At 39.9% G+C, this 60,948-nt stretch overlaps 4 protein-coding genes across 4 annotated transcripts; 1 reads left to right on the forward strand and 3 right to left on the reverse strand.

Annotated features, from left to right (window-relative positions):
* Positions 1 to 3,413: 3,413 nt before the first annotated feature.
* LOC309401335 (olfactory receptor 10AG1-like) lies at positions 3,414 to 4,349 on the reverse strand (the record flags this gene model as incomplete). Its single annotated transcript, XM_081970402.1, has 1 exon — positions 3,414 to 4,349. The coding sequence occupies one exon, from the start codon at positions 4,347 to 4,349 to the stop codon at positions 3,414 to 3,416; it is 936 nt and encodes a 311-aa protein (XP_081826528.1).
* Positions 4,350 to 8,868: 4,519 nt separating this feature from the next.
* On the reverse strand, positions 8,869 to 9,825 carry LOC309401336 (olfactory receptor 10A4-like; the record flags this gene model as incomplete). Its single annotated transcript, XM_081970403.1, has 1 exon — positions 8,869 to 9,825. One exon carries the CDS (start codon positions 9,823 to 9,825, stop codon positions 8,869 to 8,871), a length of 957 nt encoding a protein of 318 aa, XP_081826529.1.
* Positions 9,826 to 44,085: 34,260 nt separating this feature from the next.
* On the reverse strand, positions 44,086 to 45,042 carry LOC309401338 (olfactory receptor 10A4-like; the record flags this gene model as incomplete). Its single annotated transcript, XM_081970404.1, has 1 exon — positions 44,086 to 45,042. The coding sequence occupies one exon, from the start codon at positions 45,040 to 45,042 to the stop codon at positions 44,086 to 44,088; it is 957 nt and encodes a 318-aa protein (XP_081826530.1).
* Positions 45,043 to 58,309: 13,267 nt separating this feature from the next.
* LOC309401339 (olfactory receptor 10A4-like) lies at positions 58,310 to 59,252 on the forward strand (the record flags this gene model as incomplete). Its single annotated transcript, XM_081970405.1, is given in 2 exon segments — positions 58,310 to 59,076; positions 59,078 to 59,252. Coding segments are annotated over 2 exon segments (942 nt in total).
* Positions 59,253 to 60,948: the final 1,696 nt, after the last annotated feature.

The following is a 60,948-nucleotide window of genomic DNA, read 5'->3' on the forward strand; positions in this document are numbered from 1 at the left end:
TTTGTTTTTTGAGTGCTTCCGTTAGCTCCATCATTGTTATTTTACTTTCCAGCATTATTCTAGTTTCATCTGGTATCTGGGGAAGATTAGCATCCTGTAAATATTTTTTAACTCCCCCCTCTTCCATTTTCTCTTGTTGATACAGTAGCATAGTAGTCTTGTATAATTTTCTTTTTCTCCGCATTTTCATAATGAATTTGTCCTTGCTCGTCTCTAAATTGGAGCATTTTCTTTGCCTCTCTCTCTTTTTTCAATTTATATGCCAACCATCTGCCTGGTTTATTTGCATTTTCAAAGTAATTCTGTTTAGTGCCTCTAATTTTTTGTACCAGTTCTTCCTTTTCCAGTAGATCTATTTTATGTTTGATTGTATCCATTTTTATTTTAACATCTTTTTTGTGGCGATCTCTGTAACTCTTTTTCAAGTTTTTTATAGTCATTGTCTAGAGCTTTATGCGTTTGTCTTTTCTTTAGGTTTCTCTTCCTTGTATAGTCTATTATCAGGCCTCTAGTAACAGCCTTCATTGTGTCCCAAAGGTTCTGCATTGATATATCTTCTTTTCTATTTTCTTTAAAGAAAAAAGCCAATTCTTTTTCCATTTTCTGTGTAAAATCTTTTTCTTTCAGTATGATATCATTTAATGTCCATCTAGATCTTATCCTTTGGCCTTTCCATTTAATTGTGATTGGATTATGATCCGCCCATGTATTTACTTCAATCTCAATTTCTTGTACATTACAAATCAATTCTTGTGAGGCCCATATCATATCAATTCTGGAAAATGATGAATGTCTATTTGAATAAATATATTGTTCTTTTGTAGTATTTCTTTCTCTCCATATGTCTTTTAAGTTTATTTCATCTATCATCCTAAAAAAGGATTTCAGAAGCAGTTTTCTATTTAACTTTGTTGTTTTGTGTGTTTTATAGTCCATGTTCTGGTTTACAATGCCATTAAAGTTTCCCATCATTCAAATATCAACATAATCCAAGTCCAAAAAATTTTTGTACAGTTTTTTATAAAATTATCTTGCTTTTCATTAGGAGCATAAATTCCAATTAAAAGTATTTTTTAATATTATCCATAATTTCCACCATCAAAATTCTTCCCTCTTCATCTGCATAAATTAATTTTGCTGGAATATTATCTTTAATATAGAAGATCACTCCTCTTTTCTTGCAGTTCGCCAGTGTAGTAAATGTTTTCCCAAGCTTTGGTTGCATTAGTAAGTGTTCATGTCTCTTTTGAATATGCACTTCTTGTAGACAAATTAAGTCACATTTTAATTTTTCTAGTTTGTGAAATATTTTCTTTCTTTTAATTGCTGAGTTAAGTCCATTTATATTAATTGTAATCATTTTTTCCTCCATGTTTATACTTTATATACAGGATTTATAGCTCTAGTTGATGTTGTTCTCCTTGTTCTTTGAAGATTACACCATCCACCGCGCCTTCTTATCAATTCCGCCTATGACTCCTTCTACTTTTTCAGTCTCAATTATAGGTGTCTCCAGTAGTTGCACTAATAATTCTTCTTTTCCAGTTTTCTCAGCCATTTCTTTAAAATGTTCTGCATAGAAAGCTTCTGCCTTGTCAATTGTATCTATTCTGTATCTATGTCCTTGCCATGTAAATAATAAACCTTCCAGTATGAGCCATCTATAATTAGCACCTTTATTGATCAGAACCTTAGTAAAGAATTGATATTCTCTTCTCTTCTCTCTCACTCTTCTCGGAATTTGTTTCAACACTACAACCTCTTTATCTTTGTATTCTAGTTTTCTATTTCTCATTTTCTGTAATATTTGTAGTTTGATTGCTTTCTTGGTAAATCTTACATGGACTTCCCTTGGAAGAGCATTTCTCATTGTGTATCTTGTATAAACTCGAAATTTCATCTATACCATCCATCATCTTCTCTTGGGATGTCTCTAAAACATTTGTCAATATCTCAGATATTATCTGTACTAAGTTCTCTCCTCTTTCTTCTTCTATGTTTTGAAATCTTAAAAAAAAATTCAGACCTATCCATCTCCCATGCTAATATTCCACTGCTCTCCCTTTCCACATCACTCACTCTGCTATCTAACTCCTCAACTTTCTTCTCTTCTTGTTGAACTTTTTCTTCAATTTTTTTGAACTCTATTTTCATATTTCATCATCCAGTTTTGCATATCTTCCATTTTTCCTTCCATTTTAGCAACTTTTTGTTCTATTTTGGGGGTTTGCTGCTCTATGTTCTCAGTCTTCTTTACAATGGTATCTAACTTTTCATCCTTACTATCAGCTCCTGCTTGTAATTTCTGTATCGAGTCCCCTTGGGGAGAGGGAGCGGTTGACAAATCCAATAAATAAAATAAAATAAATAAATCGCTTGCATAATTGAATCTAAAGTTATTCCCTTCTCCTTTTCTTGTTGGAGCATCGAATGTATTGATCTTTGACCTCCTGCTGGTGAGGAGGCGGGGTTGTTGTTGTGGAACCAACAGGTGTTATTTTTCGGCTCATCTTCTATTTTTTTTTCTTCTACAATCTGGTCCAGTTAATATCACAAAAATTTGAAATTTAGAATTTAAACATCAACTTATGGGGTTAAACGTTTATAGGTAAAATAGAGGGAGAGAGAGAAAAAAGAAAAAAGAAAGGGGGAGAAGAAAAATAAAGCTCTTTCACTTAGAAAGAAAAGTAAGAAAGAGAAAGGGGAAAGAAAGGAAAGTAAGAAAGGGTAGGATAAAATAAAAAAGTAAAAAAGAAGATAGTAAAAAAAGAACCTTCAATCCAATTGACTCATATTTAAGGCAAACCATCCATTTATGTCTAATATCTTCAGAAAGTAAGCATAAAATAAAGAGAGCAACAAGGAAGAAAAAAATCAAAAATCAATACTTCAGAGAGCCCCCCCCCAAAAAAATCACCATCTTCCCAGCAAGATAATATGAAAATAGTATCAGAACTGTCACTAAGCTAAGAAAGAATAGATTCAGTCTCTTTGTTCTTTTTTTTTTAAAGATAAGAGTCTTTCCAAGGTCACGCTGAGCTTTCCCTTAAAGCTTCTGTTTAGTCTAAAGTAAATTTCCAGATACTGAAAGATTCCACAGAAAACAGCTGTTCAAACAAATGTATTTCTGCCTCTCACTGTTCTGAATTTTTAAGGGAAACGACTCTGTCGACGAACAATGTTTCAAGTCCACTAGATGGCAGTGTTAATTGTATCAACTCTCAATGCTTGCCTTCTTCCGTCTTAAAGATTTTTAAAGGCTTATCTTATAAACCAAATACTGCCATTTTCTAGAGTTCAATCTATCGCATAAATGTGTACCTAAATTAATGATTTCTCAAAAAATAAAACTGATTGATATATAATGGGATCGTATCAATTATTGTTATTGGATCATGATACTGGATTATTACCTAAAAGACCCATTTCCTTGCTATTGATGTTTTCAATGCAGCTTTTATCTCTTTGTTCCTCAAGCTGTAAATTACAGGGTTCAAACTTGGGGTCGCTACTGTGTACAGTAGGGCAAGAAACCTGTTGTCATCCTGAGAATTTGCTGAGTTGGGCTGAATGTAGGTAGCAGTGATAGTTCCATAGTACAGGAGAACAACAGTAAGATGTGAGGAACAAGTGGAAAATGCCTTGTGTCTGTTCGTGGCCACTGGCATTGTGAGAATAGTGGAGATGATGAGGATGTAGGTAAAGAGGATGAACAAAAGGGGGACCAACACTAATACCACAGTTAGTATGGCATTGGCCACTTCATTTTTGTAAGTATCAATGGAAGTCAATCTGAGAACAGGCATGATATCACAGAAGAAATGGTTGATTCTGTTTGACCCACAGAAGGGAAGGGTGAAGACAGAAATAGATTGCCCCAAACTCACAAAAGCACCAATGGCCCATGAGATGGCAGCTAGGTTAGAACATTTCTTGTCGTTCATGATATATGGGTATTGTAAGGGCTTGCAAATGGCAACATAGCGGTCATATGCCATAGCACAAAGAAGACAACACTCAGTGACATTAAAGAGAAGGAATAAGCACATTTGACACCCACAGCCCCAAAAGGATATGGTCTGGTTCTCTGATAACAAATTTACTAGCATCTTCGGGCTGATGGTGGAGGTGTAGACAATTTCCAAGAAAGACAAGTTCCAGAGGAAGAAGTACATTGGGGTGTGAAGGCTGGGACTGGCAATGGTGAGGATCAAAACCAGGCTGTTGCCCATCAAAGTCATGAGGTAGAATATTAGAACCAAGCCAAACACAAGTTCTTCCATAGACTTGAAATCTGAGAAGCCGAGCAGGAGAAATTCAGTCAAGCAGGACTGGTTGTCTTTTTCCATGGTATCATCAAGATGGAAGCCTGAAAACAAAACAAAAAAAGAACATTAAGGGGCTGCCACAAAGAAGAGGGAATTTATTTGTGATTATATTAGCTGAGTGAATCACGCAACCACTCTAGGAACTTTTCTCAGAACTCTGTAGTCCTAGGACTCACAATACACTTCTTCATGTGTGTATATATGTGTGATATTTTATATTGGTTGCCCTGTCATGTAATAATGTCTGTTATTCTTTCAGGGATTCTATAAATAATGAAAACTCAATAACAATTACAAACATTTTTACACATTTCCTTTAAAGTACATCCCTTCAACTTTGGAAACTTTGCATTCATAGTCCAGTATGGAAATGAAAAGTATTAGTGGTTAAAGCATCAAACTAGAAACTGGGAGACCGGGAATTCTAGTCCAGTCCAAGGAGCAAAGGCAGCTGGGTGACCATTGGCCAATCATTTTCTCTCAGTCTTAGGAAAGAGAGAAATGGAAAACACTTCTGTAAAAAAACTTTGGAAAAAAAACCCATTTGTCCAGGCAATCTCTGGGAATCAGACAGAATTGAAAGGAAGAAAAAAATGATAAGGGAAAGATTAGAGATTGGAGAAAAGTTACTTAAATCAAAGGAGGCTTAATTTCCCATTATATGTAATTTGGTTCCCTTACATACCACCAATGATCAGCTATTCCTGGCCTTTTCCATTGAGACACAGCATGTAAATTTACATGTTTGAAAGACTTCATGGTTAAAGCATAAGTGAAAAGCTTACAATAAAATTATCTTAATATTCCACTGAACATCCTCTGAAAATAAAAATTTCTTCTCATGAAGTTGCAAAAATCTTGCAAAGAAAATTGAAGAGATTTGTCCAGGAAGTGTCTGGAAATCAGATAGGATTGAACATAAGGAGGAAAAAAATAAAGGAAGGATTAGAGATTGCGGGGGAAAGTGGCTTAGATCAAAGGAAAATTAATTCTTAATGTTAAAGCATCACTTAAATGCTGACAATAAAACTCTCTTAATGTTTCACTGAATATCCTTTGAAAATAAAACTTCATAAAGTTACATAAAATGAAGAACCAAGTTATAAAGTATGATCTTACTTTGTCAAACCTTTTCTGATTATTTTTTAGAGAGAGGGGATATTTCTTCTTAAGGAAAGCCTGAAATTGAGTAATATTCGCTGGCAATGTAACAATCTGAATATTCCTCTACCATAGAAGAACCTTTATATATTCTTTCCTCTGGAAAATAAATGGTTGATATTATGGAGGCCGTTTATATAAACCCACTTCAAAGATGTTAAGGAGCCACTGGATCCTAGAGGATTCAAATCTCCAGGGAGACTGGAGACCTAAGTTCTCTAATAAGGTCTCATGACAGAAGCCCTGGAGATTTGGTAAAAGAATTCTAGAGGACAACTTGAACCAGAAGGAAGATTTTCTTGCTCTTCAGGAAAGCCTTGAAAATTTTTGTTCTTCCTTCATCCTCAGGAACAGGATCTTAGATCCTCATATGGGAGTTTTGAATTATATGGCAGGGAGCCTCAATCTTTTTAATTGCTGTTGCTTTTAGTTTTTATACTGCGTTAGCTATTCATTTAATTGGGTAAGATGGATAGCTATGTGCATTTGGCAAATAAAAGAATGAATAGCAATAGCACTTAGACTTATGCACCACTTCACAGTGCTTTTACAACCCCCTCTAAGCAGTTTACAGAGTCAGCATATTGCCCCCAACTATCTGGGTTGTCATATTACCAACCTTGGAAGGATGGAAGGCTGAATCAACCTTGAGCCAGTGAGACTCGAACTGCTGAACTGCTAGTAGCCAGCAGTCAGCAGAATTACCCTACAATGCTGCATTGTAGGCTGCGCCACCACGGTTTCTAAATGAAATGTTATAAAAATTAGCTAATCATTTTTTTGTTCACAAGACAAAAATATTATGAACTGTACAAAGATCTCAACCAGTGAGTGACAAAGGAAAATAGTTAGCTCTTCTAATGTAAATATGGCCATCCGTTACTCTTGCCTAAAGCTTCTCCCATTTTCAATAAATCTCTTTTTATTAGAAATGCTGGAGAATCTCATGAGAGAATGCGGTTCTATTTCTTTTTCTGGCTGTTACAACTCTGCTTCCTGGGACTTATGACAGGAACTGAACTCTTCCTCCTGGCCATCATCATCTATTATCTCCATGTGGCTTTATGCAACCCTTTGTGATACACGCTTACTGTGAAAGACTAAGGGAAACAACAGTTGCACTGATATGGAATATTTTCATGGACATCTGTGTCATTTAGGCTGCTTAATACTCTGTAATTTTTTGAAATTATTTTTATATTGTGTGACATCATGTGAACCCCTCTGATTTTCATATCAGAAGGATAAGGAAGTTGTTTACGGTGGATTATACACATAGCATACACTCTATTTACAATGTACAAAGAAAATATTGCTTTCGGTGGAGGTGCTTTTTTAAAGAGGCTATCTATGTCAAAATTAAACAGCCATCTCTCAACAGAGGGAGACTGATACAACATCATCTATCTCCAATCTACATCCCAGTCTTTTCAACAGTTCCAAGAAGGCCCCACACTAATTTGCACCACACAGGTGACCTTGATGTCATCGATAAATGTCCAGATGACCTTAACAACCTGTTAAAAGAATGCAAATATCCAGCAGGTTTTTGTTGGGCATTTTACCAGATAAGTATAAAAAGGAGAATACATATTTGATCCTACATGTATTAACTGCAGTTAGAATTGTATTTGCAAAACACTGGAAGAGTGAAGAAATCCCTAAAGAATGAAAATGTGATTTAAATTTGCAGAAATGGATAGACTAACACTTACAATTAAGGAAAAGGAAGAAACAGAATACTTTTTGACATGGGACTTATTTTATCAATAGCTAGTTAATAAAAACAGAAGTTAGAAACATGTTGAGATTAGATAAGGACTAATGATACAAGGGAGTTTTGTTAAAATGGACAAGCAATAGTATAATAATGATTACTATTATAATTACAGAACTAATACCAATGTTATGAATATGGTTGTAAACATTAGTATTATTTCCTAAAAAAATATTTATCCAGGCAATACACTGTTGAACTAAAAATGGAACTTTTATGTTATAAAATGAAATAAAAATTATATTAAAAAGAAATTGTACTATTAATTTTAATTTATATTCAAAGCTTAACTCTTTTTCTCAATGCTGTAAACGTTACTACAATTTAAGTTTCCTACTTGCTAAAACAAGAGCATCTGTATATAAATTGTCCATTCAAAATTTGAATAAATAGACAAATAAATAATGGCTTTATGGTTTAGAATAAGTTTGGTATTATTTCTCCTCTCGTTGCTGTGCAGTTACAATAAATTTAACCCCAAGATTCTTTTAATTGAAAATAGATATAATGTGGTTATTTATTTTCTGCTCAGTTGTTCTCCTGCTAAACAAATAGCTCAGAGAAGGTGAGAATGAGGCACAAGGTTTATTTTATTTTATTCATTTGTACGATTATTTTATTAAATACATAAATATCATAATATGTTGCTATTATATATCTTTTTGCAATTTACTCAAATTCTTGTATTGTAGTGCACTAATATGCATTTAATTTGAGGAAAACCTGATGAGACATTTCTTCTTCCACACACAGGATGCCAGAAATTAGAGGGAATATTTATACACAAAAGATCAGTGGGAATATTGGAGACGGTTTGCCCAATAATTTGGCATTAAATTGGGAGGAAGCTAGGAGTGGGTTGGGGAGGAGGACATAAGAGTATGTGGGTGTGTGAGTGAGTGTGGGTGTGCACAATATACATGCAAATATTTGTAAATATACATATTGAAAACAAATTGTCACATTCATAATGTTTATTCCTATGTTTTAGTTACATCTACTTCCTATCTGATTGTTGTGTTGATGCAATATCAATAATAAAAGAGATTTATAAACATATTTGGTTTAAGTCATATATCACTTGTGGGAATCCTTACAACGTCAGTTTCTACTTGATTTTGGCATCACTGTTCCAAGAAAATAACCAGACAATCCTTTTTCTTGCATTCAAATCATAATAATAAATTTAGCTTTCCTTTCAAGAGCCATAGTGGCACGGTGGTTAGAATGCAGTATTGCAGGCTAACTCTGCCCACTGCCAGGAGTTTGATCTCAACAGGCTCAAAGTTCCATCTGTAGGTGGATAAAATGAGGATCCAAATGACTGGGGGTAATATGCTGACTTTGTAAACCTTTTAAAGAATGCTGTAAAGTACTATGCAGCAGCATATGTCTAAATGGTACTGCTATTGCTATTCAGGACTCTCCCCTTGTTTAAAAAAATCAACCCCAGGATCTGAATGATTCTACTATTAAGACTAAAATCAGCCACTGCCATTTTCTTGAGTTCAATCTATCACAAAAATGTGTAGCTAAGATGATGATTTCTCAAAAAAATGAAACTGACTGATATATAATGGGATTGTATCAATTATTATTGGATTATGATACTGGATTTCTACCGAAAAAGACCCATTTCCTTGCTATTGATGTTTTCAATGCAGCTTTTAACTCTTTGTTTCTTAAGCTGTAAATGATGGGGTTCAAACTTGGGGTCACTACTGTGTAGAGTAGGGCAAGAAATCTGTTGTTGTCCTGAGAATTTGCCGAGTTGGGCTGTATGTAGGCAGCAATGATTGTTCCATAGTACAGGAGAACAACAGTGAGATGTGAGGAGCAAGTGGAAAATGCTTTGTGCCTGTTCGTGGCCACTGGCATTGTGAGAATAGAGGAGATGATGAGGATGTAGGTAAAGAGAATGAACAAAAGGGGGACCAAGACAAATACCACAGTTAGTATGGCATTGGCCACTTCATTTTTGTAAGTATCGATGGAAGTCAATCTGAGAACAGGCATGATATCACAGAAGAAATGACTGATTTTGTTTGACCCACAGAAGGGAAGGGTGAAGATTGAAATAGATTGCCCCAAACTCACAAAAGCACCAATGGCCCATGAAATGGCAGCTAGGTTAGCACATTTCTTGTCGTTCATGATATATGGGTATTGCAAGGGTTGACAAATTGCAACATAGCGGTCATATGCCATAGCACAAAGAAGACAACACTCAGTGACACTAAAGAGAAGGAAGAAGCATATTTGACACCCACAGCCCCAAAAGGATATGGTCTGGTTCTCAGATAAAACATTTACTAGCATCTTCGGGCTGATGGTGGAGGTGTAGCCAATTTCCAAGAAAGACAAATTCCACAGGAAGAAGTACATTGGGGTGTGAAGGGTGGGACTGGCAATGGTGAGGAACAAAACCAGGCTATTGCCCATCAAAGTCATGAGGTAGAATATTAGAACCAAACCAAACACAAGTTCTTCCATAGACTTGAAATCTGAGAAGCCGAGCAGGAGAAATTCAGTCATGCAGGACTGGTTGTCTTTTTCCATGGTATCATCCAGATGGAAGCCTGAAAACAAAAATGTAACATTAAGGGGCTGCCACAAAGAAGAGGGATTCAACATATTCTCCAAAGCATCTGAGGGGAGGACAAGAAGCAAGGGGTGGAAACTAATCAAGGAGAGAAGCAACTACTTGCCTCCAGAAGTTGTGAATGCTCCAACACTGGACGCTTTTAAGAAGATGTTGGATATCCCTTTGTCTGAAATGGTGTAGGATTTCCTGCCTAACCAGAGGATTGGACAAGAAGATCTTCAAGGTCCCTTCCAACTCCGTTGTTGTACTCTGTTCTATTCTAAATAAGGAATTAAACAATTCTTCTGAAGAATTAATAATAGTCATATAGCCTTTTGAAACTATATATTTTTCAAATGCAATTACTCAGAATTAGTAATTTGGATTAAATCCTTGGAAATAGGAAAGAAAGGCTGCAATTTTAATTTAGTGACCGGTTAATTTATTTGTGATTATATTAGCTGAGTGAATCACATAACCACTCTAGGATCTTTTCTCAGAACGTCTGTACTTCTCGGACTCTCAATTTGGTCTTTCAAGTGTGTATGTATGTGTGTATTTTTTTATTGGTTGCCCTGCCATAATAATTTTTGTTACTATTTCAGGGATTCTATAAATAATAAAAAATTCAATAGCAATTACAAACATTTTTGCACATTTCCTTTGAAATACATCCCTTAAACTTCGGAAACTTTGCATCCATAGTCCAGTTAGGAAATAAAAAGTATTAGTGGTTAAAAGCATCAAACTAGAAACTGGGAGATCGGGAATTCTAGTCCAGCCCAAGGAGCAAAGGCAGCTGGGTGACCATTGGCCAATCATTTTCTCTCAGTCATAGGAAAGAGACAAGCGTAAAACACTTCTGAAAAAAACCTTGCAAAAAAAAAACCATTTGTACAGGCAATATCTCGGAATCAGACAAAATTGAAAGGAAGAAAAAAATGGTAAGGGAAAGATTGGAGATTGGGGGAAAGTTACTTAAATCAAAGGAGGCTTAATTACCCATTATATGCAATTGTGTTCCCTTACATATCACCAATGATCAGCTATTCCTGTTACATGTTGAATTGCCTTTTCCACTGAGACACAGCATCTACATTTACATGTTTGAAAGACTTAATGGTTTAAGCATAAGTGAAAAGCTGACAATAAAATTATCTTAATATTCCACTGAACTTCCTCTGAAAATAAAAATATCTTTTCATGAAGTTGCAAAAAATCTTGCAAAGAAAACTGAAGAGATTTGTCCAGGAAGTGCCTGGAAATCAGATAGGATTGAATATAAGGAGGAAAAAAATAAAGGAAGGATTGGAGATTGGAAAAAAAGTGGCTTAGATCAAAGGAAAATTAATTTTCCATTAGCTGCAACTCGTTTCCATTGTATATTGTCAATGACCAGCCATCCCTTTAACATATCAAATTATATTTTTCAATTAGACAGGCCAATAAAACATACAACTTTAGGCATGTTGTGTCCCAGGATCAAAAGCCTTAAATATTAAAGCATCACTGAAATTTTGACAATAAAACTCTCTTAACGTTTCACTGAATATCCTTTGAAAATAAAACTTCATAAAGTTACATAAAATGAAGAACCAAGTTATAAAGTATGATCTTACTTTGTCAAACCTTTTCTGATTATTTTTAGAGAGAAGGGATATTTCTTCTTAAGGAAAGCCTGAAATTGTGTAATATTCGCTGGCAATGTAAAATTCTGAATATTCCTCTACCATAGAAGAATCTTCATATATTCTTTCCTCTGGAAAACAAATGGCTGATATTATGGAGGCCGTTTATATAAACCTACCTCAAAGATGTTAAGGAGCCACTGATCCTAGAGGATTCAAATCTCCAGGGAGTCTGGAGACCTAAGTTCTCAAATAAGGTCTCATGACAGAAGCCAAAGGACTCATCCTGGGGATTTGGTAAAAGAATACTAGAGGACAACTTGAACCAGAAGGAAGATCTTTTTGCTCTTCCTGAAAGCCTTGAAAAATTTTGTTCTTCCTTCATCCCCAGGGACAGGATCTTAGTAGATCCTCATATGGACATTTTGAATTATATTGCAGAGGGCCTCAATTTTTTTAAATTGCTGCTGCTTTTAGTTTTTATACTGCATTAGCTATTCATTCATTTGATTAAGATGGGTAGCTATATGCATTTGGCAAATAAATGAATGAATAGCTGTTAGATCAGGGGAATGAGAGGACAGACTCCAGACTGAAGGCAACAACAGCTCTTTATTATCAGACAAGTATGTACAATCCAGCAACTGTGAGGTCTGACAGCTCCCCTTTTATAGGGAGCTGTCAGGCCTCTCAACCAATCAGATCAAACCAGGCTTCCCGCCTAAAAGGAGGACTGGAGTGGAAACCACTGTAGCTATTGTGGATATCTAACAATAGCAATAGCACTTAGACTTCTGCACCACTTCACAGGGTTTTTACAACCCCCTCTAAGCAGATTACAGAGTCAGCATATTACCCCCAACAATCCTGGTTGTCATATTACCAACCTTGGAAGGATGGAAGGCTGAATCAACCTTGAGCCAGTGAGATTCGAACTGCTGAACTGCTAGTAGCCAGCAGTCAGCAGAATTACCCTACAATGCTGCATTGTAGGCTGCGCCACCACAGTTTCTAAATGAAATGTTATAAAAATTAGCTAATCATTTTCTTGTTCACAAGACAAAAATATTATGAACTGTACAAGGATCTCAACCAGTGAGTGACAAAGGCAAATAGTTAGCTCTTCTAATGTAAATATAGCCTGTTATTCTTGCCTAAAGCTTCTCCCATTTTCAATAAATCTCTTTTTATTTGAAACGCTGGAGAATCTCATGAGAGAATGCGGTTCCATTTCTTTTTCTCTGCTGTTACAACTCTGCTTCCTGGGGCTTGTGACAGGAACTGAACTCTTCCTCCTGGCCATCATCATCTATGATCTCCATGTGGCTTTATACAACCCTTTGTGATACACGCTTATTGTGAAAGACTAAGAGAAACGACAGTTGCACTGATATAGAATATTTTCATGGACATCTGTGTCATTTAGGCTGCTTAATACTCTGTAATCTTTTGAAATTCTTTTCATATTGTGTGACATTAGGCGTACCCCTCTGATTTTCATATCAGAAGGATAAGGAAGCTGTTTACGGTGGGATTATACACATAGCATACACGCTATATACAATGTACAAAGAAAATATTGCTTTCGGTAGAGATGCTTTTTTAAAGAGGCCATCTATGTCAAAATTAAACAGCCGTCTCTCAACAGAGGGAGACCGATACAACATCATCTATCTCCAATCTACATCCCAGTCTTTTCAACAGTTCCAAGAAGACCCCACACTAATTTGCACCACACAGGTGACCTTGATGTCATAGATAAATTTCCAGGTGACCTTAACAACCTGTTAAAAGAATGCAAATATCCAGCTGGTTTTTGTTGGGCATTTTACCAGATAAGTATAATAAGGAGAATACATATTTGATCCTACATGTATTAACTGCAGTTAGAATTGTATTTGCACAACACTGGAAGAGTGAAGAGATCCCTACAGAATGAAAATATGATTTAAATTTGCAGAAATGGATAGACTAACACTTACAATTAAGGAAAAGGAAGAAACAGAATACTTTTTGACATGGGACTTATTTTATCAATAGCTAGTTAATAAAAACAGAAGTTAGAAACATGTTGAGATTAGATAAGGACTAATGATACAAAGGACTTTTGTTAAAATGGACAAGCAATAGTATAATAATGATTACTATTATAATTACAGAACTAATACCAATGTTATGAATATTGCTGTAACATTATTATTATTTCCTAAAAAATAGTTATCCAGACAACACACTGTTGAACTAAAAATGGAACTTTTATGTTATAAAATAAAATAAAAATTATATGAAAAAAGAAATTGTACTATTAATTTTAATTTATATTCAAAGCTTAACTCTTTTTCTCAATGCTGTAAACGTTACTACAATTTAAATTTCCTGCTTGCTAAAACAAGAGCATCTGTATATAAATTGTCCATTGAAAATTTGAATAAATAGACAAATAAATAATGGCTTTATGGTTTAGAATAAGTATGGTATTATTTCTCCTCTCGTTGCTGTGGAGTTACAATAAATTTAACCCCAAGATTCTTTTAATTGAAAATAGATATAATGTGGTTATTTATTTTCTGCTCAGTTGTTCTCCTGCTAAACAAATAGCTCAGAGAAGGTGAGAATGAGGCACAAGGTTCATTTTATTTTATTCATTGGTACGATTATTTTATTAAATACATAAATATCATAATATGTTGCTATTATATATCTTTTTGCAATTTACTCAAATTCTTGTATTGTAGTGCACTAATATGCATTTAATTTGAGGAAAACCTGATGAGACATTTCTTCTTCCACACACAGGATGCCAGAAATTAGAGGGAATAATTATACAGAAAAGATCAGTGGGAATATTGGAGACGGTTTGCCCAATAATTTGGCATTAAATTGGGAGAAAGCTAGGAGTGGGTTGGGGAGGAGGACATAAGAGTATGTGGGTGTGTGAGTGAGTGTGGGTGTGCACAATATACATGCAAATATTTGTAAATATACATACTGAAAACAAATTGTCACATTCATAATGTTTATTCCTATGTTTTAGTTACATCTACTTCCTATCTGATTGTTGTGTTGATGCAATATCAATAATAAAAGAGATTTATAAACATATTTGGTTTAAGTCATATATCACTTGTGGGAATCCTTACAGCGTCAGTTTCTACTTGATTTTGGCATCACTGTTCCAAGAAAATAACCAGACAATCCTTTTTCTTGCATTCAAATCATAATAATAAATTTAGCTTTCCTTTCAAGAGCCATAGTGGCACGGTGGTTAGAATGCAGTATTGCAGGCTAACTCTGCCCACTGCCAGGAGTTTGATCTCAACAGGCTCAAAGTTCCATCTGTAGGTAGATAAAATGAGGATCCAAATGACTAGGGGTAATATGCTGACTTTGTAAACCTTTTAGAGAATGCTGTAAAGTACTATGCAGCAGCATATGTCTAAATGGTACTGCTATTGCTATTCAGGACTCTCCCCTTGTTTAAAAAAATCAACCCCAAGATCTGAATCATTCTACTATTAAGCCTAAAATCAGCCACTGCCATTTTCTAGAGTTCAATCTATCACATAAATGTGTAGCTAAGATGATGATTTCTCAAAAAAATGAAACTGATTGATATATAATGGGATCCCATCAATTATTATTGGATTATGATACTGGATTTCTACCGAAAAAGACCCATTTCCTTGCTATTGATGTTTTCAATGCAGCTTTTAACTCTTTGTTTCTCAAGCTGTAAATGATGGGGTTCAAACTTGGGGTAACTACTGTGTAGAGTAGGGCAAGAAACCTGTTGTTCTCCTGAGAATTTGCCGAGTTGGGCTGTATGTAGGCAGCAGTGATTGTTCCAAAGTACAGGAGAACAACAGTGAGATGTGAGGAACAAGTGGAAAATGCTTTGTGCCTGTTCATGGCCACTGGCATTGTGAGAATAGTGGAGATGATGAGGATGTAGGTAAAGAGGATGAACAAAAGGGGGACCAAGACAAATACCACAGTTAGTATGGCATTGGCCACTTCATTTTTGTAAGTATCGATGGAAGTCAATCTGAGAACAGGCATGATATCACAGAAGAAATGGCTGATTCTGTTTGACCCACAGAAGGGAAGGGTGAAGATTGAAATAGATTGCCCCAAGCTCCCAAAAGCACCAATGGCCCATGAGATGGCAGCTAGGTTAGCACATTTCTTGTCGTTCATGATATGTGGATATTGTAAGGGCTTGCAAATGGCAACATAGCGGTCATATGCCATAGCGCAAAGAAGACAACACTCAGTGACAATAAAGAGAACGAAGAAGTATATTTGACACCCACAGCCCCAAAAGGATATGGTCTGGTTCTCTGATAACACATTTACTAGCATCTTCGGGCTGATGGTGGAGGTGTAGCCAATTTCCAAGAAATTAATTTTAATTTTAATTTTAATTTAATTTAATGCTTCTAGACCGCCCCCTCTCCCGAAAGGGACTCGGGGCGGTGTACAGTTCATACAAAATATATCAGATACAATAAAATTAAGTATGTACAATTGACAGTTGACATGGAGGAGGTAAGAATGACATTAAAAGAACTGTACAAAGCAGATTAAAATAAGTTCAAACCCCTAAAAACAAATACAGTGAATTAAAAAACCCCTAAAATAACCAGATATAGTGCGTTTGCCAGGAGGGACAGTTGAATTATGCCAGGCCTGCTAATCGGAACAGGTGGGTCTTCAGTTTTTGCCGGAAGGAGCGGAGGTCAGAAGTGGTTCTAATGTCGGGGGGGAGGTCATTCCAGAGGGTTGGGCCCATCACAGAGAAGGCCCTACTCCTCGGTGTCGCCCGCCGGCATTGTCCAGTGGATGGCACCAGGAGAAGTCCCTCCCTGTGTGAGCGTATTGGCCGCAGGGATGTATGTGGGAGGATGCGATCCCGCAAGTAACTAGGTCCCGTGCCATGGAGCGCTTTAAAGATGGTAATCAGCACCTTGAAACGCACCCGGAAAACCACAGGTAGCCAATGCAGCTCGCGCAGGAGAGGTGTTACGTGGGAGTACCTCGTACTCCCCATCACAGCCCGCGCGGCTGCATTCTGAACTAACTGCAGTCTCCGGGCGCGTCCCAAGGGCAGCCCCATGTAGAGAGCGTTGCAGTAATCCAGGCGGGACGTCACCAGCGCATGAGTGACCGTGCGTAGGGCATCCCGGTCCAGTAGGGGGCGCAATTGGCGCACCAGGCGAACCTGGTGGAACGCCCCCCTTGCCACGGCCGCCACATGGTCATCCATTGACAGCCGGGCATCAAGGAGGACGCCCAAATTGCGCGCCCGTTCCACAGGGGGCAACTGCTCGCCCCCTATGGCCAGCGATGGAATCAGCTGGCTGAATCGAGGTGCCGGTAGCCACAGCCACTCAGTCTTGGAGGGGTTGAGTTTAAGTCTGTTGTCCTCCATCCAGACCCCGACGGCCTCCAAACACCGGGACATTACTTCGACAGCCTCGTTGGGGTGGTTTGGAGTTGAAATATACAGCTGAGTATCATCAGCGTAGAGGTGATACTCAACCCCAAAACCACGGATGATCTCACCCAGCGGCTTTACATATGTGTTGAACAGGAGAGGCGAGAGGACCGACCCCTGTGGCACCCCACAAGTGAGTGGCCTCGGGGTCGACCTCTGTCCCCCTGTCAACACACATTGCCTCCGGTCGGAGAGGTAGGAGCCGAACCACCGCAAAACGGTACCTCCGACTCCCATCCCCTCCAACCGGCGCAATAGGATACCATGGTCGATGGTATCAAAAGCCGCCGAGAGGTCTAATAGGACCAGGATAGAGGAGCAACCTCTATCTCTGGCCCTCCAGAGATCATCAACCAACGCGACCAAGGCTGTCTCTGTGCTGTGCCCAGGTCGGAAGCCGGACTGGCGTGAGTCTAGATACTCGGATTCGTCAAGGTGTCGTGGAAACTGCTGGGCCACCACATTCTCAACAACCTTCGCTAGAAACGGAAGGTTGGAGACTGGACGATAGTTAGCTAGCTCCATTGGGTCGAGTGAGGGCCTCTTAAGTAAGGGCCTCACCACCGCCTCTTTCAAGGCGGTTGGTAAGGATCCCTCACCCAATGAGGCATTCACCAGGCCCAGAAGCCAGCCTCGTGTCACCTCCCAAGATGCCAGTACCAACCAGGAGGGACACGGGTCCATTAAACATGTGGTGGGTCGCAGCCGTCCACGCAACCTATCTAAATCCTCGGGGGCAACAGAATCAAACTCCTCCCAGGATGGTCTCACAAGACTCGCTGTTGGCGGCTCGTCTGGTCCACTGAGTGGGGCCCATCCGCTCCGGATCTGAGCGACTTTGTCCTGCAGATATTCCCCAAATTCCTCTGCTCTGCCCTGTAAAGGTGCCCCCTGCGTCCCCTGTGACAAGAGGGAGCGGGTCACCCTAAACAGGGCAGCAGGGCGGTTATCCGCGGACGCAATAAGGGTGGCACAATATCTACGTTTGGCCGCCCTTAATGCCACCAGGTAGGTCCGCAAGTAGGATCTTACCTGTGTTCGATCAGATTCGGAGCGTGAGGACCTCCACCTGCTCTCTAGACGTCTCCTGTGACGCTTCATCACCCTCAGCTCCTCGGTATACCAAGGAGCCCGGGTGAGTCGCTGCCGCAGGAGAGGTCGCAAAGGCGCAATCCGGTCCAAGGCCCCAGCCGCCGCCCTATTCCAGGCGGCCGCTAGGTCCTCCGACCGAGCGCGGGTCAGGGCTACAGGTAATGGCCCAAGCTCCGTCTGGAACCTATCCGGCTCCATCAGGCGCTTGGGGCGGTACCAGCGTGGACCGTCTGGTCCCGCCTCCTCGCGGTGGGGGGTAGCGCCAGGGAAGTTAAGCCGGAGACATGAGTGATCTGACCATGACAGGGGTGTAACAGTAAAATCCCCTCTACCCAGATCACTCGTCCACTGCTCAGATACAAAGACAAGGTCCAATGTGTGGCCTCCTTCGTGTGTGGGGCCCTGAATTAACTGGGTCAGGCCCATGGCTGTCATGGAAGCCATGAACTCCCGAGCTACCTCAGATGCTGCTCCCGTCGACGGCAGGTTGAAATCTCCCATGACCATAAGCCTGGGGATCTCAACCGCCGTCTCCGAGATCAGCTCGAGGAGCTCGGGCAGGGCTGCTGATGTATAGCGAGGAGCCAAGTATACAATCAGCAAACCCAACTGCCTCCGTGGGCCCCATTTCACACCAAGGGACTCACACCCGGATATCTGAGGAACAGTGAACTCCCTCGGCTCTAGACCTTCCCGTATAACTACCGCCACCCCACCACCCTTACCCAGGGCCCGAGGCTGATGGAATGCACGGAAACCTGGTGGGCACATTTCCACGAGGGGTAAACCACCCTCGTGGCCCAACCAGGTTTCCGTTATCCCTGCAAGGTCTAGCTCCCCCTCAGAGATCAACTCATTAATGAGGGGGGCCTTGTTGGTTACGGACCTTGCATTGCAAAGCATCAGCCGTAGGCCCGGGCTCTGTAGTTCCTGGCCACCTAGGTTGCGGGGGTTGGTACAGACGACCGGGCATAGCCAACAACCGCGGTCTCCCAACCGACCTTGAGATCTTCTCTTGTCCTCGCATCCCCCCCTCCCCGCGACCGTTGTAATCAAACAACCCTCTATTGGAATCTCTTGTTCCCTCTCCCCCCCCGCTCCGCTCACTTCCTTCCCGGACTCACCTGTCCGTCCAGCACTGGCACTGGCGCCTCTCCCGGCCTGGTTATCACACCCCCCCTCCCTGGAACCCCTTAATAACAATAAAAAACTTTTGGATAAAAAGCCCCTCAGCCTCCGTTTCTTCCACCTCTCGGGGTTCACAAACCCGTCATCAAGGCAGGCCCTTGAGAGAGCCAAGGGCCATACCTGCGAGAGCGGGGCCTCCCGCAGGCGGAGCAGGTCTAGCCTTGAGTAAATTAATGAAGTATTAAAACCCAATTGGGTAAGGGTGCAGATGGTAAAAATTAATAGTTAATAGCCGGAGGCTGAGATGTTACTGGGGAGCTGGAGGGGAAAATGTTCCAAATATTTCCGGGACGTGAAGGTGAAGCAGGTGGAGATATCATAAAATGAGGTGACAGTCCAAGGTGGATTGAAAATAAATGTAGTACAGATGTGGGTTCCTTAGTAAATGAGGGGTGGCCTTCTAAGCCCAGCTGTTTTTGGTCTTAGTCTGGGCAGTCAGTTGGGCTCATCCATGGCCCTAACACGGGTCTTCAGTGACCTCTAAGGTTCCAGGTCATCCCCAACCATTATTTAGGTCTTCTTCTTTCTACTGGTTCCCCAACATCCTCACCTTGACCCCCCCATCCGGCGTCTCAGTTCTCAGTTCTCTTAACATTTGCAGCAATTTGGGAAAAGCTTCCAAAATTATCAGGATTCTCAAGACACCAGAGCAAGTTCCTAGGAGCATGGGGGCAGCCAAGATATGGCCAGCTGTTATGGGGGAGTCCCTGGGAGTCCCTGGCTGCGGTTCTTTCCACACACCCAATACCGCAGCCATCTCCCAGTGCCGCTCCCTGTTGCCTCCCCATTCTGCTCACCACTCGATGTCCTCTGGTGTTTTTTAGCGTTGTAGGGCGGCTCCAGAGGTTCCATTGTCTCCCCATCCTCTCTGGTGCCGCTGGCTTGCCTTTCCTGGTGCTGTCTTGCCTTTTCCCCTTTCCACTTTCAAATTTCGCGCCGCGCTTCCGCCGTCGCCGCCGCGCTGCCGCCGCCGCCGCCATTGCCTCACAGCTTCCTTTCTCGGCTGCTCAGCTCCGCTCCGCTCCGCTCCGCTCTTGTTTGCCTCCAAGCTTCTCCGACCACCCCTGGTGGACTAAAATAAGCCCCAAACATGCCAGGGTGGTCGGGCTATCCAAGTCTCAGCTCCCCGTTGCCATGGGGGCTGGCGGCAACCTCCTACCCCTATCGGGCGCTCCACGGTGAACTAGGAGCTCAAACAGGCGACCGCCATCGCCGGAAGCTCCTCCTCAAATTCCACAGGAAGAAGTACATTGGGGTGTGAAGGGTGGGACTGGCAATGGTGAGGATCAAAACCAGGCTGTTGCCCATCAAAGTCATGAGGTAGAATATTAGAACCAAACCAAACACAAGTTCTTCCACAGACTTGAAATCTGAGAAGCCGAGCAGGAGAAATTCAGTCATGCAGGACTGGTTGTCTTTTTCCATGGTATCATCCAGATGGAAGCCTGAAAACAAAAATGTAACATTAAGGGGCTGCCACAAAGAAGAGGGATTCAACCTATTCTCCAAAGCATCTGAGGGAAGGACAAGAAGCAACGGATGGAAACTAATAATAATAATAATAATAATAATAATTTTATTTGATTAGCCGCAACCCTCTCCCGAAGGACTCGGGGCGGCGTACAATCAAACAGATAAAAAATACACATAAGACAAACATATATACAAGAGAACAGAGACATATACATATGTGCATGGAGGAGGATGGACTTAAGTGAAAGACAGTTAAAAATACAATTTAAAATCCCCTAATAAAATTACCAAATTAAAAAACCCATCAGGAGCGTTACGAAGTTATGGTCGGGCCAGGCCAGCTATTTGGAAAAGGTGGGTCTTGAGCTTGACACGGAAGGAGCGGAGGTCAGTAGTAGTCCTAATATCCGGGGGGAGGTCATTCCACAGGGCTGGGCCCGCCACAGAGAAGGCTCTGCTCCTAGGCGCCGCCCCATGGCACTGTCTGGTAGACGGCACCTGGAGAAGTCCCTCTCTGTGCGAGCGGATGGGTCGTAGGGATGTATGGGGCAGAATACGATCCCGCAGGTAACTAGGTCCTGAGCCATGGAGCGCTTTAAAGATCGTAATCAAAACCTTGAAACGCACTCGATAGACCACAGGAAGCCAGTGCAGCTCACGCAGGAGAGGTGTCACATGGGAGTACTTGGTACTCCCCATAATCACCCGCGCGGCCGCATTCTGAACCAACTGCAGTCTCCGAGTGCATTTCAAGGGAAGCCCCATGTAGAGAGCGTTACAGTAGTAATCAAGGAGAGAAGCAACTACTTGCCTCCAGAAGTTGTGAATGCACCAACACTGGAGGTTTTTAAGAAGATGTTGGATATCCCTTTGTCTGAAATGGTGTAGGATTTCCTGCCTAACCAGAGGATTGGACTAGAAGATCTTCAAGGTCCCTTCCAACTCCGTTGTTGTACTCTGTTCTATTCTAAATAAGGAATTAAACAATTCTTCTGAAGAATTAATAATAGTTATATAGCCTTCTGAAACTATATATTTTTCAATTGCAATTACTCAGAATTAGTAATTTGGATTAAATCCTTGGAAATAGGAAAGAAAGGCTGCAATTTTAATTTAGTGACTGGTTAATTTATTTGTGATTATATTAGCTGAGTGAATCACACAACCATTCTAGGATCTTTTCTCAGAACTCTGTACTTCTCGGACTCTCAATTTGGTCTCTCAAGTTTGTATGTATATGTGTATTTTTTTATTGGTTGCCCTGCCGTAATAATTTTTGTTACTATTTCAGGGATTCTATAAATAATGAAAATTCAGTAATAATTACAAACATTTTTGCACATTTCCTTTGAAATACATCCCTTCAACTTCAGAAACTTTGCATTCATAGTCCAGTTAGGAAGTAAAAAGTATTTGTGGTTAAAAGCACCAAACTAGAAACTGGGAGATCGGGAATTCTAGTCCAGCCCAAGGAGCAAAGGCAGCTGGGTGACCATTGGCCAATCATTTTCTCTCAGTCATAGGAAAGAGACAAGCGTAAAACACTTCTGAAAAAAACCTTGCAAAAAAAAACCATTTGTACAGGCAATATCTGGGAATCAGACAGAATTGAAAGGAAGAAAAAAATGGTAAGGGAAAGATTGGACATTGGGGGAAAGTTACTTAAATCAAAGGAAACTTAATTTCCCGTTATATGTAATTTTGTTCCCTTACATATCACCAATGATCAGCTATTCCTGTTACATGTTGAATGGCCTTTTCCACTGAGACACAGCATCTACATTTACATGTTTGAAAGACTTAATGGTTAAAGCATAAATGAAAAGCTGACAATAAAATTATCTTAATATTCCACTGAACATCCTCTGAAAATAAAAATATCTTCTCATGAAGTTGCAAAAAATCTTGCAAAGAAAACTGAAGAGATTTGTCCAGGAAGTGCCTGGAAATCAGATAGGATTGAATATAAGGAGGAAAAAAATAAAGGAAGGATTGGAGATTGGAAAAAAGTGGCTTAGATCAAAGGAAAATTAATTTTCCATTAGCTGCAACTCGTTTCCATTGTATATTGTCAATGACAAGCCATCCCTTTAACATATCAAATTATATTTTTCAATTAGACAGGCCAATAAAACATACAACTTTAGGCATGTTGTGTCCCAGGATAAAAAGTCTTAAATATTAAAGCATCACTGAAATGCTGACAATAAAACTCTCTTAACGTTTCACTGAATATCCTTTGAAAATAAAACTTCATAAAGTTACATAAAATGAAGAACCAAGTTATAAAGTATGATCTTACTTTGTCAAACCTTTTCTGATTATTTTTAGAGAGAAGGGATATTTCTTCTTAAGGAAAGCCTGAAATTGTGTAATATTCGCTGGCAATGTAAAATTCTGAATATTCCTCTACCATAGAAGAATCTTCATATATTCTTTCCTCTGGAAAACAAATGGCTGATATTATGGAGGCCGTTTATATAAACCTACCTCAAAGATGTTAAGGAGCCACTGATCCTAGAGGATTCAAATCTCCAGGGAGTCTGGAGACCTAAGTTCTCAAATAAGGTCTCATGACAGAAGCCAAAGGACTCATCCTGGGGATTTGGTAAAAGAATACTAGAGGACAACTTGAACCAGAAGGAAGATCTTTTTGCTCTTCCTGAAAGCCTTGAAAAATTTTGTTCTTCCTTCATCCCCAGGGACAGGATCTTAGTAGATCCTCATATGGACATTTTGAATTATATTGCAGAGGGCCTCAATTTTTTTAAATTGCTGCTGCTTTTAGTTTTTATACTGCATTAGCTATTCATTCATTTGATTAAGATGGGTAGCTATATGCATTTGGCAAATAAATGAATGAATAGCTGTTAGATCAGGGGAATGAGAGGACAGACTCCAGACTGAAGGCAACAACAGCTCTTTATTATCAGACAAGTATGTACAATCCAGCAACTGTGAGGTCTGACAGCTCCCCTTTTATAGGGAGCTGTCAGGCCTCTCAACCAATCAGATCAAACCAGGCTTCCCGCCTAAAAGGAGGACTGGAGTGGAAACCACTGTAGCTATTGTGGATATCTAACAATAGCAATAGCACTTAGACTTCTGCACCACTTCACAGGGTTTTTACAACCCCCTCTAAGCAGATTACAGAGTCAGCATATTACCCCCAACAATCCTGGTTGTCATATTACCAACCTTGGAAGGATGGAAGGCTGAATCAACCTTGAGCCAGTGAGATTCGAACTGCTGAACTGCTAGTAGCCAGCAGTCAGCAGAATTACCCTACAATGCTGCATTGTAGGCTGCGCCACCACAGTTTCTAAATGAAATGTTATAAAAATTAGCTAATCATTTTCTTGTTCACAAGACAAAAATATTATGAACTGTACAAGGATCTCAACCAGTGAGTGACAAAGGCAAATAGTTAGCTCTTCTAATGTAAATATAGCCTGTTATTCTTGCCTAAAGCTTCTCCCATTTTCAATAAATCTCTTTTTATTTGAAACGCTGGAGAATCTCATGAGAGAATGCGGTTCCATTTCTTTTTCTCTGCTGTTACAACTCTGCTTCCTGGGGCTTGTGACAGGAACTGAACTCTTCCTCTTGGCCATCATCATCTATGATCTCCATGTGGCTTTATACAACCCTTTGTGATACACGCTTATTGTGAAAGACTAAGAGAAACGACAGTTGCACTGATATAGAATATTTTCATGGACATCTGTGTCATTTAGGCTGCTTAATACTCTGTAATCTTTTGAAATTCTTTTCATATTGTGTGACATTAGGCGTACCCCTCTGATTTTCATATCAGAAAGATAAGGAAGCTGTTTACGGTGGGATTATACACATAGCATACACGCTATATACAATGTACAAAGAAAATATTGCTTTCGGTAGAGATGCTTTTTTAAAGAGGCCATCTATGTCAAAATTAAACAGCCGTCTCTCAACAGAGGGAGACCGATACAACATCATCTATCTCCAATCTACATCCCAGTCTTTTCAACAGTTCCAAGAAGACCCCACACTAATTTGCACCACACAGGTGACCTTGATGTCATAGATAAACCTCCAGGAGACCTTAACAACCTGTTAAAAGAATGCAAATATCCAGCTGGTTTTTGTTGGGCATTTTACCAGATAAGTATAATAAGGAGAATACATATTTGATCCTACATGTATTAACTGCAGTTAGAATTGTATTTGCACAACACTGGAAGAGTGAAGAGATCCCTACAGAATGAAAATATGATTTAAATTTGCAGAAATGGATAGACTAACACTTACAATTAAGGAAAAGGAAGAAACAGAATACTTTTTGACATGGGACTTATTTTATCAATAGCTAGTTAATAAAAACAGAAGTTAGAAACATGTTGAGATTAGATAAGGACTAATGATACAAAGGACTTTTGTTAAAATGGACAAGCAATAGTATAATAATGATTACTATTATAATTACAGAACTAATACCAATGTTATGAATATTGCTGTAACATTATTATTATTTCCTAAAAAATAGTTATCCAGACAACACACTGTTGAACTAAAAATGGAACTTTTATGTTATAAAATAAAATAAAAATTATATGAAAAAAGAAATTGTACTATTAATTTTAATTTATATTCAAAGCTTAACTCTTTTTCTCAATGCTGTAAACGTTACTACAATTTAAATTTCCTGCTTGCTAAAACAAGAGCATCTGTATATAAATTGTCCATTGAAAATTTGAATAAATAGACAAATAAATAATGGCTTTATGGTTTAGAATAAGTATGGTATTATTTCTCCTCTCGTTGCTGTGGAGTTACAATAAATTTAACCCCAAGATTCTTTTAATTGAAAATAGATATAATGTGGTTATTTATTTTCTGCTCAGTTGTTCTCCTACTAAACAAATAGCTCAGAGAAGGTGAGAATGAGGCACAAGGTTCATTTTATTTTATTCATTGGTACGATTATTTTATTAAATACATAAATATCATAATATGTTGCTATTATATATCTTTTTGCAATTTACTCAAATTCTTGTATTGTAGTGCACTAATATGCATTTAATTTGAGGAAAACCTGATGAGACATTTCTTCTTCCACACACAGGATGCCAGAAATTAGAGGGAATAATTATACAGAAAAGATCAGTGGGAATATTGGAGACGGTTTGCCCAATAATTTGGCATTAAATTGGGAGAAAGCTAGGAGTGGGTTGGGGAGGAGGACATAAGAGTATGTGGGTGTGTGAGTGAGTGTGGGTGTGCACAATATACATGCAAATATTTGTAAATATACATACTGAAAACAAATTGTCACATTCATAATGTTTATTCCTATGTTTTAGTTACATCTACTTCCTATCTGATTGTTGTGTTGATGCAATATCAATAATAAAAGAGATTTATAAACATATTTGGTTTAAGTCATATATCACTTGTGGGAATCCTTACAGCGTCAGTTTCTACTTGATTTTGGCATCACTGTTCCAAGAAAATAACCAGACAATCCTTTTTCTTGCATTCAAATCATAATAATAAATTTAGCTTTCCTTTCAAGAGCCATAGTGGCACGGTGGTTAGAATGCAGTATTGCAGGTTAACTCTGCCCACTGCCAGGAGTTTGATCTCAACAGGCTCAAAGTTCCATCTGTAGGTAGATAAAATGAGGATCCAAATGACTAGGGGTAATATGCTGACTTTGTAAACCTTTTAGAGAATGCTGTAAAGTACTATGCAGCAGCATATGTCTAAATGGTACTGCTATTGCTATTCAGGACTCTCCCCTTGTTTAAAAAAATCAACCCCAAGATCTGAATCATTCTACTATTAAGCCTAAAATCAGCCACTGCCATTTTCTAGAGTTCAATCTATCACATAAATGTGTAGCTAAGATGATGATTTCTCAAAAAAATGAAACTGATTGATATATAATGGGATCCCATCAATTATTATTGGATTATGATACTGGATTTCTACCGAAAAAGACCCATTTCCTTGCTATTGATGTTTTCAATGCAGCTTTTAACTCTTTGTTTCTCAAGCTGTAAATGATGGGGTTCAAACTTGGGGTAACTACTGTGTAGAGTAGGGCAAGAAACCTGTTGTTCTCCTGAGAATTTGCCGAGTTGGGCTGTATGTAGGCAGCAGTGATTGTTCCAAAGTACAGGAGAACAACAGTGAGATGTGAGGAACAAGTGGAAAATGCTTTGTGCCTGTTCATGGCCACTGGCATTGTGAGAATAGTGGAGATGATGAGGATGTAGGTAAAGAGGATGAACAAAAGGGGGACCAAGACAAATACCACAGTTAGTATGGCATTGGCCACTTCATTTTTGTAAGTATCGATGGAAGTCAATCTGAGAACAGGCATGATATCACAGAAGAAATGGCTGATTCTGTTTGACCCACAGAAGGGAAGGGTGAAGATTGAAATAGATTGCCCCAAGCTCCCAAAAGCACCAATGGCCCATGAGATGGCAGCTAGGTTAGCACATTTCTTGTCGTTCATGATATGTGGATATTGTAAGGGCTTGCAAATGGCAACATAGCGGTCATATGCCATAGCGCAAAGAAGACAACACTCAGTGACAATAAAGAGAACGAAGAAGTATATTTGACACCCACAGCCCCAAAAGGATATGGTCTGGTTCTCTGATAACACATTTACTAGCATCTTCGGGCTGATGGTGGAGGTGTAGCCAATTTCCAAGAAAGACAAATTCCACAGGAAGAAGTACATTGGGGTGTGAAGGGTGGGACTGGCAATGGTGAGGATCAAAACCAGGCTGTTGCCCATCAAAGTCATGAGGTAGAATATTAGAACCAAACCAAACACAAGTTCTTCCACAGACTTGAAATCTGAGAAGCCGAGCAGGAGAAATTCAGTCATGCAGGACTGGTTGTCTTTTTCCATGGTATCATCCAGATGGAAGCCTGAAAACAAAAATGTAACATTAAGGGGCTGCCACAAAGAAGAGGGATTCAACCTATTCTCCCAAACATCTGAGGGAAGGACAAGAAGCAACGGATGGAAACTAATAATAATAATAATAATAATAATTTTATTTGATTAGCCGCAACCCTCTCCCGAAGGACTCGGGGCGGCGTACAATCAAACAGATAAAAAATACACATAAGACAAACATATATACAAGAGAACAGAGACATATACATATGTGCATGGAGGAGGATGGACTTAAGTGAAAGACAGTTAAAAATACAATTTAAAATCCCCTAATAAAATTACCAAATTAAAAAACCCATCAGGAGCGTTACGAAGTTATGGTCGGGCCAGGCCAGCTATTTGGAAAAGGTGGGTCTTGAGCTTGACACGGAAGGAGCGGAGGTCAGTAGTAGTCCTAATATCCGGGGGGAGGTCATTCCACAGGGCTGGGCCCGCCACAGAGAAGGCTCTGCTCCTAGGTGCCGCCCCATGGCACTGTCTGGTAGACGGCACCTGGAGAAGTCCCTCTCTGTGCGAGCGGATGGGTCGTAGGGATGTATGGGGCAGAATACGATCCCGCAGGTAACTAGGTCCTGAGCCATGGAGCGCTTTAAAGTTCGCAATCAAAACCTTGAAACGCACTCGATAGACCACAGGAAGCCAGTGCAGCTCACGCAGGAGAGGTGTCACATGGGAGTACTTGGTACTCCCCATAATCACCCGCGCGGCCGCATTCTGAACCAACTGCAGTCTCCGAGTGCATTTCAAGGGAAGCCCCATGTAGAGAGCGTTACAGTAGTAATCAAGGAGAGAAGCAACTACTTGCCTCCAGAAGTTGTGAATGCACCAACACTGGAGGTTTTTAAGAAGATGTTGGATATCCCTTTGTCTGAAATGGTGTAGGATTTCCTGCCTAACCAGAGGATTGGACTAGAAGATCTTCAAGGTCCCTTCCAACTCCGTTGTTGTACTCTGTTCTATTCTAAATAAGGAATTAAACAATTCTTCTGAAGAATTAATAATAGTTATATAGCCTTCTGAAACTATATATTTTTCAATTGCAATTACTCAGAATTAGTAATTTGGATTAAATCCTTGGAAATAGGAAAGAAAGGCTGCAATTTTAATTTAGTGACTGGTTAATTTATTTGTGATTATATTAGCTGAGTGAATCACACAACCATTCTAGGATCTTTTCTCAGAACTCTGTACTTCTCGGACTCTCAATTTGGTCTCTCAAGTTTGTATGTATATGTGTATTTTTTTATTGGTTGCCCTGCCGTAATAATTTTTGTTACTATTTCAGGGATTCTATAAATAATGAAAATTCAGTAACAATTACAAACATTTTTGCACATTTCCTTTGAAATACATCCCTTCAACTTCAGAAACTTTGCATTCATAGTCCAGTTAGGAAGTAAAAAGTATTTGTGGTTAAAAGCACCAAACTAGAAACTGGGAGATCGGGAATTCTAGTCCAGCCCAAGGAGCAAAGGCAGCTGGGTGACCATTGGCCAATCATTTTCTCTCAGTCATAGGAAAGAGACAAGCGTAAAACACTTCTGAAAAAAACCTTGCAAAAAAAACCATTTGTACAGGCAATATCTGGGAATCAGACAGAATTGAAAGGAAGAAAAAAATGGTAAGGGAAAGATTGGACATTGGGGGAAAGTTACTTAAATCAAAGGAAACTTAATTTCCCGTTATATGTAATTTTGTTCCCTTACATATCACCAATGATCAGCTATTCCTGTTACATGTTGAATGGCCTTTTCCACTGAGACACAGCATCTACATTTACATGTTTGAAAGACTTAATGGTTAAAGCATAAATGAAAAGCTGACAATAAAATTATCTTAATATTCCACTGAACATCCTCTGAAAATAAAAATATCTTCTCATGAAGTTGCAAAAAATCTTGCAAAGAAAACTGAAGAGATTTGTCCAGGAAGTGCCTGGAAATCAGATAGGATTGAATATAAGGAGGAAAAAAATAAAGGAAGGATTGGAGATTGGAAAAAAGTGGCTTAGATCAAAGGAAAATTAATTTTCCATTAGCTGCAACTCGTTTCCATTGTATATTGTCAATGACAAGCCATCCCTTTAACATATCAAATTATATTTTTCAATTAGACAGGCCAATAAAACATACAACTTTAGGCATGTTGTGTCCCAGGATAAAAAGTCTTAAATATTAAAGCATCACTGAAATGCTGACAATAAAACTCTCTTAACGTTTCACTGAATATCCTTTGAAAATAAAACTTCATAAAGTTACATAAAATGAAGAACCAAGTTATAAAGTATGATCTTACTTTGTCAAACCTTTTCTGATTATTTTTAGAGAGAAGGGATATTTCTTCTTAAGGAAAGCCTGAAATTGAGTAATATTCGCTGGCAATGTAAAATTCTGAATATTCCTCTACCATAGAAGAATCTTCATATATTCTTTCCTCTGGAAAACAAATGGCTGATATTATGGAGGCCGTTTATATAAACCTACCTCAAAGATGTTAAGGAGCCACTGATCCTAGAGGATTCAAATCTCCAGGGAGACTGGAGACCTAAGTTCTCAAATAAGGTCTCATGACAGAAGCCCAAGGACACATCCTGGGGATTTGGTAAAAGAATACTAGAGGACAACTTGAACCAGAAGGAAGATCTTTTTGCTCTTCCTGAAAGCCTTGAAAAATTTTGTTCTTCCTTCATCCCCAGGGACAGGATCTTAGTAGATCCTCATATGGACATTTTGAATTATATTGCAGTGGGCCTCAATTTTTTAAATTGCTGTTGCTTTTAGTTTTTATACTGCATTAGCTATTCATTCATTTGATTAAGATGGGTAGCTATATGCATTTGGCAAATAAAAGAATGAATAGCTGTTAGATCAGGGGAATGAGAGGACAGACTCCAGACTGAAGGCAACAACAGCTCTTTATTATCAGACAAGTATGTACAATCCAGCAACTGTGAGGTCTGACAGCTCCCCTTTTATAGGGAGCTGTCAGGCCTCTCAACCAACCAGATCAAACCAGGCTTCCCGCCTAAATGGAGGACTGGAGTGGAAACCACTGTAGCTATTGTGGATATCTAACAATAGCAATAGCACTTAGACTTCTGCACCACTTCACAGGGCTTTTACAACCCCCTCTAAGCAGTTTACAGAGTCAGCATATTGCCCCCAACAATCCTGGTTGTCATATTACCAACCTTTGAAGGATGGAAGGCTGAATCAACCTTGAGCCAGTGAGACTCGAACTGCTGAACTGCTAGTAGCCAGCAGAATTACCCTACAATGCTGCATTGTAGGCTGCGCCACCACAGTTTCTAAATGAAATGTTATAAAAATTAGCTAATCATTTTCTTGTTCACAAGACAAAAATATTATGAACTGTACAAGGATCTCAACCAGTGAGTGACAAAGGCAAATAGTTAGCTCTTCTAATGTAAATATGGCCGTCTGTTATTCTTGCCTAAAGCTTCTCCCATTTTCAATAAATCTCTTTTTATTTGAAACGCTGGAGAATCTCATGAGAGAATGCGGTTCCATTTCTTTTTCTGGCTGTTACAACTCTGCTTCCTGGGGCTTATGACAGGAACTGAACTCTTCCTCTTGGCCATCATCATCTATGATCTCCATGTGGCTTTATACAACCCTTTGTGATACACGCTTATTGTGAAAGACTAAGAGAAACGACAGTTGCACTGATATAGAATATTTTCATGGACATCTGTGTCATTTAGGCTGCTTAATACTCTGTAATCTTTTGAAATTCTTTTCATATTGTGTGACATTATGAGTACCCCTCTGATTTTCATATCAGAAGATTAAGGAAGCTGTTTACGGTGGGATTATACACATAGCATACACGCTATATACAATGTACAAAGAAAATGTTGCTTTCGGTAGAGATGCTTTTTTAAAGAGGCCATCTATGTCAAAATTAAACAGCCGTCTCTCAACAGAGGGAGACCGATACAACATCATCTATCTCCAATCTACATCCCAGTCTTTTCAACAGTTCCAAGAAGACCCCACACTAATTTGCACCACACAGGTGACCTTGATGTCATAGATAAACCTCCAGGTGACCTTAACAACCTGTTAAAAGAATGCAAATATCCAGCTGGTTTTTGTTGGGCATTTTACCAGATAAGTATAATAAGGAGAATACATATTTGATCCTACATGTATTAACTGCAGTTAGAATTGTATTTGCACAACATTGGAAGAGTGAAGAAATCCCTACAGAATGAAAATGTGATTAAATTTGCAGAAATGGATAGACTAACACTTACAATTAAGGAAAAGGAAGAAACAGAATACTTTTTGACATGGGACTTATTTTATCAATAGCTAGTTAATAAAAACAGAAGTTAGAAACATGTGGAGATTAGATAAGGACTAATGATACAAGGGAGTTTTGTTAAAATGGACAAGCAATAGTATAATAATGATTACTGTTATAATTACAGAACTAATACCAATGTTATGAATATTGTTGTAAACATTATTATTATTTCCTAAAAAATATTTATCCAGACAACACACTGTTGAACTAAAAATGGAACTTTTATGTTATAAAATAAAATAAAAATTATATTAAAAAAGAAATTGTACTATTAATTTTAATTTATATTCAAAGCTTAACTCTTTTTCTCAATGCTGTAAACGTTACTACAATTTAAATTTCCTGCTTGCTAAAACAAGAGCATCTGTATATAAATTGTCCATTGAAAATTTGAATAAATAGACAAATAAATAATGGCTTTATGGTTTAGAATAAGTATGGTATTATTTCTCCTCTCGTTGCTGTGCAGTTATAATATATCCGCTCCTTTCGTGTAAAGCTCAAGACCCACCTATTTCAAGTAGCGGGCCTGGCTCAACTTTGATCCAACTATATCGCTCCTGACGGGTTTTTTATTTGGGGTATTTTAATTGTATTCAATTATTTAGGGGTTTTTAAACATTGTGTCTTTAATTGTTTTTATTCATCAGCTCACCTCCTCCTTGTATATGTCTTGTATATGTTCTTGTTATATGTATGTTTGTCTATATATTTATTTCCTATGTTTTATTGTACGCCGCCCCGAGTCTTTCGGGAGAGGGTGCGGCTAAGAAATAAATATTTATTATTATTATTATTATTATTATTATTATTATTATTATTATTATTATTATTATTATTATTATTATTATTATTATTATTATTATTATTATTATTATTATTATTATTATTATTATTATTATTATAAATTTAACCCCAAAATTCGTATAATTGAAAATAGAGATAGTGTGGTTGTTTATTTTCTGCTTGGTTGTTCTCCTACTAAACAAATAGCTCAGGGAAAGTGAAAATGAAGCACAAGGTTTTTTATTTTATTTATTTGTACAATTATTTTATTAAATACATAAATATCATAATTTGTTGCCATTATATATCTTTTTGCAATTTACTCAATTTACACTAATTTGCATTTGATTTGAGGAAAACCTGACAAGACATTTCTTCTTCCAAACACATGATGTCAGAAATTAGAGGGAATAATTATACAGAAGTGGGAATATTGGAGACGGTTTGTCCAATAATTTGGCATTAAATTGGGAAAAAGTGGGTTGGGGAGGGGAACATAAGAGTGTGGGGGTGGGGGTGGGGGGGTGTACACAATATTTATGCAAATATATTTAAATTTACATACGGAAAACAAATTGCCACATTCATGATAATGTTTATTTCTACTATTTGTTACACCTACATCCTTCTGAATGTTGTGTTGATGCAATAATAATAATAAAAGAAATTTATAAAAATATTTGGTTTAAGTCATATCACTTGTGGAAATTCATACAGCGTCAGTTTCTACTTGATTTTGGCATCACTGTAGCCAGAAAAAAACCAGACAATCCTTTTTCTTGCATTCAATCATAATAATAAATTTAGCTTTCCTTTCAAGAGCCATGGTGGCACAGTGGTTAGAATGCAGTATTGCAGGTTAACTCTGCCCACTGCCAGGAGTTCGATCTCAACAGGTTCAAAGTTCCATCTGTAGGTGGATAAAATGAGGATCCAAATGACTAGGGGTAATATGCTGACACTAAACCTTTTAGAGAATGCTGTAAAGCACTATGCAGCAGTATATGTCTAAATGGTACTGCTATTTCTGTTCAGGACACATCCCTTATTTAAAAAAATCAATCCCAAGATCTGAATCATTCTACTACTAAGGCTAAAATCAGCCACTGCCATTTTCTAGAGTTCAATCTATCGGATAAATGTGTAGCTAAGATGATGATTTCTCAAAAAAATAAAACTGATTGATATATAATGGGATCCTATCAATTATTATTGGATTATGATATTGGATTATTACCTAAAAAGACCCATTTCCTTGCTACTGATGCTTTGAAAGCAACATTTATCTCTTTGTTTCTCAAGCTGTAAATTATGGGGTTCAAACCTGGGGTCACTACTGTGTACAGTAGGGCAAGAAACCTGTTGTCATCCTGAGAATTTGCCGAGTTGGGCTGTATGTAGGCAGCAATGATTGTTCCATAGTACAGGAGAACAACAGTGAGATGTGAGGAACAAGTGGAAAATGCTTTGTGCCTGTTTGTGGCCACTGGCATTGTGAGAATAGTGGAGATGATGAGGATGTAGGTAAAGAGGATAAACAAAAGGGGGACCAAGACAAATACTACAGTTAGTATGGCATTGGCCACTTCATTTTTGTAAGTATCGATGGAAGTCAATCTGAGAACAGGCATGATATCACAGAAGAAATGGCTGATTTTGTTTGACCCACAGAAGGGAAGGGTGAAGATTGAAATAGATTGCCCCAAGCCCCCAAAAACTCCAATGGCCCATGAGATGGCAGCTAAATTAGCACATTTCCTGTCATTCATGATATATGGGTATTGCAAGGGCTGACAAATTGCAACATAGCGGTCATATGCCATAGCACAAAGAAGACAACACTCAGTAACACTAAAGAGAACGAAGAAGCATATTTGACACCCACAGCCCCAAAAGGATATGGTCTGGTTCTCCGATAACAAATTTACTAGCATCTTCGGGCTGATGGTGGAGGTGTAGCCAATTTCCAAGAAAGACAAGTTCCACAGAAAAAAGTACATTGGGGTGTGAAGGGTGGGACTGGCAATGGTGAGGATCAAAACCAGGCTGTTGCCCATCAAAGTCATGAGGTAGAATATTAGAACCAAACCAAACACAAGTTCTTCCATAGACTTGAAATCTGAGAAGCCGAGTAGGAGAAATTCAGTCAAGCAGGACTGGTTGTCTTTTTCCATGGTATCATCCAGATGGAAGGCTGAAAACAAAAAAAAGGAACATTAAGGGCCACAAAGAAGAAGGATTCAAACTATTCTCCAAAGCACCTGAGAGCAGGAAAAGAAGCAACGGATGGAAACAAATCTTGGAGAGAAGCAACTTAGAACTAAGGAGAAATTTCTAGACAGTACAACAATTAATCATTGGAACAACTTGCCTCCAGAAGTTGTGAATGCTCAAACACTGGATGTTTTTAAGAAGCCGTTGGAGATCCATTTATCTGAAGTGATGTAGGGTTTCCTGCCTAAGCAGGGGGTTAGACTAGAAGAACTTCAAGATCCCTTCCAATTCTGTTATTGTATTCTATTCTATTCTATTCTAAATAAGAAATTAAACAATTCTTCTGAAGAATTATTAATAATTATGGAGCCTTCTGAAGCTATATGTTTTTCAATTGCATTTATTCAGAATTAGTAATGTCGATTAAGTCCTTGGAAATAGGAAAGAAAGGCTGCAATTTTAATTTAGTGACCGGTGAATTTATTTGTGATTATATTAGCTGAGTGAATCACATAACCACTCTAGGATCTTTTCTCAGAACTCCATAGTTTTTAGACTCTCAATTTGGTCCTTCACATGTGTATGTATGTGTGTATTTTTTTATTGGTTGCCCTGTCACGTAATAATGTCTGTTATTCTTTCAAGGATTCTATAAATAATGAAAATTCAATAACAATTAAAAACATTTTTACACATTTCCTTTGAAATACATCCCTTAAACTTCGGAAACTTTGCATTCATAGACCAGTTAGGAAATAAAAAGTATTAGTGGTTAAAAGCATCAAACTAGAAACTGGGAGATAGGGAATTCTCTCAGTCATATGAAAGAGACCAGCGTAAAACACTTCTGAAAAAAACCTTGCAAAAAAACCCATTTGTACATGCAATCTCTGGGAATCAGACAGAATTGAAAGGAAGAAAAAAAGGGTAGGGGAAAGATTGGAGATTGGGGAAAAGTTACTTAAATCAAAGAAAACTTAACTTCCCATTATATGTAAGTGTGTTCCCTTACATACCACCAATGATCAGCTATTCCTGTTACATGTTGAATGGCCTTTTCCATCGAGACACAGTGTCTAAATTTACATGTTTGAAAGACTTAATGGTTAAAGCATAAGTGATTATTTATTTATTTATTTATTTTACCGTGCTTCTAGACCGCCCCCTCTCCCAAAAGGGACTCGGGGTGGTGTACAGTCCATGTAAAAATATATCAAAATACAATAAATAGAATTGAATATGTACAGTTAGAATGGAGGAGGTTAAAATAGAATTAAAAGAACTGTACAGAGCCAGTATATATAAATATAATTTTAAGCCCTAAAACACACACAAATTAAATTAAAAACAATACCCCTAAAATAACCAGTTAATAGTACATTTACCAGGAGGAACAGTTGTAATTATGCCAGGCCCGCTAATCGGAACAGGTGACAATAAAATTATCAATGTTCCACTGAACATCCTCTGAAAATAAAAATATCTTCTCATGAAGTTGCAAAAAATCTTGTAAAGAAAACTGAAGAGATTTGTCCAGGAAGTGTCTGGGAATTAGATAGGATTGAACATAAGGAGGAAAAAAATAAAGGAAGGATTGCAAATTGGGAAAAAAAGTGGCTTAGATCAAAATTAATTACCCATTAGCTGCACCTTGTTTCCATTGTATATTGTCAATGATCAGCCATCCTTTAACATATCAAATTATCTTTTCCATATAGACAGGCCAACAAACATACAACTTTAGGCATGTTGTGTCCCAGGATCAAAAGTCTTAAATTTTAAAGCATCACTGAAATTCTGACAATAAAACTCTCTTAACGTTTCACTGAATATCCTTTGAAAGTAAAACTTCATAAAGTTACATAAAATGAAGAACCAAGTTATAAAGTATGATCTTACTTTGTCAAACCTTTTCTGATTATGTTTAGAGGGATGGGAAATTTCTTCTTAAGGAAAGCCTGAAATTGAGTAATATTCGCTGGCAATGTAACAATCTGAATATTCCTCTATCAGAAGAACCTTTATATATTCTTTCCTCTGGAAAATAAATGGTTGATATTATGGAGGCCGTTTATATAAACCCACTTCAAAGATGTTAAGGAGCCACTGGATCCTAGAGGATTCAAATCTCCAGGGAGACTAGAGACTATTATTTCCTAAAAAATATTTATCCAGACAACACACTGTTGAACTAAAAATGGAACTTTTATGTTATAAAATAAAATAAAAATTATATGAAAAAAGAAATTGTACTATTAATTGTAATTTATATTCAAAGCTTAACTCTTTTTCTCAATGCTGTAAACGTTACTACAATTTAAGTTTCCTACTTGCTAAAACAAGAGCATCTGTATATAAATTGTCCATTGAAAATTTGAATAAATAGACAAATAAATAATGGCTTTATGGTTTAGAATAAGTTTGGAATTATTTCTCCTCTCGTTGCTGTGCAGTTACAATAAATTTAACCCCAAGATTCGTATAATTGAAAATAGATATAATGTGGTTATTTATTTTCTGCTTGGTTGTTCTCCTACTAAACAAATAGCTCAGGGAAAGTGAGAATGAAGCACAAGGTTTTTTTATTTTATTTATTTGTACAACTATTTTATTAAATATATAAATATCAGAATATGTTGCCATTATATATCTTTTTGCAATTTACTCAAATTCTTGTATTGTAGTGCACTAATTTGCATTTGATTTGAGGAAAACCTGACAAGACATTTCTTCTTTCTGACACATGATGTGAATAATGTCTGAATAATGTCTGAATAATTATACAGAAGAGATCAGTGGGAATATTGGAGACGGTTTGTCCAATAATTTGGCATTAAATTGGGAAGAAGTGGGTTGGGGAGGAGAACATAAGAGTGGGTGGGGGTAGGGGGTGGGGGTAGGGGTGTGTACACAATATATATGCAAATATATTTAAATCTACATACTGAAAACAAATTGCCACATTCATGATAATGTTTATTTCTACTTTTTGTTACACCTACTTCCTTCTGAATGTTGTATTGATGCAATAACAATAATAAAAGAAATTTATAAACATATTTGGTTTAAGTCATATATCACTTGTGGGAATTCTTACAGCATCAGTTTCTACTTGATTTTGGCATCACTGTACCCAGAAAAAAGCCAGACAATCCTTTTTCTTGCATTCAATCATAATAATAAATATAGCTTTCCTTTCAAGAGCCATGGTAGAACAGTGGTTTGAATGCAGTATTGCAGGCTAACTCTGCCCACTGCCAGGAGTTCGATCTCAACAGGCTCAAAGTTCCATCTGTACGTCGATAAAATGAGGATCCAAATGATTGGGGGTAATATGCTGACACTGTTAACCTTTTAGAGAATGCTGTAAAGCGCTATGCAGCAGCATATGTCTAAATGCTACTGCTATTGCTGTTCAGGACTCTCCCCTTATTTAAAAAAATCAATCCCAAGATCTGAATCATTCTACTACTAAGGCTAAAATCAGCCACTGCCATTTTCTAGAGTTCAATCTATCTCATAAATGTGTACCTAAATTAATGATTTCTCAAAAAAAATGAAACTGATTGATATATAATGGGATCCCATCAATTATTATTGGATCATGATATTGGATTATTACCTAAAAAGACCCATTTCCTTGCTACTGATGCTTTGAAAGCAGCTTTTATCTCTTTGTTCCTCAAGCTGTAAATTATGGGGTTCAAACTTGGGGTCACTACTGTGTACAGTAGGGCAAGAAACCTGTTGTTGTCCTGAGAATTTGCCGAGTTGGGCTGTATGTAGGCAGCAATGATTGTTCCATAGTACAGGAGAACAACAGTGAGATGTGAGGAACAAGTGGAAAATGCTTTGTGCCTGTTCGTGGCCACTGGCATTGTGAGAATAGTGGAGATGATGAGGATGTAGGTAAAGAGGATGAACAAAAGGGGGACCAAGACAAATACCACAGTTAGTATGGCATTGGCCACTTCATTTTTGTAAGTATCGATGGAAGTCAATCTGAGAACAGGTGTAAGATCACAGAAGAAATGACTGACTTTATTTGACCCACAGAAGGGAAGGGTGAAGATTGAAATAGATTGCCCCAAACTCCCAAAAGCACCAATGGCCCATGAGATGGCAGCTAGATTAGCACCTTTCCTGTCGTTCATGATATGTGGGTATTGTAAGGGCTTGCAAATGGCAACATAGCGGTCATATGCCATAGCACAAAGAAGACAACACTCAGTGGCAATAAAGAGAAGGAAGAAGTACATTTGACACCCACAGCCCCAAAAGGATATGGTCTGGTTCTCCGATAACACATTTACTAGCATCTTCGGGCTGATGGTGGAGGTGTAGACAATTTCCAAGAAAGACAAGTTCCACAGGAAGAAGTACATTGGGGTGTGAAGGCTGGGACTGGCAATGGTGAGGATCAAAACAAGGCTGTTGCCCATCAAAGTCATGAGGTAGAATATTAGAACCAAACCAAACACAAGTTCTTCCACAGACTTGAAATCTGAGAAGCCGAGTAGGAGAAATTCAGTCAAGCAGGACTGGTTGTCTTTTTCCATGGTATCATACAGAAGGAAGGCTGAAAACAAAACAAAAAAAGAACATTAAGGGGCTGACACAAAGAAGAGGGAATTTATTTGTGATTATATTAGCTGAGTGAATCACGCAACCACTCTAGGAACTTTTCTCAGAACTCTGTAGTCCTAGGACTCACAATACACTTCTTCATCTGTGTATATATGTGTGATATTTTATATTGGTTGCCCTGTCATGTAATAATGTCTGTTATTCTTTCAGGGATTCTATAAATAATGAAAACTCAATAATAATTACAAACATTTTTACACATTTCCTTTAAAGTACATCCCTTCAACTTTGGAAACTTTGCATTCATAGTCCAGTTTGGAAGTGAAAGGTATTAGTGGTTAAAGCATCAAACTAGAAACTGGGAGACCAGGAATTCTAGTCCAGCCCAAGGAGCAAAGGCAGCTGGGTGACCATTGGCCAATCATTTTCTCTCAGTCTTAGGAAAGAGAGAAATGTAAAACACTTCTGTAAAAAAACTTTGCAAAAAAACCCCATTTGTCCAGACAATCTCTGGGAATCAGTCAGAATTGAAAGGAAGAAAAAAATGATAAGGGAAAGATTGGAGATTGGAGAAAAGTTACTTAAATCAAAGGAAGCTTAATTTCCCATTATATGTAATTTGGTTCCCTTACATACCACAAATGATCAGCTGTTACATGTTGAATGGCCTTTTCCATTGAGACACAGCATGTAAATTTACATGTTTGAAAGACTTCATGGTTAAAGCATAAGTGAAAAGCTGACAATAAAATTATCTTAATATTCCACCGAACATCCTCTGAAAATAAAAATATCTTCTCATGAAATTGCAAAAATCTTGCAAAGAAAATTGAACAGATTTGTCCAGGAAGTGTCTGGAAATCAGATAGGATTAAACATAAGGAGGAAAAAAATAAAGGAAGGATTGGAGATTGCAGGGGAAAGTGGCTTAGATAAAAGGAAAATTAATTCTTAATGTTAAAGCATCACTGAAATGCTGACAATAAAACTCTCTTAATGTTTCACTGAATATCCTTTGAAAATAAAACTTCATAAAGTTACATAAAATGAAGAACCAAGTTATAAAGTATGATCTTACTTTGTCAAACCTTTTCTGGTTATTTTTTAGAGAGAGGGGATATTTCTTCTTAAGGAAAGCGTGAAATTGAGTAATATTCGCTGGCAATGTAACAATCTGAATATTCCTCTATCATAGAAGAACCTTTATATATTCTTTCCTCTGGAAAATAAATGGTTGATATTATGGAGGCCGTTTATATAAACCCACTTCAAAGATGTTAAGGAGCCACTGGATCCTAGAGGATTCAAATCTCCAGGGAGACTAGAGACCTAAGTTCTCTAATAAGGTCTCATGACAGAAGCCCTGGAGATTTGCTAAAAGAATACTAGAGGACAACTTGAACCAGAAGGAAGATTTTCTTGCTCTTCCTGAAAGCCTTGAAAATTTTTGTTCTTCCTTCATCCTCAGGAACAGGATCTTAGATCCTCATATGGCAGGGAGCCTCAATCTTTTTAATTGCTGTTGCTTTTAGTTTTTATACTGCGTTAGCTATTCATTTATTTGGGTAAGATGGGTAGCTATGTGCATTTGGCAAACAAAAGAATGAATAGCAATAGCAGACTTCTGCACCACTTCACAGGGCTTTTACAACCCCCTCTAAGCAGTTTAAAGAGTCAGCATATTACCCCCAACAATCCGGGTTGTCATATTACCAACCTTGGAAGGATGGAAGGCTGAATCAACCTTGAGCCAGTGAGACTCGAACTGCTGAACTGCTAGTAGCCAGCAATCAGCAGAATTACCCTACAATGCTGCATTGTAGGCTGTGCCACCACGGTTTCTAAATGAAATGTTATAAAAATTAGCTAATCATTTTCTTGTTCACAAGACAAAAATATTATGAACTGTACAAGGATCTCAAACAGTGAGTGACAAAGGCAAATAGTTAGCTCTTCTAATGTAAATATGGCCATCCGTTACTCTTGCCTAAAGCTTCTCCCATTTTCAATAAATCTCTTTTTATTTGAAATGCTGGAGAATCTCATGAGAGAATGTGGTTCTATTTCTTTTTCTGGCTGTTACAACTCTGCTTCCCGGGACTTATGACAGGAACTGAACTCTTCCTCCTGGCCATCATCATCTATTATCTCCATGTGGCTTTATGCTACCCTTTGTGATACACGCTTACTGTGAAAGACTAAGGGAAACAACAGTTGCACTGATATGGAATATTTTCATGGACATCTGTGTCATTTAGGCTGCTTAATACTCTGTAATCTTTTGAAATTATTTTCATATTGTGTGACATCATGCGAACCCCTCTGATTTTCATATCAGAAGGATAAGGAAGTTATTTACGGTGGATTATACACATAGCATACACTCTATTTACAATGTACAAAGAAAATATTGCTTTCGGTGGAGGTGCTTTTTTAAAGAGGCTATCTATGTCAAAATTAAACAGCCATCTCTCAACAGAGGGAGACCGATACAACATCATCTATCTCCAATCTACATCCCAGTCTTTTCAACAGTTCCAAGAAGGCCCCACACTAATTTGAACCACACAGGTGACCTTGATGTCATAGATAAATTTCCAGGTGACCTTAACAACCTGTTAAAAGAATGCAAATATCCAGCTGGTTTTTGTTGGGCATTTTACCAGATAAGTATAATAAGGAGAATACATATTTGATCATACATGTATTAACTGCAGTTAGAATTGTATTTGCAAAACACTGGAAGAGTGAAGAAAATCCTAAAGAATGAAAATGTGATTTAAATTTGCAGAAATGGATAGACTAACACTTACAATTAAGGAAAAGGAAGAAACAGAATACTTTTTGACATGGGACTTATTTTATCAATAGCTAGTTAATAAAAACAGAAGTTAGAAACATGTTGAGATTAGATAAGGACTAATGATACAAAGGACTTTTGTTAAAATGGACAAGCAATAGTATAATAATGATTACTATTATAATTACAGAACTAATACCAATGTTATGAATATTGCTGTAACATTATTATTATTTCCTAAAAAATAGTTATCCAGACAACACACTGTTGAACTAAAAATGGAACTTTTATGTTATAAAATAAAATAAAAATTATATTAAAAAGAAATTGTACTATTAATTTTAATTTATATTCAAAGCTTAACTCTTTTTCTCAATGCTGTAAACGTTACTACAATTTAAGTTTCCTACTTGCTAAAACAAGAGCATCTGTATATAAATTGTCCATTGAAAATTTGAATAAATAGACAAATAAATAATGGCTTTATGGTTTAGAATAAGTTTGGTATTATTTCTCCTCTCGTTGCTGTGCAGTTACAATAAATTTAACCCCAAGATTCTTTTAATTGAAAATAGATATAATGTGGTTATTTATTTTCTGCTCAGTTGTTCTCCTACTAAACAAATAGCTCAGAGAAGGTGAGAATGAGGCACAAGGTTTATTTTATTTTATTCATTGGTAGGATTATTTTATTAAATACATAAATATCATAATATGTTGCTATTATATATCTTTTTGCAATTTACTCAAATTCTTGTATTGTAGTGCACTAATATGCATTTAATTTGAGGAAAACCTGATGAGACATTTCTTCTTCCACACACAGGATGCCAGAAATTAGAGGGAATAATTATACAGAAAAGATCAGTGGGAATATTGGAGACGGTTTGCCCAATAATTTGGCATTAAATTGGGAGGAAGCTAGGAGTGGGTTGGGGAGGAGGACATAAGAGTATGTGGGTGTGTGAGTGAGTGTGGGTGTGCACAATATACATGCAAATATTTGTAAATATACATACTGAAAACAAATTGTCACATTCATAATGTTTATTCCTATGTTTTAGTTACATCTACTTCCTATCTGATTGTTGTGTTGATGCAATATCAATAATAAAAGAGATTTATAAACATATTTGGTTTAAGTCATATAACGCTTGTGGTAATCCTTACAGCGTCAGTTTCTACTTGATTTTGGCATCACTGTACCCAGAAAAAAACCAGACAATCCTTTTTCTTGCTTTCAATCATAATAATAAATATAGCTTTCCTTTCAAGAGCCATGGTGGCATGGTGGTTAGAATGCAGTATTGCAGGTTAACTCTGCCCACTGCCAGGAGTTCGATCTCAACAGGCTCAAAGTTCCATCTGTAGGTGGATAAAATGAGGATCCAAATGACTAGGGGTAATATGCTGACACTGTAAACTTTTTAGAGAATGCTGTAAAGCACTATGCAGCAGTATATGTCTAAATGCTACTGCTATTTCTGTTCAGGATTCTCCCCTTGTTTAAAAAAATCAATCCCAAGATCTGAATCATTCTACTACTAAGGCTAAAATCAGCCATTGCCATTTTCTAGAGTTCAATCTATCGGATAAATGTGTAGCTAAGATGATGATTTCTCAAAAAAATAAAACTGATTGATATATAATGGGATCCTATCAATTATTATTGGATTATGATATTGGATTATTACCTAAAAAGACCCATTTCCTTGCTACTGATGCTTTGAAAGCAGCATTTATCTCTTTGTTTCTCAAGCTGTAAATTATGGGGTTCAAACTTGGGGTCACTACTGTGTAGAGTAAGGCAAGAAATCTGTTGTTGTCCTGAGAATTTGCCGAGTTGGGCTGTATGTAGGCAGCAATGATTGTTCCATAGTACAGAAGAACAACAGTGAGATGTGAGGAACAAGTGGAAAATGCTTTGTGCCTGTTCGTGGCCATTGGCATTGTGAGAATAGTGGAGATGATGAGGATGTAGGTAAAGAGGATGAACAAAAGCGGGACCAACACTAATACCACAGTTAGTATAGCATTGGCCACTTCATTTTTGTAAGTATCGATTGACGTCAATCTGAAAACAGGTGTAAGATCACAGAAGAAATGACTGATTTTGTTTGACCCACAGAAGGGAAGGGTGAAGATTGAAATAGATTGCCCCAAACTCCCAAAAGCACCAATAGCCCATGAGATGACCGCTAGTTTAACACATTTCCTGTCATTCATGATATATGGGTATTGCAAGGGCTTGCAAATGGCAACATAGCGGTCATATGCCATAGCACAAAGAAGACAACACTCAGTGACAATAAAGAGAAGGAAGAAGCACATTTGACACCCACAGCCCCAAAAGGATATGGTCTGGTTCTCTGATAACACATTTACTAGCATCTTCGGGCTGATGGTGGAGGTGTAGCCAATTTCCAAGAAAGACAAGTTCCACAGGAAGAAGTACATTGGGGTGTGAAGGGTGGGACTGGCAATGGTGAGGAACAAAACCAGGCTGTTGCCCATCAAAGTCATGAGGTAGAATATTAGAACCAAACCAAACACAAGTTCTTCCATAGACTTGAAATCTGAGAAGCCGAGTAGGAGAAATTCAGTCAAGCAGGACTGGTTGTCTTTTTCCATGGTATCATCCAGATGGAAGGCTGAAAACAAAAAAGGAATATTAAGGGCCACAACGAAGAGGGATTCAAACTATTCTCCAAAGCATCTGAGAGCAGGAAAAGAAGCAACGGGTGGAAACAAATCATGGAGAGAAGCAACTTAGAACTAAGGAGAAATTTCTAGACAGTACAACAATTAATCATTGGAACAACTTGCCTCCAGAAGCTGTGAATGCTCAAACACTGGATGTTTTTAAGAAGCCGTTGGAGATCCATTTATCTGAAGTGATGTAGGGTTTCCTGCCTAAGCAGGGGGTTGGACTAGAAGATCTTCAAGATCCCTTCCAATTCTGTTATTGTATTCAATTCTATTCTAAATAAGAAATTAAACAATTCTTCTGAAGAATTATTAATAATTATGTAGCCTTCTGAAGCTATATGTTTTTCAATTGCATTTATTCAGAATTAGTAATGTTGATTAAGAACTTGGAAATAGGAAAGAAAGGCTGCAATTTTAATTTAGTGACCGGTGAATTTATTTGTGATTATATTAGCTGAGTGAATCACACAACCGCTGTAGGATCTTTTCTCAGAACTCCATAGTTCTTGGACTCTCAATTTGATCCTTCATGTATGTGTATGCATGCATGAGGCACAGCATCTAAATTTACATGTTTGAAAGACTTAATGGTTAAAGCATAAGTGAAAAACCGACAATAAAATTATCTTAATATTCCACTGAACATCCTCTGAAAATAAAAATATCTTCTCATGAAGTTGCAAAAAATCTTGCAAAGAAAACTGAAGAGATTTGTCCAGGAAATGTCTGGGAATCAGATAGGATGAACATAAGGAGGAAAAAATAAAGGAAGGATTGGAAATTGGGGGGGGAGGATTGGCTTATATCAAGGGAAAATTAATTTCCCATTAGCTGCACCTTGTTTCCATTGTATATTGTCAATGATCAGCCATCCCTTTAACATATCAAATTATCTTTTTCAATTACACAGGCCAATAAAACATAAAACTTTAGGCATGTTGTGTCCCAGGATCAAAAGTCTTAAATATTAAAGCATCACTGAAATGCTGACAATAAAACTCTCTTAACGTTTCACTGAATATCCTTTGAAAATAAAACTTCATAAAGTTACACAAAATGAAGAACCAAGTTATAAAGTATGATCTTACTTTGTCAAACCTTTTCTGATTATTTCTAGAGAGAGGGGATATTTCTTCTTAAGGAAAGCCTGAAATTGAGTAATATTCGCTGGCAATATAACAATCTGAATATTCCTCTACCATAGAAGAATCTTCATATATTCTTTCCTCTGGAAAATAAATGGTTGATATTATCGAGGCCGTTTATATAAAACTACCTCAAAGATGTTAAGGAGCCACTGATCCTAGAGGATTCAAATCTCCAGGGAGACTGGAGGCCTAAGTTCTCTAATAAGGTCTCATGACAGAAGCCCAAGGACTCATCCTGGAAATTTGGTAAAAGAATACTAGAGGACAACTTGAACCAGAAGGAAGATTTTCTTGCTCTTCCTGAAAGCCTTGAAAATGTTTGTTCTTCCTTCATCCTCAGGAAATCCTCATATGAACATTTTGAATTATATGGCAGGTGTTAGATATTAGCATATACTGCTGTAAGTCTCCACTCAGGTCCGCCACTAGGGCGGGAACAAGGGGTTGTTCTGATTGGACGGGAGGTGTACCCGATCCCTATAAAAGGGGAGCTATTAGACCAAAGCCAAGCTGGATCACTACTACTACTAAATAAAGAGCTGTTGTTGTCACTATCGTCTGGAGTCTGTTCTCTCGTTGCCCGAACTTAACATTGGCGACGAAGGTGGGATCGAGAGACAGATAGGACGAAGAAGCTACCTCCAAAATCTACGGATCCAATCCAGCCCCAGAATTCGGCAGAAGTTCCGGCAGCCATCTCAGCGCGGCAAATTCAAATGCAGAAAAGATGTCAATGAATGCTCCTCCAACTCCATACGACCCAATCGCCGAGCATTGGGAATCCTACATGCTGAGATTCGAGTGTTTCCTCGAGGCAAACGATCTCACGGGAGTACCAGACTCCCGGAAAAAGAATATGTTCCTGAGCTACTGCGGTCGAGAGGTTTTCGAGACGGCCAGGGATCTCTCAGAGCCAACCCCCATCCAGGGGGTAACATGGACGGCGCTGCAACAGACGCTGCAAACACATTATGCGCCAAAACCTTCCCGCCACGTTTGCCGCCAAGGATTCAACACGAGGAACCAGAAGGCGGGAGAAACCATCAACCAATACGTTGCAGCACTTCGGAAAGCAGCCACGCACTGCGGTTTCAAAGATCTGGACGAGCAAATCCTGGATCGCCTGATATGTGGGTTAAAAGACATTTCTTTACAAAAACGATTGTTGGCTAAACCCAACCTAAGCCTGCAAATCACGCTAGATGAAGCGAGAGCTTCTGAATCAGTGGACAAATCTTCCGAAACAATACAACAGGGATACAGCGCGACCCAGCCGGGAACCAGACAAGCCAAAGTGCACTATGAGGCCACCGATCAAGAGGCCGAGGACAGCGAATTCGAAGACAGCCATCGCATGCGGAGCAGTCACACAAGACCGGTGGGGAAACCCGAATTCCATTTGCCACCATGCGCAAGCTGCGGCGGGAACCACCCCCGGTCTACCTACCGTTTCAGAAATGTTGTTTGCTCGCATTGCGACAAACTTGGGCACATTGCACGAGTGTGCCGGAGCAAAGTCCCTGCCACACAATGGCAGCCTCCTATGTACCGCAGACAGAAGCCCAACCCAGGGGCTTGGCGGAAAAACAAAGGGCGCCCAGAGAGAGAACCGAGGGAGTCAGCCGAGAGAGAGTATCCCCAAAGAGCTGAAAGGGTGTATTCACAGAGAGCCGAGAGAGAGTATTCCCAGGAAACTGAGAGAGAGTATCCCCAGAGAGAACCCATGAGAACCTATCTCACAACGATAGGTCAGGTCCGCACAAAGCGGCCTAAAAAGCTGAAACTCACTGTCCTCCTGGATGACTCCCCTTGCGAGCTTGAAGTCGACACGGGATCGTCCCTGACGATCATCTCGTGGTCAGCCATGAAAAAAGCAATTCCGAGCCTTAAGAAGCGCCAACTGCGAACACCAGACATCCTGCTACGAGACTACCAGGGGAACAGGGTCCCCATCGTGGGTCAAGGCATGTTTCGGGTCCAGTTCAAAGACATTATAGCCCAGCTGCCTGTGACCGTCACCAGCGCGCCATTACAGAGCCTCCTGGGACTGGATTGGTTTGAAGCCCTGGGGCTAGAAGTCACCGGAATCAACGCCGTGGAGAACAGCAGCGCAGAGCAGATTATTAAGGAGTTCGAGGATGTGTTCAGCCCTGGCCTTGGTAAGTATGTGGGAAAGCCGATATCATTCAATCTAGATCCAAAGGTGGCGCCAATCCGACTCAAACCTAGAAGAGTGCCTTTTGCACTCCGTCCCAAGATTGACAAGGAAATCGATAAGCTCGTAGAGCAAGGGATCCCTGAACCGGTGGATCACGCATGCTGGGAAACCCCCATCGTGACCCCAGTTAAACCAGATGGGTCAGTCAGCATCTGCGCAGACTATAAATGCACAATTAATGTTGCCCTACAACAGAGCGCGTATCCTGTGCCCGTAGTCCAACACCTATTGCACTCGTTGGGGCCAGGAAAAATATTTGCAAAGTTAGACATGGCACAAGCGTATCAGCAGCTGCCTGTGGATAGCGCCACGGCGGAGGCCCAAACTATAGTGACGCACAGGGGTGCTTTCAAATGCAACCGGTTACAATTCGGCGTAAGCATCGCTCCAGGTCTGTTCCAAAGCGTCATGGAACGGCTTTTGCAGGGCATACCAGGAGTCGTCCCATATTTTGATGACATCTTGGTGTCGGCTGCAAACGAGGAGCAACTATTAAAACGTGTTAGAACTGTTTTGGCCAGAATCAGAGAAAAGGGTCTCCGCCTAAAAAAGGAAAAATGCCAAATTAACGTGCCTAGCATAGAATTCCTGGGGTATAGAATCGATGGGCTGGGTATACACCCAACATCGAAGAAAATTAAGGTGATCCAGGACGCCCCCACACCACGAAATCAGACCGAGTTGCAGGCATTCCTCGGACTTCTTAACTTCTACAGCGTTTTTCTAAGACAGAAAGCTACCATCGCTGAGCCGCTACACCGACTCCTAGCCAAGAACACGAAATGGACCTGGGGACGTTCCGAGGCGGCCGCCTTCGCCGCAGTCAAGCGTCTACTCACGACCGACTCGCTATTCATCCAATACAGCCAAACTCTACCACTGGTATTGACCTGCGATGCATCACCTTTCGGCGTCAGCGCAGTACTCAGCCACAGAATGCCAAACGGAAACGAAGCACCCATAGCATTCTACTCAAGGACTTTATCATCGGCTGAACGAAACTACAGCCAAATGGACAGGGAAGTGTTAGCCGCTGTGGCTGGAGTCAAACGTTTCCACGAGTATCTCTACAGCTGCGATTTCTAACTTATCACAGACCACAAACCATTGCTGGGTCTTTTGGCGGGAAACCGCCCCACACCGGTCTCACTCTCCCCGCGCATGACCAGGTGGACTGTTTTCCTGGCTGCGTATTCCTACAAGTTGATACATCGACCGGGTTCCACATTAGGGCACACAGGCGCACTCAGCCGTTGCCCACTACCAGAACTGTTAACAGACCCCACTCCCGAAATACTGGTTCTCTTGATTGACTGTTTGGACTCAGGACCAGTTTCTTCTGTGGACGTTGCTAGGTTTTCTGCTAAGGACAATGTAATCAGACAGGTTCAAACTTGGGTATGGAGGGGGTGGCCCAAAGGGAATGTGGGACCCGAATTCAAACTGTTTTGGTCTAAGCGCGACGAACTGTCGGTTTTACAAGGTTGTTTATTGTGGGGGGATCGAGTTGTTGTACCATACGCACTGCGGAGAAATGTATTAGAGGCTTTACATGTTGGGCATCCAGGGATCGTAAGGATGAAAGCGTTAGCTAGGAGTTACGTTTGGTGGCCCAACATGGACAAGGAGATAGAGGAATGGGTAGCCACTTGTGATCCGTGCCAAGAGTCCAGACCAGCCCCCCCCTGAAGCGCCCGCCACGGAATGGGACAAACCATAAGCACCTTGGTTGCGAATACACATTGATTTCGCAGGGCCAGTCCAAGGGCAAACGTTTCTAATAGTTGTGGATGCATACTCCAAATGGTTGGAAGTAGTCCTAATGACTTCAATCACGGCAGAGGCAGTCATTAAGGTACTTCGGTGATTTTTCACCACTCACGGCCTGCCCGACCTCCTGGTCTCCGACAACGGGCCCCAATTCACGGCCATGCAATTCGAAACATACTTAGCGAGTCAGGGAATTCGGCATGCCCTCGTCGCGCCATTCCATCCAGCATCGAACGGACAGGCGGAGAGAATGGTGTGATCTGCAAAAGAGGCCCTCGCTAGGATGGGCCCAGGTGATTGGCAAACACGAATCGACCATTACTTACTAATCCAACACATTACCCCTAGTGCCATGACCGGAAGGAGCCCCGCTGAACTCCTCATGGGTCACCGATTACGGTCTCACCTGGACCGGCTTCACCCAAACTACTCTGCCATATCGCCCCCAGACTCCACAAGCAAAATTCGGAACTTTAGCATAGGGGATTCAGTATATGCCCACAACTATGCAGGGGGGACGCTGTGGATTCCAGCAAAGGTAATTGGTATCACGGGTCCTCGATCATACTTGTTGGAACTAGAGGACGGGAGGAACTGGAAGAGGCACATAGACCAACTCCGAGGTCGCCTAATGCACTCCAACCTACGATCAGCGAATGAAGACTTCATTCCGTCGGAAAATCAGCCAATGCAACAACCCGAATATCCGAGCACAGAGGACTTCAGCACCACGGAGCCTGGGGTGGAACCTGAGATCAACGATAGAGCAGAACAGCCTCCGAGCGAGGGGAACCGACCATCCCCTGCCAGCGAAATGGAACAGGAGGAACACGCCGATCTCACGCCCGTTCCAACTCAACCCGAAATCTGACAGTCCACCCAAGTAAGGCAGAAACCGGCATACTTACAGGATTTTGTCACAAACCAGAACACTCCATCTAAGAGGGGAGGGGTGTTAGATATTAGCATATACCGCTGTAAGTCTCCACTAGGGCGGGAACAAGGGGTTGTTCTGATTGGACGGGAGGTGTACCCGATCCCTATAAAAGGGGAGCTATTAGACTCAAAGCCAAGCTGGATCACTACTACTACTAAATAAAGAGCTGTTGTTGTCACTATCGTCTGGAGTCTGTTCTCTCATTGCCCGAACTTAACAGCAGGGTGCCTCAATCTTTTAAATTGCTGTTGCTTTTAATTTTTATACTGCGTTAGCTATTCATTTATTTGGGTAAGATGGGTAGCTATGTGCATTTGGCAAATAAAAGAATAAATAGCAATAACCACTTAGACTTCTCCACCACTTCACAGGGCTTTTACAATCCCCCCTAAGCAGTTTACAGAGTCAGCATATTACCCCCAACAATCTGGGTTGTCATATTACCAACCTTGGAAGGATGGAAGGCTGAATCAACCTTGAGCCAGACTAGATGAGGCATGGAGTTCTCCTGCCTCATAGTAGAGGACGCTTTTTTTAGAGGCTTTTTTAAACAGTTAAGCAGAGTCATCCACGGTGAGGCAGCAACTAGCTCAGCTTTTTCCTTTTACATTTTTTTTCTTTTCATGATGAGAGCAGTGAGGCTGTGCCTCACTTGCCTCACCTGACTGCATGTCACTGTTATACACATAGCATACACTCTATATACAATGTACAAAACAAATATTGCTTTCGGTGGAGTCATAAAGGTGCATTTTTAAAGAGGCTATCTATGTCAAAATTAAACAGCCGTCTCTCAACAGAGGGAAGCTTCAGACAGCAATGATGACATCTATTGCATGCACAATGACGGCAAAGAATGGGCGCAGAAAGTTGAATCGCGTTTCCCACCTGCGCCGACTGTGGAGGAAACCACCAGAGATCGGTTTGCCGTTTCTGGGATACCATCTGCCAGTGCTGCGAACGACAGGGGCACATCACCAGAATCTGCAGGAGCAAATTCCCCACAGCACCCAGACAACCAACCTGCATGCCTGGAACTGCAGAGACAAGGGGCTTGGCAACCACAACCAAAGCAACCAGGGGCAGAACCCGGAGTAATGTTCCAGACTACCATTGGTCAAGCCTGCATGACACGGGCCAAAAAGCTGAAAGTCACAATCCTCCTCGAGTGTCTCCATGCTCCATGGAGATTGACACAGGGTCATCACTGACCCTTATGTCCTGGTCTACGCTCAAGAAGGCTGTCCCCAACTTGAGGAGGCACAAGCTGGGGGTTCCAGACCTACTCCTGAGTGACTACCAGGGGAACCGAATCCTGGTTCTTGGCCAAGGCACTTTCCAAGTGCAATTCAAATCCTTCAATGGACTGCTCCCTGTGACAGTGGTCAGCAGAGCCCTGCAAAGCCTCCTAGGCTTGGACTGGTTTGAATCCCTGGACCTTGGGGTGACCGGAATCAACACCGTTCATAATGAAAGCACTGAGGAACTCCTTAAGGAGTTCGAGGACATCTTCAGCACTGGTCTAGGTAAGTATGTGGGGACTACAATCTCTTTTAATTTGGACACCAACATAACCCCTATTAGGCCAAAGCCCAGGAGAGTCCCTTTCGCTTTCCGCTCCAAAATTGATTAGCCAGGGAATCCTTCAGCCAGTAGATCATGCACGCTGGGAGACCCCTATAGTGACCTCAGTCAAGCCAGATGGGTCAGTCTGCATCTGCACAGATTACAAGTCCACAATAAACAAAGCTTTACAACAAAGCACTTATCCCATGCCCATTGTACAGCACTTATTACATTCACTAGGCCCCAGAAAAGTTTTCGCTAAATTGGACATGATGCAGGCATACCAACACTTGCCTGTAGATGATGCCACAGGCAGAGGCCCAAACCATTGTGACACATAGAGGTGCCTTTAAATGCACCCGGCTACAATTCAGCATTAGTATAGCCCCTAGAATAGCCATGGAATGGCTTTTGCAGGGATACTAGGAGTCATCTCCTATTTTGATGACATTTTTGTATCGGCTGCAAATAAGCAGCAATTATTCAAAAGACTTAGGACTGTTTTGACCAGAATTAGCAAAAAAAGGCCTTCGCCTCAAAAAAGAAAACTGCCAAACTAATGTGCCAAGGGATGAATTCCTAGGGTACCTCATTGACGGCTCTGGGATTCACCCCACAAACAAAAACATTAACACAATCTAGGACACCCCTACACCTCACAATTAGACCAAGCTCCAGGCATTCCTCAGACTCCTTAACTTCTACAGTGTCTTTCTTATACAGAAAGCCACCATTGCTGAGCCTTTGCATCAGCTCCTCAGCAAAAAGGCCAAGTGGACCTGGGGCAGAGCTGAAGCTGCTGCATTTGCCGCTGTGAAAAGACTGCTGTCAGTGGACACATTCCTGGTTCAGTACCACCAGACTCTGCCACTTGTGCTGACTTGTAATGCTTCCCCCTTTGGCATCGGGGCCATCCTCAGCCACCGCATGCTCAATGGAACTGAGGCACCCATCACCTACTACTTAAGGACCCTGTCAGCTGCCGAGCGGAACTATAGCCAACTGGACCATGAGGCTCTGGCTGCGGTAGCTGGCATAAAACGGTCCCATGAGCACTTGTATGGCCATGACTTCAAGATCATCATGGACCATAAGCCACTTTTGGGCTTGCTGGCTGGGGACCTGCCTACCCCTGCTTCGCTGTTGCTGCGGATGACTCATTGGACTATTTTCCTCACAGCCTACAGCTACCATCTCATTCATTGACCTGGCATCACTTTGGGGCATGCTGACGCCCTCAGCCAGTGTCCTGTACCAGAACTGTTTGCTGATCTGACTCCTGAGACACCAGTCCTGCTCACAGACTGCCTTGAGGCTGGTCCTGTCTCTTCCAATGAGGTCACCCACCACTCAGCAAAAGACTGGACTCTTAGACAGGTTTTTGAACTGGGTGTGGAGGTGGTGGCCCAAGGGGCTGGTTGGACAAGAGTTTAAAATGTTTTTTGCAAAAAGGGATGAACTGTTTATTGTAAATAGTTGTTTGTTGTGGGGGGACCTGGTCATTGTTCCAACCAAACTGCATGTTGCAGCATTAGAAGCTTTGCATGTGGGGCATCCGGGAATTGTCCAAATGAAAACTTTGGCCAGGAGTTATGTGTAGTGGCCTACCATGGATAGGGAGATTGAGGAATGGGTGGCTACCTGCACACCATGCCAGGAGTCCAGACCAGCTCCCCCAAAGGCACCCATTAAGGAGTGGGAGAGTACCATGGTCTAGGGTGCACATTGACTTTTCTGGCCCAGTTCACGGCCAAGTATTCATGCTAGTTCTGAACGCCTATTCAAAATTGTTAGAGATAGTCCTCATGACCACTACCACGGCAGAAGTGGTCATCAAGGCACTACAGAGACTTTTCTCCACCCACGGCCTACCTGAAGTCTTGGTCTCTGATAATGGGCCCCAATTTACAGCCATGCAATTTGAAACCTTCCTAGCATCGCAGGGAATCAGGCATGCCCTGGTCACTCCATTCCACCCAGCCAGTAATGGACAGGTGGAGAGAATGGTGCGACCTGCTAAAGATTGGCAAACATGGGTCGATCAATTCCTCCTCATGCAGTACATCATGCCATGTGCTACCATCGGGAGAAGCCCCTCCAAGCTTCTAATGGGTCACCGGCTAAGATCTCACTTAAATTGGATACACCCGAACTACTCTGCCGAAACACCCCCTGATTCGACTAGCAAACTTAGACATTTTAGCATAGGGGATCGAGTTTATACCCACAACTACGCTAGGGGGGCTGCTGGTTTCCTGCCACAGTTACAGGCATTACCGGACCTTGCTCGTATCAATTGGAGTTCGAGGATGGTCGAACTTGGAGGCGGCACATTGATCAACTCCATGGCCGCCTCTCCCAATCCAATCTTAGGCAGCCAGAGGTACCTCCTGCACGAGTTAGCGAAAGCCCTACCCAAAAATAGTACGAATTCACTCCTTCCACACACATCTCAAGCCCAAAAGTACCGGGGTACTTATCTGAAGAGGTTGCAGGGCCCAGAGAGTTCTGAGTGAACTGGCTCCAAAAACTCCAGCCACACCCTGTGGAAAGTTCCAGGAACTTCCACTAGGCAAACCCATGGAGCAACAAGTCCGTCCGACCTGACCGAAGTTTCCGTGCCGACTGAACTGCATAGGTCTGGGCAAGCCACCAGAAAGCCATCCTACCTGTCACAAGCTGGACAAACAAGCTGGACAAACCCAACTAAGAGGGGGGGGGGGCTGTTACATACTGAGAATCAATATGGTACTTTCCACCAAGTCCTCTGCTCCAGCGGGAACAGTATTCAAATCTGATTGGTCAAAGGGTCTGACAGCTCCCTATAAAAGGTCTGTTGCCAGACAGAGTCTTTGCTGGATTGTACATAGTTGCTACTCATTATAAACTTCAAGGTTTGCTTCCAGTTAGTAGCTACTTCCTGGTTAAGTGGTTTCACTGGGTTTTCCAACTCTGCTCTACAGAATCCTTCCCTTAAGGTCCCTCAATTTACCAAATTCCCGGGATGAATCCTTGGGCTTCTCTCAGGAGATGTTGTTAGAGAACAAAATTCCCTCCTGTCTCTAAAATTTCTGATCCTCTAGGAGTCAACTGATTTTAAAGGTTCCTTCACAGCCTTTGATATTGGCTGAAGCAAAATGTCTGCATATATGAAATACATTTTCCAGAAAAAAGGATAGATGAAGGCTCATGTATGGCACGGGAACTTTTGAGACTTTGAATTACCAGTGGATATTAGTACATCTCCGGTTTTCCAGAAGACAAAATATTCCATCCTTCTTAAACTATCAGAAAAAAAAATCAAAAGTAAGATTAATATTTACTACTTTCTCTAGAGTCACGTTTGGTGGGTTGGTTATTCCTGTTGGGCAGCATCATTGAAAATTTTATTCATCTATTCATCTGGTCCAAGGCTCAGGCGCCTCCTGGTGGCCAACCTGCCTCTCTGCGCCCTGCTCGGAGTCGGAACCCTGTCCAGGGTCCTCCACATCCTCCAGAGCCGACTCATAGGGACCCTCGCTATCGGAATCTGGCGACACCTCCAACGGCTCCTGCTAGGCCACAACAGCTTTGTATTTGTATTTATTAGTTTTCAAACATGTACAGGATAGCAGGTATAAATATCAACATAGATATAAACAAAATGAATGAATACAAAAAGATGAAGACAGTAGGACAGGGACGTTAGGCACGCTAGTGAGCTTATGCACCACCACGCCTTTACAGACCTCTTAGGAATGGGGTGAGGTCCACTTTAGACAGTTTAAAGTTTAAACTGTGAAGGTTTGAGGATGTAACTACGGAGTCAGATAGAGCATTCTAGGCATTGAACACTCTGTTACTGAAATCAAATTTTCTGCAACGGTTTACTTTGAGTTTGTACCAATTGTTTGTTTGTATTATTGAGGTTGAAGCTGAAGAAGTCATTGGCAGGTAAGGTGTTATAGCAGACAATTGTATGTACTATGCTTAGATTGAACTGCAGTTCCAGATGGTCCAAGCCCAAAATTTCACGTCTGGTGGCATAAGGTATACTATTGTGAGTAGAGGAGTGGTGCACTCTTCTCATGAAATACCTCTGGACCTGCTCAATCATATTAAAGTCTGATGCCCAGTGTGGATTCCAGGCAGACGAGCTTATTCGACAATTGGTCTGGCAAAGGTTTTGTGCGCCCTAGTAAGCAATACAATGTTACTGGAGAAAAAGCTTTGCAAAATTAGGTTAACAACTCTTAAGGCCTTTTTGGCAAAGCTGTTACAGTGGGCACTGGGGCTTAGATCATTTGAGATGAGTAAATAAAATATCAAAAATATTTTGCTGATTCCAACTCAGCCCAGAAATGAAGGGAATACAAAGGCAATTTATTTTGTTTACAAAAAAAATTAAAGGATGGATTATATTCCTCTTACATGGTGATTTTGTTTGCAGTGAATTCTCACTCCTTGTAAGTTATGGCATTACTGGCTTAATGGGGAACTACTCTATTGCAATGTCATTATAAACTTCAAGGTTTGCTTCCAGTTAACAGCCACTTCCTGGTTAAGTGGTTTCACTGGGTTTTCCAACTCTGCTCTACAGAATCCTTCCCTTAAGGTCCCTCAATTTACCAAATTCCCAGGATGAATCCTTGGGCTTCTCTCAGGAGATGTTTTTAGAGAACAAAATTCCCTCCTGTCTCTAAAATTTCTGATCCTCTGGGAGCCAACTGATTTTAAAGGTTCCTCCACAGACTTTGATATTGCTGAAGCAAAATGTCTGCATATATGAAATACATTTTCCGGAAAAAAGGATAGATGAAGGCTCATGTGTGGCACGGGAACTTTTGAGACTTTGAATCACCAGTGCATATTAATACATCTCCAGTTTTCCAGAAGGCAAAATATTCCATCCTTCTAAAACTATCAGAAAAAAATTCAAAAGTAAGATTGATAAATTAATGCTTACTATTTTACCTAAGGTCATGTTTGGTGGGTGGGTTATACCTGCTGGGCAGCATCATTGAAAATTTTATTCATAAAATTCACTAATGGCGATATAAGGAAACAGAATCTAAAGTTATCAAGGATAACAAACCTATACATGGCTAGAAAACAGAAGCCAAAACAGAAAATAGATGTCTTTCTTTTTGTTTTTTCTTAACTAGTACTGAGAAAAAATTAACCAGTTACTAATTACTATCAAACTTAAACTATTGACCACAATTGAAAGAATAATCATGATGTGAACGATTAATATTATTACATTTGTTAGTACAATTGTTATTACACTGTTACAAAGGTTAAAACCGATAGAAAGGCAATCTAGAATGGAGAACTACAATGGCTAAACATGTATGCCGATACAGAAGGCTATATAACTATTTTATATTGTTATGTTTGTCTTGCTTTTTCTGGGTTTTTTTGTTGTGTTTTCTTTTTCTGTTTTTAAAGGTAAAAATGTTTTTTAAAACTTTTTTTATTTTTAAAAAAAGATAACAAGCCTATTTCCATGTTCGGAATTGTTTGATTCTTTCTTTAATGGACCTCTTGTGTTCTCAGGCTTCCATCTGGATGAAAAAAGACAACCAATCCTGTTTGGATGAGATTGTCCTTCTAGGCTTCTCAGATTTCCAGTCCATGAGAGAGCTTCTCTTTTGCCTGGTTCTAATGTTCTATCTGATGACTTTGATGGGCAACAGCCTGATTTTAATCCTCATCATTCTCAATTCTACCCTTCACACCCCAATGTACTTCTTCCTCTGGAATTTGTCCTTTTTGGAAATTGGCTACACCTCCACCATCAGCCCAAGGATGCTAGTGAATTTGTTATCAGACAACCAGACTATATCCTTTTGGGGCTGTGGGTGTCAAATGTGTTTCTTCATACTCTTTGGTCTCGCTGAATGTTGTCTTCTTTGTGTCATGTCGTACGACCGCTATGTTGCCATTGGAAAACCCTTGCAATACCCATATATCATGAAATACAGGAAATGTGCTAAGCTTGCTGCTCTGTCATGGGCCATTGGTGTTTTTGTGAGTTTGGGGCAATCTATTTCCATCTTCACCCTTCCCTTCTGTGGATCAAGTAGAATCAGTCATTTTTTCTGTGACATTAAGCATGTTCTAAAATTGGCGACCACTGATACCTTTAAGGATGAACTGATCATTGCTATAATAGTTGTTCTCATGATCTTGACACCCCTTTTGCTCATCCTTTTTTCCTATATCCTCATCCTCTCCACGATTCTCAACATGCCTGGGGCCAAAAACAAGCGCAAAATATTTTCCACTTGTTCCTCACATCTCACCGTGGTCTGCATTTTCTATGGAACCGGCAGTTACCTACATTAGTCCCCACTCAGAATATTCCATGGACAGTAGCAGATTCCTTGGCCTGCTCTACACAGTGGTGACCCCAAGCCTGAATCCCCTCATTTATAGCCTGAGGAATAAAGAGATAAAAGCTGCTTTCAAGAAAACAGTAGCAAGGAAACAGGTCTCCTTTATGGATTAATGTTTGTATGTCCAGGTATATTCTCCTCAAAGCAATCAAACTGTTGTGGACATATTTATGGGTTGCAACAGAATGTAGAATAACAGAGTTGGAATGGACCTTGGAGGTCTTCTAGTCCAACCCCTTGCTTAGGCAGGAGACACTACACCACTTTAGACAAATAGTTATCCAATCTCTTCTTAAAAACTTACAGTGTTAGATCATTTACAACTTCTGGAGGCAAGTGGTTCCACTGATTAATTGTTCTGTCAGTAAATTTATCTTTAGTTCTATGTTACTTCTCTCCTTGATTAGTTTCCATCCATTGCTTCTTCTCCAGCCCTCAGCTGCTTTGGAGAATACCTTGACTCCCTCTTCTTTGTGGCAACCAGATATTGGAACACTGCTATCATGTCACCCCTAGTCTTTTTTTTCCGTTAAACTAGGCATATCCAGTTCCTGCAACCATTCTTTATATGTTTTAGCCTCCAGTCCCCTAATCTACTTCTGAGGATACCCGTGGTAGATTGCACCCTTTAGAGTAGAATGATCCAGAGGTGTGACAGATTTATTCAAAGAAATGGAGAGTCCTGAAAGGTAACCTAAGTTCATTATTGTAGTCAAATTCAAATAAAAGGGGCCCATCTGCTCAGAACATCTGTAAAAAGGGGGGGGGCAAAAGAATGGACATAAAAATGATTTCAAGGTGACGGATCTTCCTTATGTAATGATCCAGGAATGTAGTTGTTTTCATCGCTTAATCAGATTGCAGTTCTTCTGCTCATGTTATGGGTAAAAATAAAATCCAGGAGATGCTGAGAGTAGATGTTTCCCTTCCCTCTTGCGTTACACAGAGTTAGGGATAATATATTTCAAGAAGATAAGAACTCTGACCAGAAATCTAAATCTTTTATTCTAGTAAAACAAGTAAACGATTGAACAGCCATTTCCTTCCAAGGAAGGCTACTGGGCAGGCCAAGTAATATGGAGGAAATGGAGGATGAAAGAAGAAAGAGGTAATGTGTGGGGGAAGAAGGACCAGGTTAGAGCAAGGTGAATAAGGAAGGTTAGGAGAAGAGGCTGGGATGGAAGGCAGGGTTAAACATGTCCTGAGTTTAGAATTATTACTTTGTCATACAAAAAACTAAGTTCAGTACCCTGCAAATTCCACTGACCCTTATCTATCGCCAATTTAGAGATTATATTACCTGAGACTTCTCAGGAAACAAAAACTGAACGACAAACTGCTGGTGACCTTCTACTGCACCATAGAATGTACTTTAACTTATTGCACCTGTGTATGGTTTGCCAATTGCACAGTGGCAGATAGAAGCCTGCAGAGACGTAGGCAAAGAAATCACGGCGGAGAGACTGAAGAGGACACAGCTCACATGATCTGCAGTGGCCCAGTGGTTAGAGTGCAGTATTGCAGGCTACTTCTGCTGACTGACGGCTGCCTGCAATTTGGCAGTTCGAATCTCACCAGGCTAAAGGTTGACTCAGCCTTCCATTCTTCCAAAGTGGGTCAAATGAGGACCCAGATTATTGGGGGCAATGGGCTGATTCTCTAAAAAGCTTAGGGAGGGCTGTAAAGCACTGTTGAAGCAATATATAAGTCTAATTGCTATCATCCAGATCTTCAAAAGGCAAGGGGGTCTCCACCAGCCAGTTTCTCTGGAGACACAATGGAGCAGGATGATGGAAAGCATGAGATATC

Source organism: Natrix helvetica (assembly GCF_964273705.1).
Source record: "Natrix helvetica genome assembly, chromosome: Z".
In the NCBI taxonomy this organism is placed as follows: Eukaryota; Metazoa; Chordata; class Lepidosauria; order Squamata; family Natricidae; genus Natrix; species Natrix helvetica.